This window comes from Solanum verrucosum, unplaced genomic scaffold (genome assembly GCF_900185275.1).
Source record: "Solanum verrucosum unplaced genomic scaffold, falcon-dt-bn FXZP01000902.1, whole genome shotgun sequence".
Taxonomy (NCBI): Eukaryota; Viridiplantae; Streptophyta; class Magnoliopsida; order Solanales; family Solanaceae; genus Solanum; species Solanum verrucosum.
This window is the reverse complement of record NW_026019767.1, coordinates 109,794-181,882: the sequence shown is the minus strand read 5'-3', so window position 1 is coordinate 181,882 and position 72,089 is coordinate 109,794. Positions and strand designations below refer to the sequence as shown.

The 72,089-nt window shown below is 33.9% G+C and overlaps 1 protein-coding gene across 1 annotated transcript; it reads left to right on the top strand.

Annotated features, from left to right (window-relative positions):
• Positions 1 to 25,276: 25,276 nt before the first annotated feature.
• Positions 25,277 to 57,978, top strand: LOC125809600 (uncharacterized). Its single transcript, XM_049489228.1, has 6 exons — positions 25,277 to 25,491; positions 25,563 to 25,695; positions 44,358 to 44,461; positions 55,624 to 55,768; positions 55,850 to 55,978; positions 56,385 to 57,978. Exons 1-6 carry the CDS (start codon positions 25,451 to 25,453, stop codon positions 57,807 to 57,809), a joined length of 1,977 nt encoding a protein of 658 aa, XP_049345185.1. The 5' UTR covers positions 25,277 to 25,450; the 3' UTR covers positions 57,810 to 57,978.
• The last annotated feature ends 14,111 nt before the right edge of the window (positions 57,979 to 72,089 follow it).

Below are 72,089 nucleotides of genomic sequence, written 5' to 3'. Positions count from 1 at the left end.
TGTGGTGTTGATGACCTAGTTTCCTCATCCTTAACCTTCTACACTTGAATTAGCTATGAAGTATGTATGTATGTTATGGTATGATTGTTATATGATTGAAAGGTAGTTCTCATGATTATAATGTAATGTAAAGTGAAAGGTTTACTCACTTGCTAAGTGTTTCTAAGGTGAAAGGATTGTTACTCACGTATGAACACATATGAGCTATTATGGTAAGATGTCTACATAAGAGTCTAGTAAAAGCTAATGTGAACTTATGTGATGACTAAAGATGATTACAAAAGGGAATTAGATGCTTAGCACCGAAAGGGCATGTAAATGAGATGGGGGTCTCACGTTTAGGAAGTCCGACTCCCCACATGGGTTTCCTCACATTTAGCAAGTCTGGATTACCCACGGTATGTGTTGTCACATGAGATGGAAACCCCCACGTTTAGTAAGTTAGGGTTTCTAGAAGCAATCTCCTTGACCCTTAACTATGTGCCCACATAGGACTCTAGCTTATTGGATCCACCTAGATAGCTATGTACGAATGGTTACACCTTAGGCAAGTGTTAACCCTCTCTTTTCGGTGTGGGAGTAGAACACCGGATTCCATGTAGCTCTGATGGTCTATGTCGGTTATTGCAATATTTCCCTAATGTAAAAGTAAATGAAAGTATGAAAGGTGTGAACTCTTACTAGGGCTTTCTTAAGGATTTCTACATAGTGTAAGAGAGGGTATGAGACTTCTCTTGCACATTGCACTTGTGGGATCCTAAGGGATGGTTGTAGTAGTGTTTCTCTTATGATTATGATGATTATGACTTATGTATGTTGAAGCTATGTTGTGTATGATCATTATGAAGATGGTTTACCTATGATATGGACTATTTGAATTATGACTAAAATGTATGATATGAACATGTTGTATGAACTATGCCTTAATGGCGTTGTTCTATCTTATTATGATTATTATGAATAATGCATGCTTTAATTGTATTATGTTAATGATTGACTTTTCTTGATATGAACTAATGTTTGTGAATGTCACATTTACTATGTATATGACCAATGGATAAGACTAATGTATGATAAGTATGAGTATGGTGATCCAAAGGTAATACTTAGTGTAGGTAGGACTATAGACCCTACATATGCATTGCACAAGTAGAACCTAGGGTTACTTTATTGTTATTATATTATGATGTAATGGTCTTAATGATTGAATATGCATGAGTAGTATGTCTTGTAATGAGTAATATTGTATTAAGATTATGTTTAGAGACTATGCTTATGGTGATGTTATTATCCTTTGTGCTTTGATGAACTATTCGTGAATTGCTTGTGACTTGTGATTCTCCAACTCTTTCAAGATGATGTTCAAAATGTGCATAAAGCATGGTTTCAACTAAATGTCCCCTTTTAAGCATGTTTTAATGGTTTTTATGCATGGCTTCCATACTTAGTATGTGTGTTGTACTAACCCATATTTCATCTACATTTTTACAAAGTGTAGGGTTTGGTGATGTGATGTCTTATGCTTGGAAGTTCGGTTTCTAAGGAGATTGGGAATGAAGACTTGGGGAGTCCTCATAGTTTCGAGGATGAACCTACCTCGTACTCTTATGTCACTATGTCTCTATGTTTTATGTCTTTAGACTTGTGTAAGGGTCGTGTCCCTAGTAATTATTATGTTAGGGCCGTGTCCCTAAGTTGTTATGAAAGAGTTGTTATTCTAAATGTTATAGATGATTTGAGACATAGTGTCATAGACTCTCTCTTATTTTATGAAGACTTCAATTGTAATGAAAAGTTCTAAATTTTCCGCTATTTTCATATGCTTTAATGTTCATTATATGCTAAGGGCTTGTATAAGACCTCCGAGAGGTCGAGTACGCCATGTTACGACTAGGGGGTGCTCTCGGGTCGTTATAGATTTATATCTAGGAGATAGTGTATTTGCATGATGTGTTCATATCTATTATTTCATATTGAGATAATTCGTTCACATTAAAATTTTGAAAGTCCATGCAGTAGAAATTGGGTACTAGGATGAAGCTTAGCACAACTTTTCATCCACATATAGATGGTCAGTCTGAGCAGACTACTCAGGTGTTAAAGGATATTTTACCGACGTGCATGATCAATTCGAGAGTTCATTAGGACTAATTCATGTCATTAGTGGAGTTTCTTATAGCAATAGTTGTCATTATAACATTTAGGTGGCCCCGTTTGTATGGTAGAAAATGTCGCCTTCTAATGGATTGGTTAGATGCTTTTGAGGTCAGATCTTGGAGTATAGATTTGTTGAGAGATTCGTTAGATAAGGTCAAGTTAATTCATGATATATTTCTCACAGCCCAATGTAAAAAAAAGTTATGCAGATCGAAAGGTTCGTAATTTGGAGTTCATGATTTGAGAGAAGATCTTGTTAAAAGTATCGCCCATGAGAGTTTTTATGAGAGTTGGGAAGAAGAGAAAACTTAACCTTAAATTCATTAATCCGTGTGAGGTACTTCTACATTTTGGAGAAATGACTTATGAAATGGATATGCCGCTAGACTTATGAGGTGTTCATCTGATTTTCCATGCTTTGATGTTGAAGAAGTATTGTGTTAATGGTTGTCATGTGATTCAGTGTGACTCAATAGAATTCGACCAAGAAATTGGTATTTGAGGAAGGTCCAAGAGTTATTATGGATAGGCAGGTTAGAAATCCACTTGGAAGGTTAAGCCAAACATACAAAGCAAATATTCTCAACTATTTGATAATACATGTACTTTCTTTCTCTTTACATTCGAGGATGAACGTGTGTTTTAGTGGTGGATAATGTAACGACCCTCTTAGTCGTTTTATAAATTTTGTTCATTATTCTGAGTTTAAACCTTTTAGTAACTTTTATAAATAATTTAGGCAGAATGACCTAGAAGACTCTTATACTTGGCTCCGTTTGTCACCTAGACCATTCTACTCACGACTTTGTCAACTGAACACTTAAAGTTATTAAAGCACACTATTTTAAACTCATTTGACCGTTGACTAAGCTTATGTGGTGTTTTTTTGTTGAATCAGATCAAGAGAGTGGTTACAGACATTTAAAAGCAAGTGAAGACAACTATTTTTAAAAAAATTAAAAAAGAATTAAAAGAAAAATATAACAATTAAAAAAAAACCTTTCCCAATATGTTGTACGTTTCTTCTTCTTCCTCCTCATAATTTCACCCAACCCCACCATCACCACACACACATCTTCTTCAATCTCTTCCAATACTCGTACCCACAATTCTTCCTCTTTCTCTCTCATATGTTACCTATCATTTGAGAGTTCTATAATGATTGAGAAAAAGACATTTATTTAGATTTGGGTAAAAGAGAGGAGGGAAAAAGAGGTTCTAAATTGTGAAATTGATGCGGATTTTAGATGGGTTTTTGAAAGACATGTTTGAGATTCTTTCTAAATGTAAGACAATTTTATTGAGAGCATTTTTGAAGAGTTTTCTATAATGACCCATTTTTTGTCTCATTCTCTTCTTTCTCTCTTCCTCCATTTGAGTCACTTTATTTCTCATCACCATTAAAATAACAAAATTTATAATAAAAAATATAACAAGGCTTTGCTTATCTCTAATTCCTCTTCAACGTAAAAAATTCACTAGGAAAGAAAAAAATGAATGATTAGTAGCAAAATAGATGGAAAATATAGGAAGAGAAGAAAAAATGGAAAGAAAGGATTTTGGAGATTAGTTTGAGATTTCTTTTTAAAAAATATTATTTGTAATAAAAAATGATGTGGCAATATATTTCTGATGTGGATAGTGAAGTGTTATCCACATCAGCGCGATTGGGAGACACATGATCAGAGGGGTTTAAAATACTGTGTTTTAATAACTTTAAGTGTTCAATTGACAAAATCGTGAGTAGAAGGGTCCCGATGACAAACAGAGTCAAGTATAAGGGTCTTTCAGGTCATTCCGCCAATAATTTATTACTTGTGAAAATGAGTGATATAATTTTCAAATTTAATAATAGATTATTTTGTTGCTAATAATAAAAGATATAAAAAAAGGAGTAAAATAGGTCAAGCCCAAAAGATAATAACAAATAATAATAAAATAAGCATTTGACAAATAAATAAATAAATAAATAATAAAAGAAAAAAAGTGGGGCAAGTGCCCAAAATTAAAAGAGAAAGAAAAGGGCAAGACGTTGGCTGGGCAGTAGCAGTACACACAGTAACAAGGAAAAATACGCAGTGCAATAAAAGGAAAGAAGGGAGAACGAAAAGGAAAAAGGAGGGGAAAATTGGGATTTTCATTCTAAAGCGTTAAGGTAATGATTCTCGTCCTTTCCATTAAATTTTTATGTGATTATGAATAAATTTTTAGGGTAGAAACATGTATTAGTTATACTGATCTTGATTTAGGGGTCAAATAATGATCCGTTTTAGATGAAATTTTGTATGCGAGTTTGTTTTATCATGGGTAAACATAATCTGAATGAAAATTTCATATTCAAATTTTGTGGCTCGGGATGACTTTTTGACCCAAATTTCGAGCCGAAACTAAATATAGTAATATGGGTGCCATTAGATTCATATTCTTATGAGGATTATAAATTTGATAGATTTGAAGCACTTTGAAGCTTTATGAAAGGGGAAGACTCAAGTCCTGAAGTAATTACTCGATTATTTGAGGCAGATGGATTTTCCAACCCTTGTTAAGTGTATAGAATTGTGTATTTCCTTGTGGTATGTGTTGGAAGTAATGGGACTTGGTGATGGGTTGACTTATTCATATTGAATGACTCTAATAAGGAAAAAGGTCGGGGTAGTAAAAAGACAACTTGATTGTATATTGATGTGTGATGTGTTAGGAATGCTATGAAAGTTTAATTGATTTTTTGTTGAGGTTATATCACGATGTGAATTTCTCATTGATATAAAAATGGCCATCTCCTTATTATTTATGAACATATCATTTGCATTGGTTTTGAGACATTGTTGTGACAAGTGTCATGTGAATTGAGGAAGGATAAGAAATTAAAGAGGATGTACCATTTCGAGGGACGTGTCGCACGCTGCGTTGGATACTATATTTCGAGGGAAGTATCACATGCCACGATAGATTCTATTACCGAGGGATGTGTCGCACGCAGAGATGGATTTTATTATTGAGGGTCGTGTTGCACGTCGTGACGGATGACAGATATTAGGTTTTGGAGGTATATTTAAGTTAATTGTGAATTTCTGCATTTATCGTATTATTTGGGTTTTATGTTGACTTGTCTTGGTGGGATAAGACGAGTGTCATCACATCCATTTTAGGGTTGTGACAGTTCCGGCCTGTTGGGAACATCAAAATAGCATTTATCAAAAGTTGACCATGATCAAACTTAGCTTATTAAAACTCAAGAACTCAATCAATGACTTAATTCGCTCTTGAACACCTAAGGATCCATACTATTCATCCATGTAAGTCATAAATCACATATAAAAATTACACGGAGTGTTAAAATGGACAAATCAAGTAAAATTCATAAAACGGCTAAGAGGATCGTTACAATCATGAAATGCATGCTTGACAAAAAGATTAATATTATAAATAAAATGTCATAACTTATTAAAATGCTTGATAAAAAAGATAATCTATCACGTCTAACTAAAAAATAAATGATTTGCAATGTGAAGTCTCAAGTCAATACTACTACAACAAATGAAATTGAAAATATAAGATAAGTTTTAAATTCAAAACAAAAAATTAACATAATACTCTTATGTCAAATTTCAACAAAACATACATAAAGATGATTTAAAAGAAAAGAAAAATGTAAGTTTATAACCTTACTCAACAATGAATTCTCCTTTAATTTAAAAATTAGTATATCAACAGAATTATGCTAATAAAAAAATATTGGTGTAATATACCGCAAATAAAATAAATTACAGTTGAAACTAAAATGAACAAAAAATGAATAAAAAAGTATTCAGGTTGAGGCGCAGCTATCTTGCTCTCATTAAGGAGATTCAAGCCCACTTCGACATAATCTACACTGATCCAACAGTATCACTCTTGACTTTCCCCCTCTGGGATACAACAACTCAACAATGTCGTACAACTCAAGCAACTCCGGATTAGTTAAAGAGTTCAAGGCTCCACAAAAAGAACACTTTTTTCAACATATAAATACTCTCTTTTGTATAATGAATACAGTTGTAGACTTCAAATATTTTCTTTTTCTCAACTCTCTCTTTCACTATTATACACTACAATGTTTCTCTATACTTATCATCTTTCTTGCACTCTTTCACATCTATCTCTTGATATAGTCAACCCAAAGTAAGACCACACTATTTATAGGTGAGGAATTCTTCCTTGCAATTAATAAGAAGATAATGGGTAGTAAATTGGATAAGTAAATGACCAATAGGTTACATAAGTTACAATAATGGGTGAAATGAAGAGTTGGTGGTTACAAAAGTTACTATAACTAATGACTACATTCTTCCACAATTTATGAGAATAAAGAGACACAAATGTAATGTCCACCATTAGACATAACATGATACATAATGTGACATATAATATATTTTTAATAATATTAAAATATCCCCAAAAAAAATAAACATGGCATAAAAATATATAATACAAAAAATTACACACAATCAGATGAAGTAAATGTTGAGAATGAGAAGGAGATGAAATATAAAAAATAAAAAATAAAAAATAAAAAATAAACTTTTAAATTTTTAAAAATAATAAAAAAAAAAAAGAATTTAAAATAATAGATATAAAAAATAAATCAAAACGGAAAATTAAAAATAGAAATAAAAAAGAAGAAATTAAAAAGTACACAACTTGTAATTACACCATGTAATTACCAGTAATTCATAACCCCTCCTTGAGAATTAGATAGTGTAATCACCCTCTGCTAATTACACAATTACCTGTTGACCAAGTAATTACATGGCCAACCAAATACGCTAGACATTGTATTTACACCCAATTACACCAAATCCAATTACAAGAGTGACTTTCCAAACATGTCCTAAGATACGATAAAGAAATGGGAAACTTACACGGATAAGCAAACATATACTAGTTAATTAGTTAACATAACTACAGTTTGCATTAATTATCACTAGTATACATACCCGCACGTTGCGCGGATATTTTAAAATTTAGAAATCACTAATATAAATTATTATTGAGTAACAAAGTTTATGTATAATCATATATAATATTTTAATATTATATATACAATTAATGCTAACAAAAATTTTACCCTAATATATGTGCAATGATGATATGTTCTTCATAAAAACACTGAACATTGTTCTAACAACTTCCCCTTTTTCTAGTATAATGAAAAATAAAAGCATATATGGTGTTTGTTAAATTAATACTTGTGCTAATTAAATAAATTTTAAATTTATAGATAAATCTAAAACCTAGTATTAAAAATATTGACTCTACTTTTACCTAAAATCTAAATATAATTTACAAAGCATGTTGCAATCTCTTTAGCACAATCATCTCTCGTTCAATCCTGCAAAATAAGACGATTATATTTAATTGCATAAAATAAGAATGTACAAAATAATTAATTTCGGTGATCAATATAAAAAAATTACTATAAGTAAGTTAATTAAATATATACCACATAAAAATAATTTAGTGCAAAGAAAAAGCTTAAAGATGAAAAAATGGATCAGCTTCTATTCCTTTAATTTACTATAAATCTCTTTTTTTAATTTATGGATTTTTAGATTTGTTTAGCTTTTTTAAATATGTTTTTATTAACTAATTTTACATAAATAATTAATATATTATTTTTAATATTAATTAGATGAAGTTAATAAATTATAAGTACCATCAACATGCTATTATCACGGAAAAAATGTTGTTGAGATTGATAAGGTTAGTTTCAAATCATCAACTCTTCAAAGAAAAGGAAAATAAAATTGTTTTTTTTTTAATGTTTAAAAAATTATGACAGGTTGTTTTTTTAACTATATATTACAGATTTGTGATATTTAATAATTTGTTTTTAAAAAATACTAATGCAACCATATGCACTATAATTCCTCATAAAAATAGTATTTATTATTAAATATAAAATTTATCTTAAAAGATTCTTTATTAAAAAATGAATATTTATAAAAAATAAATTTTACAAAATTATATTTTGCAAAAAATACACATGCATGTATTTTGCAGTTAATTATTTTAAAATTAATGGATTAGTTTTAAATAAGTTAGTGGGATCAGTTTTAAATTTATGTAAATATTTTTATCTTTTTAATTTCGGAAAAGGGCCAAAAATACTCCTAAACTATAGAAAAGGTTTAAAAATATCCTTCATCTATCTTTTGGTCTAAAAATACCCTTCCATTCACCTTTTTGGCTCACTTATACCCTTGAAACTAACAATTTTCTCTTTATTTTTATTTTTAAAAAAGATTTATTATGTGTCATTCTCCTATTGGATAATATAAAGAGCCACACCTCAATTAGATTATTTCTCATTATTTATCCAAACCAAAGCAATATACCTCTTCAAGACCCCAATTTTTTTTATATATAAAAAAATTATTGTAGTATTTTACTATTTATTTATTTTTGAATCCAACTCCTCTCCATTTCCTCAAATTTTTACTTAGATTGAAGACGCATGACATAAGAAAAAATTAACGGCTAATAGTTAATTAATTAAATCAAGATTCTAAACATGATATAGATGATTAATATTTTATAAATAAATTTATTATGTCATAATCATAACAATATATTATCTTATCCATAAATACATTACACACATTTTTCTCTATTTTCCTACTTAAATTTTCCCTATGGCTACAACCGTCCATCTGCTTTTTTTTTCTTTTTTTAATGAGTTAATGTTTAAGTAAAATTGTTTGTGGAACTTTTTCTTTGAAAAGTATTTATCTTTTTTTTTAAAAAAAAAAAAGGAATATAGATAGTGTGGCACTATTAATATTCTTATAATATATTAATTATTTAAAACAAACTTTTTTAAAAAAAATTTTAGAGCAAAAACAAAAATTACTAGATTTTTTAAATAAAAATATTGGGGGCTTGAAGAGGTATATATTTTTTTATTTGAATAGATTATGGGAAAAAAACTAATCGAGATGAGTTTTTTATTTTATCTAATAAGAAAATGACAAATAATATTTTTTTCAAAAAAAATAAAACAAAATAAACTTTGGTGGTTAGTCATAGAGGTATAAGTTAGTCAAAATGTTGAATGAAAGGGTGTAAGTGGGCCAAAAAGGTGAGTGGAGGGGTATAGGTGAGCCGAAAAGGTAAATGGAAGGGTATTTTTAGACCTTTTCATATAGTTCAAGGGTAGTTTTGGCCCTTTTCCGTTTTAATTTTGAGTTATGTAAAGGGAAGTAGTGAATTCCTAAAATATAAGTAAATTGATTAAGAATTTTCTACTTCCAATTTAAATTCCATAATTCAAATAGTTTTAATTTATGAATTAAAATTTAACAAAAAAGTAATATAATAAAAATTGTTAATCATAATTTAACAAAAAAATACAATAAAAACAAAACAGAAACAAAACAAAGAGTTAGTAGAAACTCCTATTTAAAAACCCACTTTCCCAATATTTCCTCTCTAGTTCACACTTTACTAACAATTAAATTATTTTTTTAGATAAATTGATTTCAAAATTTAAAAAAATTGTATAACTGAAACACAAAAAATAAAAATTGAATGATAAGCATTATCCGTAACCGTAACACACAATAATCGTATGAATTACCGAATTGTAATACACAATTAGAATGTTACCACAGTTAATAGGACTCTTTTCTATTCTTTTTATTTTTATTTTAACAAAAAAAAAGTTGAATTCTAAGTTGAGAATAAATTTATAAATAAACAAATTATGTATAGTTTATTACTTTAGAATTGATATAGCTATTTTAAATTTGAATTAAGATGTAAGCATTTTCAACTATTTAATTATAATTAAAAAATAAAAACTTAAATGCATGTGTTTTTTTGAAATGATTAGTTAGAATTCTCACACAATCGTAACTTTTCCATTTAAAAAATAATAATAATAAAAAGAAAGGAAAAGGGCCTAAAATACCCTTAAACTATTGAAAATGATACAAAATTACCCCCATCCACCTATTGGCTCCCAAATATCACTGTCATACACCTAGGGGTGTGCATCGGTCGGTTCGGTTCGGTTTTATGTATTATCGGTTCGGTTTATCGGTTTTCGGTTTTTAAATATGCTAACCCAATAACAAACCAATAAGATATTTTTTATCGGTTTTCGGTTTATCGGTTTTTGGTAGTTATCGGTTCGGTTTTCGGTTTACCCAATAAGAAAATGTCCGTAAAATATTATATGACTTCTCACTTCTCTAAATATAATACGAAGGCTATAATTACATGTCACCGCCAAAACATAGTATGAGATTTTTTATGTTAATCAAATTACAGACCTTTACAAACTTCCAAATGCTACAACCTACAATTACAAACTAAAACTAAAATCAAATAGTCCAACAAGACTAAAACTAAAACTAAAATCAAATAGCTACATTTGCGAACCCTTACTTTAGTCTTTAGGTTTTTAGTAAACAATAAAAACTAGTAAAGCGACATAGTGTAAAGTGGATAGAGTACTGATAATTTGATATAATTATAGTGTCTAGTTATATATATTAAATTATTAATATTTAATAATTAGAATGGGTAAAATAATAAATTATTACCGTCTTATTGGGTTATCGGTTTACCCAATAACCCAATAGTAAAAACCGATACCGAACCAATAACCCAATAACTTTTTTTTATAAACCCATTAAAAACCCAATAACCCAATAACCCAATAACCCAATAACCCAATAACAATAACCCAATAACATTTTTTCGGTTCGGTTTATCGGTCGGTTCGGTTTTTGCACACCCCTACATACACCTATTGGCTCCCAAATACCCTTGTCATCAGATTATCATTTAAATATTTTTTAAATATGTGGCGACCAATTGCTGGATATAATTTAATTGTTTAAATTAATTTACAAACTCACTCATTATTAATTATACATGACCCAATTTAATCACACCCGACCTAATTAATTAATTACACGCGTCCCAAATTATATTTACCCCACCGATATAAAAAAAATACACCCTTTATTGCCAACATTTCACTTCATCTTTCAACCTTCTTTCCCAATATATTCGCGTACAATCTCGAAAAACAGTACTTAAATACACACATGTATCACCATAAGAAATCACCAAAACACTCATTATTTTTTATGGTGATACACGAGAGTATTTAGGTAGTGTTTTTTGAGATTGTAAGCAAATATATTAGGGAAGTAAGGTTGAAAGAGGAAGTGATATGTTTGGAATGAAGGGTGTATTTGTTTTAATCGATGGGGTAAATGTAATTCGGGGCGGGTGTAGTTAATAAGGGCCGGGTATAATTAATTTGAGTCAAGTCTAGTCAATTTGGATAGGGTATAATGGATGAGTTTGTAAATTAATTTAAGTAATTTAATTGTAGTCAATAGATGGTCGCTAGGTATTTAAAAAAATTATTTAAATGATAATCCGCTATAAAAAGTGGTCAATATTGGACCCAAAGGTGGATGGAAGGGTATTTGGCAGCCAATAGGTGGATGTCAGAGGTATTTGGGAGCCAATAGGTGGATGTCAGGGCTATTTGAGAGCCAATAGGTGGATGGAGGGTAATTTTATACTATTTCCAATAGTTCAAGGGTATTTTAGGCCCTTTTTCGTTCTTTTTATTATTATTATTATTATTTTTAAATGGAAAAATTACGATGGTGTGAGAATTCTAACTAATCATTTCAAAAAAACACATGCATTAAGTTTTTATTTTTTAATTATAATTAAATAGTTGAAAATGCTTACATCTTAATTCAAATTTAAAATAGCTATTTCAACTCTAAAGTAATAAACTATACATAATTTGTTTATTTATAAATTTATTCTCAACTTAGAATTCAACTTTTATTTTTATTTTTAAGTTTAAAATGGGAAAACAATTGCATTTGTTTTTTTAAAAAAAAACTTTTATAAAAAATACAAATCTTTAGAAGGTTTGCCCTAGAAATGTCAATTTTTTGTTGATTATTTGGTAGTAATATTTTTGGTTAGAAGTTTTTTTATATATATAAAATTGAAAAATAATTAACAACAATTTAAAATTTAAGTAGATGTAGACAAATGAATTTTAGAAATGTGATTTTATCTCAGACATATTTGTGGAAATATGGTTTCAAAAGTATAGGATCTGAAACATGTAACAACGTGTGTAACTTCCTTTTGAAACTGAAAAGGTTGTGTGATTTTTAATTGTAAAAGGATTTATATTTAATTATTTCTTGATTATTTAAAATTCAATTTTATTCTATAATTATTAAAATCATGCATTTACTTTTATTTTATCCTCTATTTATGTATAAGTTTCAATAAAATTTTGAATTCATGAACATTTCTAAATTAATTTTCATTATACATAGGAAATTTAAATTAATATTTAACATGTCTTATTATAATAAATTGTTATTTATATGTTGAATCACGGTTAAATTTGATTTTAGGGATGAATTTAAAGTTTTAATTTTTAAATTTAACATGTTACTATTTAATTAAATTTAAAATCACTTATATATCAATTTAGAGGAATACATCATTTATTGTGAATTTGGCAAGTAAGTAATAATGTCACTCAGCTTAAAGAATACTTGGGAAATGACAACAGGCACAAATGATTGAAATAAGCAATTTTTAACTTTTTAGTATAAATTTTAGTATGCCTAAATTAATCAATAAGTACAAATAAAAAATAGGTTACACATAAGTATGCATGATAACTTTGGTTTCATGTTTCATTATATAGCTATCGATCAAATGGTTATAAATTATAAGTGTGCACTTTCTCCCTCGTATGAGAACTCTCTTTTCTTTCTCTTTTTTTCTTAGTATGCTATGAGTTAATCAAAGTGAAGTGTAGTAAGCATGTCTGAATATTACTGTTACATTAAATTTTACAAATTATCAAGTTATTTGCAATTATAATAAGATGGACACTTTAATATAATAATAATAAAAAAAATTAGTGACTCAAACTAATAATTAATTTACCTTTAATGAATTAAGTGATAATTTATGCTAAGAAGATTCTTCAATGCAATTACTTATGTACACTATAACTATATTTAAAGTGATTTCTTAAAACTCTAATTCTAAGAGACGAAAGAGTTCTTCATTCAGGAATTGTGGCTTCAATATATGCAATGATAATACTAAAATACTAAATATAAAAATTCACGTATAATGTTGTCAATTCATTCAAAAAGTTTATCAACATTTTCATATATTCATAATATATAACTATTTAAGACTAAGTCGCAATACTTTCACTTCAATCTTATGTTGAATTTGAATCCTTCAAATGAAGATCCTCTTGTTTATGCTGAGTATTTTCTTCATTCAATTTTTATTATAGAAACAGTGCAAAGAGATAACTCATCGAAAAAAAAGAAGAGAATAATTTAGTTTGTTACCTGAAAGCCATGAAGCATAATCAAAAATTTTCACGATGATTCTCTTTCAAAAATAAAACCACATAAAAAAAAGAATGTAAATACTGTGTTTTGTATTTATAGAGAGAGAAAACAAAGATCAAAAAAGGTAAAACTCTAAAACTGTAAATAGAAGTTATAATCAATTTTGAATTCAAAAATCTCAATTGTTTAAGATAAAGTCAAAATTCTAAAAATGCACCCAAGTTAGTTTTGTTTTTATCTTAGACCCACGTTGCTTTTTAATTTTCCCCTAATTTTCTTCATATGAAACTTTAAAATGTGATTAAAAAAAACTGTAAAGAAAAAATAAAATTCATGATTTGTCCAATGTAATATAGATCTTGATTAATGTTTTAAATAGTTAATTTTCTTAAAACAGTAATCTTATGTTAATCAATTATCTATAATTTAGGAACCATTACCTATAGAGTCCGTACTTATTAAACTATTCAGTTTTATTTTTATTTTTATTTTTAAATTCAAATTAAAAAACAGTGACTAATTTTTAGGAAAAAAAGAAACATTGAATTATTTAGTTGGCTACTCTTTTTTATTTTTTATTTTGGGTTAGTATTAGATACATATTTAAAATATTTTTAAATTATTTTTAAAATTTTAAAATTATTGAATTTTTGTGGTGCTGACACATGCCACTTTTACTTCTCTTATTATATATAGATAGATTCACGACTAACCTTTATCGTATTTAGGGTATCTCCAACCCTATACTCTATTTTACTCTCTAAATATAGAGTTCTCTATTTTTTTAGACAACCAACTTCAATCCAATTATCTATTTTTCTCTCTAAAAAACATCTTTTTCTCTCTCCTCAATATTATATTATTATTTTTATTTCATTCTTATTTTCTTATTTCATAATATAAACCATTCTTCTTCTTTTTCCCCAAATAATCATTTTATATAATTTACATGTGATATAATATTTTAATTTTTCAAATTATTTATTAAAAATAAAAAATAAAATATTTTATTTTAAATTTTTCAATAACATAAACTGCAAGCAAATATTACATAACATACAAATTAATGGACAATTCAAATAAAAGTGAAATCATTAATGAAATACAATTACATAAACATTACATAAATACTCAACTTTCAAGATTATTATATTGCTCCCGTAAATGTTTTGTTAATGCATTACCCTGAGGCCAGTCCCTGAAAAAGCCATCTCGATTGGTATCATTCAAATGCGAATATAGGCCTGATTGAAGCATAAAAGTGAAATAATAATAATGAGAGGCTTTTGTCCGTTGATGGTCATCTTACCTGTCTCCTACGCTACGCTCTCAACTGGATCAATCGCTTTGTCCTGATTTATTGAAGAGGTGCCCTGTGGAACATGTTTTATGGAATTGAACTCTTTATTCCATATTTCTTTTCTTACTGATTAAATGAAGGTAGAGAGAGGAATATTCGATCAAAACCCTTAGTCCGATAGGGGGATAGTATACATTCAATCCGGATAAGACACTGAGATGAAAGACGAATAAAGCAAGAAAGGCAGAAAGGGGCCGCTTTCTCGAGTGAGAGTTCTTTTTTGGGGTTAGTCTGACTGTCCTCATTCAAGTTTGTAGGCGTGCGAGTAAGAGGGTAGTAGGTGAAATTTTATGAATTGAATGGGACTTCAGCTTCGACAATCGTATCCTCCCTCCAGCAAATAAGGTGGAGTGGGCAAGACAGAGAAGACAGGAAAACACAAGCTCAAACTTCAGCATTTCCATTACCTGCTCCAGTAAAGGAAGCATTTCCTGTGAATAAGAACTAAAATAGGAATTTGGTCGGGAGCTAAGAGAGATTGGAAAGGTTTAAATAAGAGTGTGCCTAGCGTCTTTCGCTCTCTCTTATTAGAAGAAGGAAGGGGCGCGACCCCACTCAGCTCGAAGAAGTAGCTCTTTCAACTAATCCATACTTTTCCTCTCCTTACAGTCAAGTGGCCCAAGGGCCCCCTCTATATTATTATTAATTAAGGTTGTGTAAGGGTGTGCCTATTTTCTTTCTCTTAACTCAGAAGTTCTTTTTTTTTATTTTTTAGTAAGATAGTAGTGGATCGAGAAAGCAAAGCTTAAAGGGCGAAAGTGCTCTACCTACCCTCTCTTGTTTCAGGTATTCCACTCGTTCTCAAAGTATATAGCTCTAGTAGTCCTTTCTGCCTATTACACCCCTTCGCTCTAGTGATCGCTTCGTATACTACGCTTCTTATCCAGCGTATTGAACTCGTTTATTCCACTCGCTCCCTAACTCTAAGAGCAACTCCTCTTTTTAGAATTGTTGAAGAAACTACTAACTCTAACTATCTAACTGCACTGATCGGGGTCGATCTCACTGACCCCTTGCTTCACCACGCCCAAGCCGGAGGCTAAGGAGAGCAGAATAAGGTGAAGGTGGATACCGCTCATCAAGAGCTTGGTTAAGTGTCCAAGATTGTATGCCTTGCTGGTTGGATCTGAATCTGCTCTATAGTTATCTAATCTCTTTCTTTTTCCTACCCTCCCTACGAAGGGAAGTACAAAGGAAGCTGCTTCGAAGTTGAAGGGGCTCGTCCATTCACTATATGTCTGTAATTTCATACATAAAGAGGAAGATTAAAAACTCATCGATCTCCTTACCGCTCCGTGGGGGTCTTCATTCACTCTTCTCTTACTTTCCCTACTTCTAGAAAAAAAAAATGTTGAACAAAAACGATCTTTCTAAAGTTAAGGCAGCAGATCGGTCGGCTGCGGGACGGGGCCGGGAGCAGCAGTAGGAGAAGCGATAAGCCCTTCAATCTACTCCTCAAAGCAGGAATGGAGGGCCGCTTTCTTAATAATTCAAATAGATAGTTCTGCTCACATCAAGGGAAGCTCTTCATTAACTGAGAAGCTCATTGGCTCGCCTTTGACTCTAGCCTCTCATTTAACTCACACCTCTACATCTTTTCCTATCTATAGTCAGGGGACTGCTGCTCATAACTACTAGCTATCCATCTAGCCCACGTTATCGAAGGCTCAAAAAAAGATTGAATGAGGTCATTAACATTGAATCATCATAAGGAAGTCAAGTAGTCCGTGACGGACTAGCCGACGATTCTGCCTTTCCACTTTCCACGAGTAAAAAAATGTAACGATAGCTAATAGAACTAGAGAGCTAGGGCGAAATACTTGTAGCGAGTAAAGAACGATTTCACTTGGGTGTTTGTAGTAGAGGACAACCAATCCTCTAACTACAAGCTACCAGTCACGACCCGAGCCTACACCCTGGACGTGGCCGGCACTTGAAGACCATTGCTGGTCCCCAAGCGAACCCTCATCCTGGCTGACTACAAGCGGAAAACTGATTCAAGCATACAAAGCTTAAAAACTGAAATAAAAGTTCATAAAACTTAAATATAAACTTTAAGTCCAGAGAAAACTCTTTATAATAAAATATATACAACTCGCCATAAAAAGGCAACTTTAGTCTTTAAAACATTTAATAAAATAAATGATACAGACTTCTCAACTATACTGACTATCTATGAAGCCTCTAACTGATAAAGATGGAAGTCGGGACAAGACCCACGACATCTTAACAACTGATATAACTGAAAGGTAAATGAAATCCTCCGAAAGCAAGAAGGCTCACCATAGCTAACTCGAACTCTCGAATGTATCAACGAAGCTCCCGTTGATGATCCTGAATACCTGTGTCTGCATCATGAAAAGATGCAGGCCAAATGGCTCAGTACGTGGAATGTACGAGCATGTAAGGGGAATTCTAAAACATAAACATAAGCTTGAAACTTGATAAAAAGGAAACATACTTGCCTGTTTTCAATCTTACTCAACTCAAGGAATACTCCAAACTACTCAAACTTACTCAACTCAGAAGTACTCAAGGATAAGATACTCAACTCAGAGATTAGATACTCAACTCAAGGATATGATATTCGACTCAAAGATATGATATTCGACTCTGGATACTCAACTCTGGATACTCAACTAAATATGACTGAACTCATTTCAATATAAAGCAATTTAAAACAAGTGCAATATAAAGAAACAAACTGTTTAAAAACATGCTGTCAAATCTGTGTGTATGCAAGGATACACCATAACTCTGAAATGTATATAAAAATACAATAAACTGATGTATATAAAAATACAATAACTTCTGTGGGAGTTTCTCTAACCGACAACCATCACATAAGAGCTATAGTGATGATACAGCGATCTACCTCACGCTGCCAGCGCATCCTATACCCGGCCAAAGGTATAGGACCTGAACTACTAATGGATCCACTAGTCTATGTGAAAAAGGTTCATCTAAAAAGTATGACCCTTTTCTACCCATGATGGCTACATGGTTTATGGGGGCTATGAGTTGTCTGAACTCTCCCCCATATCGGTGCTCAATACTACTCCCAAAATATACTAGCTCTTATGTTTTAAAAACATACTTTTTTTCTGCTGATTTGAGATAATTGCTCAAAAACTTAGCTCAAAGGCTATCTTGGAAATCTCAGTTTCCCTGCTTGCTTCATTTAGAAAGCTATTACTCTTTTCTGAAAACTAGCCCGAAAGCCCTTTGGAAATCTCAGTTTCTGTTCTTATTTAAATGTGAAAACATTTATAAACTCTTTGGGAATACTTAGTCCCCATATACTTTTGAAGAAAAGGACTTCAAACTTTACTCTTTACTCTTTACTGAACTCAAAACTTAAGTCTTTAAACAAAGTTAAAACGTTTGTAAAAGACTTCTTAAAATATGGTTCATACCGAATTATGGACATGAACTACTAAATGCAAGGTTTTCAATAACCATAGATATAACTCAAATACTTGGAACTCAAGAACTTCAATGATACTACTAATTTCAAGAACGCTCAACTCAGAGGGTTCATGCGGAATTATGAGCATGAACGACTCAACTCAAGGAGTCAAAGATAGTTCTCTTCTTAAGACTGCTCGACTTATAGGATTCATGCGGGATTATGGGCATGAACAATTCAACTCAAAGACTTTATGGGTAACATGTAATAGTCCCATGCTTAGAAATATAATCTCAAAGGGGATTAGGAACTCAATACTCAAGACTTAGAACTTGAAGATACTACTCCTCTCAAAGATACTCAACTTCTGGAGTTCATGCGGAATTTATGGGCATGAACGACTTGACTCGTAAGTCTACATAACATTATGAAACTCATGTATGTGACTCTTCTCATTCTCTGACTTACTTCCTCAAAACTTAGTTCAAATCGATAGTTGATCTCAAAGGATTCACAATTGAACTCAAAGGCTTTCTTGAACTCTACTCTTAACTCTCTCTTGAATTTGAATTATGAATTCAAGAGTTATGATTCATGATATGAAGGATCTCAATAACAATATAGATATTCGATAATTAGGAATAGAACTTTTAAAACAAACATGAATTCAAGAACTCAAAATCAACGTATCTCAAGAATACTCAAATCTAGGGAAAGTATCCTATATTACTCTTTTTCTGATTTGAAAGTAGATGTAGGGCGTGAGGATGAACTAGTCCAACACTATGATAGCCTTACATACCTAGAAGAACAAGATTCTTGAAGAATCTTGAAGAATCTTTAAGAATCTTGAAGAAGAACTTGATTAGAAGCCTTGAAACCCTAGCTTGAAGGTAAACAATCAAGAAGACCTTTCTTGAGATTCTCGAGTTAGTTTCTTAAAATCTCTATAGCCCAAAATTATGATTTTCATGAGTGAAGATGAAAATCTGATTGTTTTGAGCTTTTTATTAGTCAAGAAATTCGTTGATGGTTTTCTTGGAGGTAAAAAGACAAAAACCGATTATTTTCAATATTTTCCCGTCGGCTAATTCGTAACAGCACTTTATAGGTTACTAAAATAGTCATAACTTTTTACTCAGATATTGGATTGACGTGAAATTGGTGGGGTTGGAAAGTAGATTCAATTACCTTTAACTGGATAGGCTATGGCTCACGTAACTCTTAATATTCTAAGAGATATGGGCGTTTAAAGTTGACCTAAGCAGAATCTTACTTCAAAACTTAATGAAACTTCAAGAACACTTATCAATAACTCATCAAGAACTCTAATCTTTAAATTTCAAGAACGAAATTACGCTGAATAAATCATGATTGGCGTGTGGGTGAAAGAACCCAACACTATGGAAGCTTACATACCTCTTAGGGATTAAACCCATGGCGAAAATCTGCAACAAGATGCAAGAATCTCGACGAACGCTTTCATCCTTTCTCTTTTCTCCTTTTTTCTCTTCTTCTTGAACTTTCAACTAAAACCCTAGGTGTATTTTAGAATTATAAAACTGAACCTAATCAGATTAGACCCCTAAAATATTACTAAAAATGAATTAAATCTGATTGGGTAAGGAAAAGACCAAAATACCCTTCTCTATTTTTGGCTAACCTTCCTTAACTGGTCAGCCTGTCTTCAAAAGGACATATCTCACTCATCCGGCCTCGAAACATAGCAAACTCCACGGAGTTGGAAAGATAATTCAAAGATCTTCGCTACGGTATCTGGTAGCACACCTAATTCATCCTGAGCTAGGAGTTATGGTTGTTTGAAGTCGACCCAAAACTCATACTTAAGCATAACTTGCAAAATTTCAGATTTTGCTATTTCCAATTTAATTCTTTTTGAAACTCAAGGTGCTACATCTAGTGACCTTAACACTTAAGAAATTTTAAATTCCTTGGTAAAATCTCACACACTACGAAGAACGGTTCGGGTCTTAGCTCAAAATTTTTCTGGGGTGTTACAATACCCTCCTGGCCACCCTCCCATTTCCGGAATTTTACCAAGAGGGACTATGTGATCAGATGCACCTAAATTCTGATGACCTGCGTCCTTTCACCAGTAATGGTTAATTGACTGGTGCCATCATGACATCACCCTCATTATCTCCGGAAGAGTTTGGATAAGGACATAACAACCACCTTGGTGTAGTTGAGATATCCCATCCTTCACCCATGTCGTAGCATTTCCAGATTAGTCCAAATTTGATCAAATTCTGATCTTCATTTGTTCTTCTCCAGGATTTACTACACATAGGAACTTTCATCAATTGACTGATAGTAACCTCTTCTGACAGCGCAGTAATATGGTACCAGGAAAACCATTGCAGCCACTGTTCCATCCATTGACGTATAACAGTGCGTTCAAGTATCTCCCGCTCACCATCAAACACCAACCCTTCAGGGAAGAGTTGTAACTCCTAGGTTTTAATTCCTTTCGGAGAAAATCTATTATCTTTCCCTTCAAATAAGGATTGAGGGGCGAGGGCGCCGCCTTCCAATCCAATATTCTAGAGGTAATAGATGTGACTTACCTGGCTTTGAGCAAGCCGCTTTCAATCGTTCCCATCGTTTTGACTGGGTAGAATGAATGCGAGAACGAACACGGAAGCCCGCACCCCCCAACCTTTGTAAAATTGATATATTAATATCATATTTGGTTGCAAGGGTACAAAGACCTACGTCATATCTAACTAAAAATTTGTTCAAATAGAAGATTTTCAAATTATATTAGTGACGAAAATTGCAAAAATAAATTAATATATTATTAATTCGGGATGAAAATAGAATATATTATTTAATACATTAAAAAAATATATTATATAATATTTAAAAAGAATAACGAATATTATATTTAATTAATGGGATTACATGTAAAATAATATGTTCATTGAAAAATAATAGAAATAATAATAAAATAAGAAAAAAGTAAAATAGAGAGTATGAATAGTAGTTCTCCAAATTTGGAGAACTATTATTCACATATCTATAAATAGGAATAGAGAGTAATATAAAGATGAGTTGGAGAGGATATTCTCTATTTTTACCCTTCAAATATAGAGAATGGAGGGTAAAATAGAGATGGGTTGGAGATGGTCTTACATATCTCCTCTCGTCCTCTCTCTCGCCTCTCTTTGAAATCTCGCTTTCCTCTCTCCTCTTTTTCAATCATCTCTCCCTTGCGTCTCTCCTCTCCCTGCGTAGTCTCTCTCGCGCTTATTTCTACCAGAAATTATACAAATACAAATGTTAACAGTCGTTTATACAAACACAAATGATAACAATCAATTTGTTTATACAACACACAAATGATAACAATCAATTATACAAATACAAATTGTAAGTGTCAACTGTACAAATCTCTTTAGTGATACAAATACAAATACACATTTATTCGTTGATAAAAACATTGATACAAATGATGACAAATAAATTATACATATACAAATTGATTTGATTGTATACAATTTATTCATTGATACAATTTGTATTTGCTAATAATATGGCATTCATTGATGCATATACATACTAATTATATATATATATGCAAATATACAAATACAATCATTAATACATATACATATATACCAATTATATATATATATATATATATATATATATATATATATATATAATTATCTGATAGATAATACAATTCGCCTCTCTCCACTTTCTACCCTCTCCCGCTCACCTCTTTCCTCCCTCTCCAATCTCGCTCGTGCCTATCCTCACTCTCCCAATCTCCCTCACCTCTCTCCTCCTCTAACATGTAGCTACAAATCGTAATTAGCAAACTATAGCTATTTTTGCCTAATCATGTTTCAAGTCTTGGCTTTTTTTGAGCAATTTGTCCATCCTATTATTATTGATGTGACACAAGTGTGCAACACACATACTCTACACTAGTATATAATATGCTTTTCAACTTGTTTTCATTGATATTCAGGTCTTTTAATTTTGGGTGTGCACAAGAAGACATTTAACTTATATAAAATTGAATAAATAGACACATTTTTCCTACATGACAATTTACTTGAAATACAACTGAATTGATTTGTATTATGTCATGTAGAACACATATATATGTGTCATTAGGATGCATGTGTCTAGGGGTGGCAATTGGACGGGTTGAGTCAAATTTGAACAGGTCATAATGGACTAGGACAATAAATGGGTTAAGACCCAATCCAACCCAATTTTGCTTGGATCAAAATAGATTGGGTTAAAACGGGTCAAGTAATGAGGGATAGATCCAGATAAGATTTAATGTAACTCAACCCAACCCAACCCAATCTTTACTAACAACAACAACAATATACCCGGTGAAATCCAACTAAGTGAGGTCTAGATAGGGTATAGTATATGCAAATCTTATCAATTTTTACTCTGTTTAATTATTTTATTTATTCTTCCAAAATATTTTAATACCTAATAAATTTATTCTTTCTTTATTATGACTATATATAACATATCAAATTAAAAACCAAGTTTATTAAAAATATTTTGATAGGATTTCTAATGAGTCAATTTGGGTTATTCTATTTTGCAGGTACTCAAAGACTAACATACTCAAATTTTTAGAACATACCAAGTGTGGCACGAGGCATCATCAATACAGATAAAGAAAAAACTTCCTAGCCTTAGGATAAAAAGATATCAAAATTGAGACTTTGCTAACCATGGTCATATGCAGAGAAGATAACATGAAAATATACATTATAATAGAGCATTCATATTGCTGGCATTTGAACATTCAAGTAGATGCATTAGTGATAATAAGTGAGAATAATAGACTACCTATTTTTTTTGAATTTCAAGCAATGGTATAAGCTATTTAAGCTTAATCTGTTGAGAGTCGAGGAGGATGGCAAACATTGTTCTGGAAAAATGGATGGATGAGGGCATGAAAGCAATCAAAAGGAAATCAACAAGGGCGAAATGGATCGAGAGGAACAAATACTTATCCTGTTGGAAATCTCGGCATAAGCAAGTATTGGAGTGGCATGCTTGCAGCTGAAGCTTTGGTACTAGAATCGATACTCATAAGAGAAAGAAGATGGAGATTTACCACCAGTTCTTTGATTAATGGACAACAAAAACTTCATAATCATCTATGGAACTCACCAGATCTGTTGTTGTTGAGTGGAAGAAGTCTTCATTAAGATTGTTTTTATGGCATTCGTGAGATTTAGAATGTCTTAGGTGAAAACACCTTAAGCTCGACAACTTCTAGGTTATGGAGTGGAGTTGGATACTGAATTTGAAGACTTTGATGTCTCTCCAGCTCATGGACGTTTCTCTCAATCGATCCATGGTTGCTTCATTTGTACTCTGAGGAAGGAGATGAGACTTTTTCCCCTTCCCCCTTTTACTTTGATGTCCGAACATTTCAGGTCTTGGACTTCTTTTGTTTCCTTTTTGTATTATTATTGGGCATCGGTTGGATCAGGTAATGTTGGAAGATTTTTATTATTCAATAAAGGCCTATATGGTCTACTTCATTTAAAGAAAAGAAGAGTCAATATATTAATCCAATTTTTAATAGGTTGAAATGAGTTGAACTAATAAATAGACAGGTCAACCTAAATGAGTTGAGTGGATTGAGTTTGATTTTTTTACCGCTCTCTCTCTCTATATATACTTGTTCAACTTTAAATAATAATTTTAAATAAATTAATAAGTTGAGCTAATAATTCAAATGGATTGAATTTGATTTTGGCAACTCTATATTTTAGGCTTAACCCATTGGTGGCCCCCTAAAGCTGACAACAATTTCACTTAAACACCTTAACTAGATTTTTTTTCATTTTAGACACTTTATGTCATGCCCTGTTGTGTCATTTTGACACTTTTTTCACAATTTTCTGTTGACCCTACGCGAGTGTTAACCAAACATATCCACATGAAATAAATGACCAATTATGTCATGCCATCTTATTTTAAAGCCATGTCATTAAACACACAAAAAAAATTAAAGAAAAAAAATTAAAGGTCAAATAGAAAGGGTTTTGACCAATTAAAAACAAATTATTTTGAAGATTTCCCCTCCCACCCCTCTTCCCCCACCCACCCCGATCATCTTCTTCATCAAAAATTTCTCACCACAACACAGTCATCTTCTTCGGATTTCTCCTTTTTCATTTTCTTTTCGCCCATTCCCACCCTATATACTTCTCCGCCATATTCCCCCATTTTCATGGTCTTTTTCATAATACCCACTTTATTTCATTGTCTTCTTCACCATAACTTTCTCCTATTTCTTTATTTAATTTAGTGTTTAGAATTGTAAATATGAAATTTTAGAAGTTATAATGGCGATGTGAATATGTTAAAATCAGATTGTAGATTTTTTTTTATACTTAATTTTATTCTCCATTCTTTTCAGGAAAATGGGTTACATTCTTAAAATTGTTTTGCTGAACAATCAGTACTGTTTCAAGTCTTTTATATGCAAAGTTTATCTTGCCATCAACCAGTGAGGTCAAGTATGTATTGTGTTCAATAATATTGACATTATGTTTTTCCAACATAGATAATAAAAGGTTTGAAAGAAGTCTTGGATGGATTTTCTGGAAATTTTTGAGAGAGAAAATTTAAGAAGATGTACTAGCTGAAAATGAGAAAGAAGAAGAGAAAAAAATAAGTAAAATAGGCTAAATAAGCAAAACGTGTCAAACTGACATAATAGAGAGTGACATAAGATGTCTAAAATGATAAAGTCTAATTAAAATGTCTAAATGAAAATTAGTGTCAATTTTAGGGAGTCACGATGGGTTAAGTCTTTTAAATTAAATGTGTTTTTGTGCAAAGCCAAAAGTTGAATGATATAATAATATGGGTTGTTCAAAGCTGGATAGTCGATAGTAAGCTATTTGTGTCCATCTAATTCGAAGTGAAAGGGGGAAGAAAGCAAAAGGTTGAGAAGAGGAGAGGTTGAAGTGTATTATTTTGAGTTAAAAAAAATCCCTACAACTCCCAAATCCAAAATCTCTGCGTCCGGATCTGTTTTCACAAATAGATACTTGAAGCTCAAAAGTGAGATCGGAGATGCTTGACGGTATACTAACCCGTGGTTTCAGCTCCAAATGGTATGTATGGCTTTTTTTCTTTTATTTTTTGAGATTTGTGATTTTTCACTTTGGTTTTGGGATGAATGAAGCAAATCGCTAGTAAAGGCTACAAGGACGCGAATCGAGGTGGTGAGACGGAGAGCTGAGTCGAAACAGAGGTTTTGGAAGGAAGATCTTGCCAAATTGCTTGATAATGGACTCGATATTAATGCTTATGGAAGGGTGAGTGTTTCCATCCAAATCCAATTCTGATTTGATGAGTATTGCTAAACTGATTTACTGCTTACTGAAAATAAGGAACTAAAATAACTAACATAATTTTAAATAAATTAGGAAAAAGAAAAACAACTAAAAAAAATAGCAATTTACTTTTCTTCCGTATGTTCTCTCTCTCTTCTAGATTAATTATAAATTTTGGTCTTGTAGACACCTAGGCACCAGCTAAGCATTTTCTGAAAACAAGCTGCAGTTCTACAGACAACTGCAACACTCCTACTGGCTCAACAACTGCATAGTCCAATCCTCATTATCAGAAATCCAAGGCTTAGTAAATACATCTGCAATGTGATCTTCTGACTTGCAATAAACCAATTTGACCTCTCCTCCTTGCACTTCCCTCAGAAAGTACAATATGATATTAGAATGTTTTGTTTTCCCAGGAAAACTAAAATGAAAAGCTATATTATGAGAAATCGATATGGCTGCCTATCATCCACAAATGTGTATGTTCTTCCTTGTTGCTCTAGATCAAGATCTTATAGGATCTTCCTTAGCCAAAGATCTTGATTAACTGCTGCTATTGCAGCTATAAATTCAACTTCTGCAGTTGACTGTATGTACTACGATGCCTTGCTTCTTTGAGCATCATGAAAAACATCCCGAACCAATGCTAAAATAATTACCTGAAGTACTTTTCTTGTCATCAACTAACCCAACTCAATCACTATCAAAATAACCTTGAACTTCAGAATTTTACAAAACATAGCACCTTAGTCCAAAGTTCCCTTGACATAACTTATCACTCTTTTGGCTGCTTTCATGTGCATTTCACTTGCACAATTAAGAATCTGGACAAGACACTTAGAGCCTGTTTGATTTGGCTTAAAAGTTGGCCAAACCTACTTTCAAGTCATTTTTAGCTTTTAGGAGTGTTTGACAAAGTTAAAAATAATTTAAAATAAGTTAAAAACCAAAAGTAGGACTCTCCTTACTTTTTATTTTTTAACTTAAAAGACATTTAATTTTGACTTTAAAAAGTTACTTTTTAAAAGCTTTTTTTTTTCCAGCCAATCCAAACGGGCTCAAACGGGCTCTTACTGCTTGCAAAATGTCAGGTCTCGTGGTAGTGAGATAATGCACACCCAGTCATACTTTTATAACTTGCTTCATCAACCTTTTTTTTTTTTTATCAAGTAAAAGGTTTCATTGATAGTAGCACGGTCAACTTGGTCGTATACAAGTGATTTAACAAAAGGAGGATAAACCTACAAAATATGGTTCTCTCAAACGACACCCAACCCTCTATACACATAGGAACTACGTGGGTGCTTAGAAAGAAAATAAGGGATCAGAGACTACTCCTCAACAACAACAACAACATACCCAGTGAAATCCCACTAGGTGGGATCGGAGACTACTCCTCAATCGAGCAAAAATTCATTTCAACCCCTTCAAAAGCTCCCCTATTCCTCTATTTCCAAATGACCCACATGACCACATCAAAGCAAGAGGAGTAACATTTCAAGCCTTGTGCCTTCTTCTCCTATCTATACTCTTCCATCAACCTTGTCACTACCATCATCTTAAATAAACCTCTCTTTCTGATTCATTGGAGTTTTCATAGGTTTGCAATCTTCCATTAATCTACTTTATTATCCCCCTTGCATACTTTTTTGGCAAATGAATGTTTTAGTTGAGTTTGATGAATCTGCATTCCAAGAAAGTAAGATATTTCTCCCAAGTTTGTCATTTCGAACATTTTCTTCATCACTACCTTGAATTTGTCTATCATTTCAAGGTTGTTTCCAATTACAAGAAAATTATTAACATAAAGTGGTATAATCACAATATTAGAATTTCTTTTTGTGGATAAATAGAGTTGATTCACTTATGCTTTTCTTAAGTCCTAAGCCTTGCAAGAACCCTATGGTGTGTCCTAGTGGTCAGTTAAGTGGGTTGAGAACCATGAGTTGAATCATAAAAAATGCTTGTTGATTTTTTTCCATCTATTCTAGCCTTGTTAGATAAAATTACTTGGTATTTGTTGTTGATTGGAGATGATAGGTATTTCGTGGAATTTATCGAGATGTGTAAAAGCTAGCACGAACACCATAGTTATTTAAAAAACCCAAGGCTTGCAAACGCACATCAGTTTGACTTTACCAAGCCCTTGAGCTTGTTTTAAGCCATAAAGGGCTTTCTTTAATGGATACACTTTATCTTCATGCCCCTTTACAGAAAAACCTTGAGGCTGCTCCTCATAAATTTGCTCTGATAGAAAACCATTTAAAAAATTGATTTGACATCCAACTGAAAGATTCTCCAACCTTTTTGAGCAGCAAAAGCTAGTAACAACCTTATAGTATAGAGTCTAGCAACTGGAGCAAAAGTTATTGAATAATACACTCCAAAAAGTTGTGAGTAACCTTTCATAACAAGTCTTGCCTTGAGCTCGTTAATAGAACCATCAACATTCAATTTCGTACAATAAACCCACTTCACACCAATGAGCTGTCAAAAGCAGAAAAAACACAAAAAATTGAAGAGTGATTATCTTAATTCGTTGATCCAATACATCAAATTACATTGGTATTTATTCACAAGAGAAATAAGAGATAAAAGGAAGCAAATTATTTTACACTTAATGTAAATCCTACCAAATATTCTATAGTTAATGTTGCACAATATTGTATAATCTATCTATTTATCTATCTCTATATCTTTCTATACTACCTTAAAAACATGAACTCCCTAACTTGAATGTTAAATTGCTCTAATACCCGCAACTTAAAATACTCCATTTAGATGTTATATTTTATGTTATATTATACTAGGTAAATTACCTGTGCTTCACACGAGATCGAACTATTTTATTAAGCTTACATATGATCATTCGATAATATTCGTATTTCGGTACATACACTACATTTTCAACAATATTTTATCTCAAGGCAAAGCGTTCCTCCAAAATCATAAAGTACTATATTTTTTTAATTTCCATTATTGTTGCACAAAAAATTATGAGTCATTGAGTATGATAGAGAGATTTTAAGTATAAGAAAGAAGTCTAAGAAAATCTCCATGAATATAATTGGTCAAAAGTGACAAACTTTCTTTCTGAATTTCAAGAAGTTATAAAGAACAACATTAGCCGTTAAAGTGTTAAAAATTAGTGCATCTTAGAGTTTTCTTTTACTGTTTTACTTCTGCAGTTTACTGAGTCAAATAACAATTCCTATATTTTAGGAATGATGATTAAGTTAGTTGTTTATTAAGCTAGGAGTCTTATTTGTTAGAGTTATTGTAGGAGTTAGAAGTTAACGCTTATTTTATATATAACTCTAAGTGCCTGCTGTAAAAGAACAAAGCCTTCAGTTCAAGCAAAATAAAGTTCTTCTCTGTTCAATTTCTTATTCAACTGCTGCACTTGTGCTTTCTTTTCTCTGCGTGTGCTTTTGTTTTATGGTATCAAGAGCCAGTTTATTGGCATAAATGTTCTTTCCTTCTTCTTGTCTATCAATTTTGTTCAGTCTTGTTGGAGGAGATTGAAAGTTGCAGAGAAAAAGTTTGTGCAGTATGGAGTCAGCAAATGGGGGAAATAGTTCAAACGCATAGTTTGGTGTTGAGAAGTTTGTAGGGACAAACTACAACTACTGGAGAATGTGTATGGAGGCTTACTGTTGCTCCTAATTGCACACGCAAGTGTACGTGGTCGCGCAAGTAATATAGTGGCTCTTAAAAGAACCAGATTATCGAACACAAAGGACTTGTCAATTAACTATTTACTAAATTATACTAGTCTAATTATTTATTTAAGAGTGTCAAACTAAAAGAATGCAAGAACAAAATAATAAAATTACTTACAATGGTTGGAAAATTCCAGGGGCTGTAGCATGTAATGAATCTCATGCATCATATTCTTGGCTTAGAACTAATTTTAGTTGTCAAGTTACTGGTTTATAGGGTTAATTATATGAGTCGGGCTATACACCTCTCGTCGCCTACTCCAGTTAGCTATCTAACTACATCGTTGAGCGGGGATAAATAGACTAACCGACGAGCATTTATATTTCATCCTATTTCGTAACCAAGCTAGGTGTCCACCCATTAGATTGAGGTGATTAGTGTTTCGAGCGTCACTCCTGAACACTAATCACCTCAATCTAATGGGTGGACCGAGCTCTCTATATTCTCTGGTCTATCTAACCTCTCCTCTCCCGATTTTAAGATTAGACAATATATTTATCTTATGGTGATCAAGCATAAGATACTAAAACAAGAATATAAAAGTAACTTATAATGACAACCGAGAATTAATTCAAAAACCTTAAATAATCAACAATCAATTCGTAGCTACAACCCCCATAACTAGGGAGTTTAGCCACTAATCTCTAAGAAAAGAAAAAGAAGAAAAGAACCCTAAAAAGTATTGAACTTTTTACTTGATGCCCTATGATTGATCTCTTCCTCTAATTGATTGCCTCAAATAATTATTTCTATGGATTATTTATAGATGTAGAAAACCCCAAATAAAATAACTGAGTCCAAAACAAATTAGGAATCCAAATCCAAGCGGAATAAGAATTCCTGTACGTGTAAACAGTGCTCTGCCGAGTTTCTTGCCCATCTTCGTTCTTCATATGATGCAATGTGGAATTTTCAATTCCAATTCCAATTCTACTTCCACCAAAATATATATTATTTTATAAAGTTTAATCTATTAAGCTGTCTGCTTGATTTCTTTCTTCAACCTTCCATCTTTAATTCGTTTTAGCTCCAAAGTTCTTCAACTTTACACTAATTTATTCCTACAAATAAATTACACTATTTAGCACAATTCATAAAATCCATGCTCAAAAAGGACAAATATAAATAATCAATGTGTGGCAAATAATGATTGAAAATATATATTTTTGGCCTCACATCAATACCCACTCTTAAACTTTTGCTCGTCCTCGAGCAAACATTAAAGCTCATCTCAAAAAATCATACTAGTAATGTCATCACTTTGGTTAATACAAACAATTAGGCCATATACCAATTTCAAAACATCAAGTACACTTCTCAATCATTATGCAAGACATCCAAATAAACAACAAATCTCTAACCTCCTAACCTCAAGGAAAAACTTTGAACTCATCAAATTTAAGTTTGCTCACTACTCGCTTCAAAGAAAGTTAATAAAATCACCTATCCATCATGAAACAAGTATCCTTACAAGAAGAAATAGTCCACACACTCAATTCAAAAGATTGAATATAAATTAAGGACTTCATATCATGAACAACTCTCACACTCACAAATAAAATTCACATGTATGTACAAAGAACCATAGGCTTGCCCATTATGTACATCTCCACTAATTAAGCATGCTTGAATAGAATCAAATAGGACTTTAACGGGTTGTAATGTAGACTAGGGGACATGTAGGAAAACTATATAATAGTGACTTACACTTCCTTAAGCACTTTGCAATTTTAGACTTCATCACCCATTATTTTCTTCTCTTTTAAAAGTTTTCCTTCATAATAGCCACCCTCAACTTACGTATTTTACATGCGTTAAGGTGCACGATGTCCTTGGAAGGACCAGGGCCATCATCAAGGTAACTTCTTTTGTTCATCTTTTTTTTTTCACATCACATTCTTTCAAAGAGGGCTTTTTAAACACTTTGTAGCTATCATTGATTACCTTTTCACTCAACCATCTCTTTTTCTCAGAATTGATAATTAGAATAAGTTTATGCTATAATGCTCAAGGAAGCAAGGTGCAAAACTAGGGATTCAACAAAATAATCAAGGGAAAAATATGGCTACCAATAAAAGGCTACAGGCTCAAAGGGTTAACTAGTGATATAATATCTGAAAAGGCTAAAATTTTAGACAAATCAAAGAAAACCTATTATCATCTCCTAAACAAAGCAACACTTTTTATTTCGCTTTAATAACATGCAGGGCAAGTTCTAGACTAAGATGCAAAACATGGAATAAACAAAATCTTACCACACATGGCACAAGTATCAATAAAGGTGGATCAATTCCACTTCTAAGAGAGACAAGATCATAACAAACTACAAAATAAAATAAGCTATATACAAAGTCACAACCATGAGCTTAGGTGTCAAAGAATCTACATTTTTTTTTATCAATCAAACATTCACAAGAAAGTACTACTCAAAAATTAGGCCTAAATAGCAAGTATCACACCACTCAAAAGGATCTTTTCTTTTCTCTCAAAAGAAAAATGAATTAAAATAAACTTATTCCTAAAAAAAAATAAAAGACACTCGGTTCAAAGGGACTATCCTCAGGAAAAGAATCGAAAACAAAAGCCAAGGAATCCATCCTAAAAAAAATAAAAGACACAATAAAACAATAAAAATTAGGAATTTATTCTTCCACCCCACACTTAAAAAGATGCTATGTCCCCAAAGCATCAAATAAAATTTAAAAACAAGAGTTAGAAAAACTCCCTTAAGCCTTTAGGCCTAGCTAGTAGCATGTTCTCTTAATTTTCATCAAGGATCGTCACCCAACACTTATGCTCAAACGTGCTCCTTAGCTCCAAATTTTGGATACTCAGACTTCTCCAAAACCTGCAAAAAAAAAAAACAAGACCAAAAGAGAAAAAAAAATGACACTAATAAAATAAAAATAAAACAAGAAGTTACACTATAAATTGGGTTGCCTCCCAATAAGCGCCTAATTTAACATCGTGGCACGACACAAGTAAATTCACTATTTTTCTTTCCACTTTGAACTTATGAATTGTACCCCTAACTTTGCATCTATTTTTCTGCTCCTCTCAAGGGGAGGTGGTAGAAAGATAAAGGAACCAAGTAATATATGTCGCATCTTGCACTTCTTTGCCCTTATGTGAGAAATGTCGTTTTGTCTACGTGGACTAAAATTTTTTAGAATGTAGGGCCCTTGTTCCTCATCAATACACTCATTCATTAGTTCAGATTTTATAGAAAATTGTTTTGAATGAGATTCAAGTTGCCTCAACTCCAAAGCAACATTATTTACAACATTCTCACTTTTGTACTCTTTCTCAACATCGATAATAAGGAATAAGGTGTAGTTGAATGGTTGAAATTCCTCTTTTTGCTCCACTAGTTGGCCATTATCCACGACAATTGGTAATTGAGCATCAGACACCTCAATCTTTTTGTTCAAGTGAGTCTCTAAGTCATGAATATCTGAGCCAAATTGATCTATTTCTTGTGTGAGCTCAACTCTTCTTCAATGAGTTGGGTTGTCATGTATGTCAGACCATCACGAATAGACTCTTCAAGCTTTAGAAGTTGAGTTTGTCCTTGTATCCAATATTGGCTCACTATGTTTGTTTCTCCATAACTTTCTCCTTGTTGGGCTTCAATCTCTTCTAATTCAGCTTGGATTGTAATTTCTAATTGAATAGCGTCAAGCTTATCTAGTAATTTCATGATTTTTTTGTTCCCTTCTGTGCATTCAAATATTTGTCTAGTGATTTTTGAATTAACTTTGTCCAACATGTCCGTACATTCCATAAGTGAAACTTGTTTTGCATTATCCACTTCATCGCCCCTACCAACATCACAAATAACAGAAGAATCATAATAGGGGTTCGGGGGAAGGGAATAAGATTTAGGGCAACCATTCCAATGAACATATATGACATAAAGGACATTCATCACCCAACCACGATTTATCCCAATCATCCATATCAATAAGAGTACCAAATTATTCAAAGAAAGAAAAATAATAATTGTTGAAAAAAAAACTAATTAAAAAACACAAAAGAAATAAAAAATAAAAGTATAACCTAGAAGAATAGTTAATTTCTAAGTCCCCGACAGTGGCGCCAAAAACTTGTTGCTCCAATTGCACACGCAAGTGTACGTTGTCGCACAAGTAATATAGTGGCTCTTAAAAGAACCAGATTATCGAACACAAAAGACTTGTCAATTAACTATTTACTAAATTATACTAGTCTAATTATTTATTTAAGAGTGTCAAACGAAATGAATGCAAGAACAAAATAATAAAATTACTTACAATGGTTGGAAAATTCTAGGGCTGTAGCATGCAATGAATCTCATGTATCATAGTCTTGGCTTAGAACTAATTTTAGTTGTCAAGTTACTGGTTTATAGGGTTAATTATATGAGTCGGGCTATACACCTCTCGTCGCCTACTCCAGTTAGTTATCTAACTACATCGTTGAGCGGGGATAAATAGACTAACTGGTGAACATTTATATTTCATCGTATTTCGTAACCAAGCAAGGTGTTTGTCCGGGCGTCACTCCTGAACACTAATCACCTCAATCTAATGGGTGGATCGAGCTCTCTATATTCTTTGGTCTATCTAACCTCTCCTCTCCCGATTTTAAGATTAGACAATATATTTATCTTATGCTTGATCTTATGGTGATCAAGCATAAGATACTAAAACAAGAATATAGAAGTAACTTATAATGACAACCGAGAATTAATTCAAAAACCTTAAATAATCAACAATCAATTCGTAGCTATAGCCCCAGAACTAGGGCGTTTAGCCACTAATCTCTAAGAAAAGAACCCTTAAAAGTATTAACAACTTTTTACTTGATGCCCAATGATTGATCTCCTCCTCTAATTGATTGCCTCAAATACTTATTTCTATGGACTATTTATAGATGTAGAAAACCCCAAATAAAATAACTGAGTCCAAAATAAATTAGGAATCTAAATCCAAGCGGAATAAGAATTCCTGTGCTCTGCCGAGTTTCCTGCCCATCTTCGTTCTTCATATGATGCCACGTGGCATTTTCAATTCCAATTCCAATTCTACTTCCACCAAAATATATATTATTTTATAAAGTTTAATCTATTAAGCTGTCTGCCTGCTTTCCTTCTTCAACATTTCATCTTTAATTCGTTTTAGCTCCAAAGTTCTTCAACTTTACACCAATTTACTCCTACAAATAAATTACACTATTTAGCACAATTCATAAAATTCATGCTAAAAAAGGACAGATATAAATAATCAATGTGTGACAAATAATGATTAAAAATATATATTTTGGCCTCACATCACTTACCTTCAAGGTCAAGACTTGTGGGATCTTATTGCTGGTGCTGAAGTAGAAATTTCAGCAAATACTCTGGAAATTTCAGAACCACGGAGAAAATGGAACATCAAATGTGGTAAAGCACTCTTTGCTTTGAGAACGTCAATTGGAAAAGAGCTCATCGATCATGTTCGTGATGTTAGTTCACCAAAAGAAGTCTGGGAAATACTTGAGAGATTGTTTACTAAAAAGACCACCGCTAGGGTGCAACTGTTGGAAAATGAATTGACAATCCTAACAGAAGGAGTCATGTTTATTTCTGAATATTTCTTGCGAGTTAAAGCTATTTGTGCTGAAATTTCAGAATTAGATCCTGATGAGAAGATGAAGCAAGATTGCGATGATTTCTTATTTGAGGGTTGAAGGAGTATAATCCTTTCGTGACCTCCATTCAGGGCTGGACAAAGCAACCTTCAGTTGAAGAATTTGAAAATTTGCTTTCCAACTAAGAGGCATTGGCAAAGCAAATGGCAAGAAGCCTTGAACCAGATGCAACTCTCTTTCATGGGATAAGAATAAAAAGAAAAATACATCATTTGAAAGCAGGAACAATGAAAAAGAATCAAATGGTGAAAAAGCTACTGGTGGCAACTTTGATAATAGGAAGTGCTATAGATGCTGTAAAATTGGACACATCAAGAAATATTGCAGAGTGAAGCTCTCAAAAACAAATATTGCAAGTGAAAATGATGGAAATGAGAAACTCAAATGGGAGCAGTGCTTCACTATTGAGGTTACTGAACGAGGAACGATGATGTTGTAATTGTTCAAGCTCTGCACAATAATTATAGCTGCAAACAAGAATGGATCCTTGATTCTGGTTGCTCACACCATGTAACCGGAAATGATTCTCTTCTTTTCGAGTTGCGTCAACACAAAAGAGAACGAGTAGTTGTTACAACGGATAACTCGACATATCCAGTAGCTAATGAAGAAGTCTTGAAGATTGATAGTAGCTAATGAAGGAGTCTTGAAGATTGACAGTAGCTAATGAAGGAGTCTTGAAGATTGATAGTAGCTAATGAAGGAGTCTTGAAGATTGATGTTGGAGATACAGGGGCTTTCAAGTTGAACGATGTATTTCATGCTCCAGGCTTGAAGAGAAACTTAGTTTCAGTTTCTCAAATCACCGATTCTGGAAAATATATTCTCGTAGTTTTGGGACTATATGGGTGACTGACCCTAGTCCTACTCGGTATTATGTTACTCCCAATAGATTAAATGATTGACACATTATGACTGAATTTCTGTAATATACTAGATAGCTCAAAACTGACATGCAAACTGAGAATGCACATTAATATACTGATAATGACACATTCAAAAACCGAGGCATGTATATCTAAAATACTGAAATATCTGACCTAGCATGTGTAATTCAAGAACTAAAGAAATACATAGCTAGGGTCTAAAATTCATGTAAGAAACGAAATAATAACATGATAATCTGATTTGGAACATGTAAATAACTAATTCTTGATAATCTGTTGAAGTTCTAGAAACCTTAGGTCTAGTCATAATAAGGGAATCAAGAATCTAACTGAATTCTAGGGACCTAATGGGCGTAAGGAGCCCACTAGTGAAATCCCACATACCTGGTGACGAATTCCACAGGGAAATCTTTTGATTTCGGGGCTGAAACTGATGAAAACCTTGCTGCGTTCTTGAACTAGGGTTGCTCGACCTTTTCTCTTTTTTTACGTTCTAATTTTCTAAGTTTTGATGAAAGATTTGACTTAGGTAAGTTCTAGTTATGTTTCTAGGCTAAAACTAACCAAAACCACGTAGTTTAGGGTTAAAATGACGTAGTTTAAAGGTCCAACGAAATAGGAAAAGACCAAAAGACCCCTGACTTAAAGCTGCAGACGGGCTGACCACGACCACTTTCACGGACCGTGAAAGGGACCAATGACCGTGAAGCTGGTCGTGGTCTGTAGTCTAGTGACCTCAGGTTCTGGGGGTCTGGTCCACGGGATTCACCACGGACCGTGTGAAGGACCACGAATCGTGAAGGCCCCCCGTGGTCTTCACTTGGTCCAGTGGTCTGAGGGCCTTGGTTCACGGACCCTCCCACGGGCCGTGTGAAGGACCACGGACCGTGAAGGTGTCCGTGGTCTTCACTTAGGCGTGGGGTCTAGAGGTTGGCTAAGGGGGGGGCTACTGCTTAATCTTTACGGACGCCCCCACGGCCCGTCATCAAGACCACGGACCGTGAAGGGTCCCGTGGTCTGATTTCTGGGCCTGGTGGAGTCCAACTGCCTACCACGGGCAGGTCAACGGACGTGGTCCCTGTCACGGTCCGTGAACCACATCTCAAGTTGATGAAAGCTGAAGGAAAGCCATTAAAAGATGCCAAAGAATTTCAGCGACTTGTTGTAGTTTAATTTATTTAACTATCACAAGACCACAAATTGCTTATTCTGTTGGAATTGTTTCTCAGTTCATGCATTGTCCAAGAAGCTCACATCTAGATGCAGCAAGGCAAATTTTTCGTTATGTGAAAGGCTCACTAGATTATGGTCTTATGTACAAAAGACATGAGAAATTCATGTTAGATGGATTTACTAACGCGGATTGGGCTGGAGATACAAATGATAGACATTCAATTTCAGGATATTGTTTCAGTACTGGTTTAACTATGGTTTCTTGGTGCAGCAAGAAACAACCAGTGGTAACATTATCTAGCACTGAAGCTGAGTACGTAGCCACGACTATGGCTGCGCAAGAATGTATGTGGTTAAAGAGATTAATAGGAGAGATGTTGTGCAAAGTTGATTATGCTGTTCAAATTAGATGTGATAATGAAAGTGCTATCAAGCTTGCATCGAATCCAATTTTTCATGGTCGGATGAAGCACATAGAAGTTTGTCATCACTACATTCGAGAGAAAGTGCTGGAGCAAGAAGTTGTTCTGAAAGGAATTTCTACAAATGAGCAAGTCGCAGACATATTTACTAAGTCCTTGATAAAGGCTAAGTTTGAATATTTCAGGGCTACTCTTGGAGTTGTTGATCGTAAGCATGCATTTAGAGGGAGTGTTAAAAATTAGTGCATCTTAGAGCTTTCTTTGACTGTTTTACTTCTGCAGTTTACTGAGTCAAATAACAGTTCCTATATTTTAGGAATGATGATCAGGTTAGTTGTTTATTAAGCTAGGAGTTTTATTTGTTAGAGTTATTGTAAGAGTTAGAAGTTAATGCTTATTTTATATATAACTCTATGTGTCTGCTGTAAAAGAACAGAGCCTTCAGTTCTTCTCTGTTCAATTTCTTGTTCAACTGCTGCACTTGCTCTTTCTTTTCTCTGCGTGTGCTTTTGTTTTATAAAAAGGGACCATAAAGCCTCGAACAACAACACTCCTAAGTAAAGTAGAGTATCACGTCCATACAAAAACATAATTAACTAAAATCAAATGGAGAACCTTCGGCTCCTTTCTTATGAACTTCTATCAATCTCTTTTATATTATAGTATGTCGTATCTTGTATGTGTCAAAAATGACCCTAAAATTGTAAATATCATAAAGATTTTTCCTCATTGTCTCAGAATATTCATTACTATTGCTTAGATTTCATATCACCAACCCCAACTTATTTGGAATTGAACCATAGTTATTGTTATGGTTATAGTATGCAGTTATAAAGAATTAATACAATGATCAACCAAGCAATACGTGGCATTTGAATGGAACTGTTCACAACTGGATATTCTAAACCAAAATTTTGATACATAACAAATTAAAATCTCACAGCATAATTTTGTGAGAACTTGAAACTCACAAATATCCACAAATGATAATAAAGGCGACCTAATCAAGAAGAAAAAGTCATGTTGCTTGACATATTTTTCAAAAAGATAGTCTGTCGGGCTATATCCAAGTTTCCAGTATCCAAGTTTACAGGGTCACAAAGTTAATTGAAAGAAGCCAAAAGAAAGAGTTATCACTACAACAAAAATGATCTTTAACGATAATTAATAGCTTAATTGCCGCTAATATGTATTTTCAGAGACAATTAGTACTCTCTATAAATGTCCCTAAAGTCTATAGCGACATTAAATCTAATGACAATTAATTTATGTTGGTAAAGGCTCTAACACTCTTTGTCAATGTGCATATTTATTGCCGATAAACATTGTTTTTGTCATAGTGTATTTTGGGCATATGTTAGTTTCAAGAAAACTTGATCACTTATTATGCCCAAAAATAAGAGAGGAGTTTTATCCTATGCGCACCCGAAGGGTAGCGACTGCGGGTTTTCCTTGTCATAAAAAAAAAGAAATGTGACAAATTAGTCAACTTGCGATAAAAAAGGTGGACTAATTGTCTCTATACTAATATTCTAGCAAGAGTGTAATGGCATACAAAGTGTTTGTACCTAAGATAAAACAATCAAAATAATATACTAACTGTGGCAAGCAAGAAAGCAATTTGTTCGGTTCTTTTAACAAACATCACCATTGGTTCCACATAAGTTATCTATTTGTTGTTGTATGCTATCAAATATAGCACAACCCACAAACAATTTTCTGAAAAAGTATATGAAGGAAGCCTGTAGAAAGGAAAGAAAGACGAGATCAATTTTCAATCATCCTTGCTGAAATTTTTAACAGAGTTGAAAAAAGTCGCCAAAATAGCAAAAAGAAATTGCAATAGTAGCATGAATCACTATGACTTACAATAAAAGATTAAGCTTCATGAAATAGGAGGAAGAAAACTTTGAGGAATGAAACACACTTCATAAGAAGTTTAATTAATGTATTTGAATTGACTCCCCTATAGCAGAAAAAAACTTACAAATAATACTGGCAGAAATATAAGTTTTGCTCACTAAAAAGCCAAATGTTATGAATTCAATCATTCCAACAACATTATGAGTTGTAGAGTGAGAGGCGCAAGAGTAGTAGGGTCGCATTGCCATTGAAATCAATTTTCTTTGTTTATTCTTTCTTCTTTTGGTGCCTTAAAATTAAGTGTTGGGTTTTAAAAGATGTGAATGAAAAATGAAGAGCTGTGACTTTTGTGAAAAGTTGTGACTTTTATGAAAAGTTGTGATTTTTTTGTAAGGTTGACATCTAAGAAGGGTTAAATAAGAAGCTTCATCTGTGAGAGCGCCATATAGATGGGTCTAAGATTCTCTTATATATATATATATATAAGAGATTTGTATTCCCTTCATTTATAAAAGGGTTAAATGAAGATTTATTTATTTGTGTTAAAAACAAACACCTTTTCAAATTGAAGGATTGAGACTTTTTCGAAGGGTTATGATTTTTCCAAAGAGTTGTGACTTTTTGGAAGGATTGTGACTTTTCTAAAGAGTTGTGGCTTTTTCGAAAGGTTGGGACTTTTTCGAAGGGTTGGGACTTTTTCAAAGGGTTGTGACTTTTTCGAAAGGTTGTGATTTTTCCAAAGAGTTATGACTTTTTCGAAGGGTTGTGACTTTTCCAAAGAGTTATGGCTTTTCTTATAAAGCACACTAAACACATGTTCATACTATCCTTTGTTGGTTATAAATTTGAGGGGTTCTCTCACATTTTAAAACTACAAATTTTCTAAGTTTTCAATTCTTCTTAAAACACTCAATTTAGTACATCTTCTATATTTCATATTATATTTATTTATTTATATTATATATATATATTATATTAACAGTAGATACCTTTTCACATTGAAGGATTGTGACTTTTCCAAAGGATTATAATTATTTCAAAGAATTTTGATTTTTTTCGATGAGTTGTGATCTTTCCAAAGGGTTGTAACTTTTATGAAGGGTTATGATTTTTTTTTTGACAAGGCGTAATAAACACTTGTTCATAGTACCTTTTGTTGACTATAAATAGAAGGTTTCCCTTTCGTTTTTAAACTACAAATTTTATAAGTTTTCGATTCTTCTTCTTAAAATGCCCAATTGAGTATATCTTCTATACTTCAGATTATATTATATTTATTTATTTATTTGTTATGTTATATTATATTAAAATTTAAAAGCAGTCACCCTTTCACATTGAAGAATTGTGACTTTTTCGAAGGGTTGAGACTTTTCCAAAGATTATGACTTTTTCGATGAGTTCTGACTTTTTTGAAGGGTTACTATTCTTCTTTTTCTTCTTAAAAAAACACCCAATAGTACAGATTCTATATTTCATATTATATTTATTTACTTATTATTATATATAACATTTAAAGCAAACACCTGTCTTATTTGATGAGTTGTGACATTTCCAAAGAGTTCTCATTTTCTATTCTTCTCTTCTTAAAAAAATCAATTGTGATTTGCAGCTGTTGAGTGAGTTCGAAGCAGTGGAATTGGAACGCTCCCATAACTTGAATGTTAAACTACTATATCCCCAACGTAAAACACTCAATTTAGTATATTCTTTATATTTTATATTTATATTTATATTATATTTATAGCAGGAACTCCAACAATACAACAATAACTAAACAATGAATTATAGGGGAAGAGAAGGTATATTTAAGAGATTTAAGAGTGTCTGTTTTTATTCTTACACATCACAATTGATTTTAAAAGTAAAAAAAAGTCAAAAAAGGAAAATAAGATAAATGTAATTGGAGGACATTGAGAGGTGCCACATCACTTTATCTATATCTAAACCTTATATATTATAAATAAATATAAATGTTTTGGGATATTGATTTGACAACTTTCAGTATGCACACAATTAGTACTCATAAGAAAGTTTACATCCATTATTTAGAGAAACTTATACATTATTATTTTATTTATAATCGTTTACTTAAATTTTTGGTTTAATAATATTGACATTATTTTAAAAAATAGTATACTACATTGTTTGCACGTGCATCAAAACTAGTAAATATAAAATATCTCTATTTTTAGTTTACCCTATTTAGAATATCTTGTCGCTACATCCTCCTCAAATTGATGTTGATGAATCAAAAACATCAATTTGCCTAGAAACCGATGATGCTATCATGCCATTGATTTTGTAAACACATCAGCTACTTGAAAATCACGGGATACATATGGAGAAGTACTAATTTTACGAGTTACAAAATTTGTTAGAAATGTATAAAAATAATTTTGGAAATAAGGTTAGATTTTCGATGACAAATGTATTAAATCCTAAAAAAGAAGATTTAAAGAAAGGAAAATAGCTATTGAGAATTTTGCCAAAATAAAGAGAATAAAATCTATAGGAAATAAAAAGAGAAATGGGAATAAGAAAAAGAAAGAAGCTTTTGGGGACAGCAAAAGGAGTCCTATTACTATGGTCACTGCAGTGAGATTTGTGGAACTAATCATGCCTTTATGCCTATCGTCGTAGAAGTTGTTCCTAGGAAATATTATGGGTCTCGGGTATCCAATCAATTAATCCCACAAACTGGGGAAGCTTAAGCGGAAATGAAAGAGAAGGTTGAGGGAAGTCACTAGATTGAGAGCTTCGCTCGCTCGCTCTATCGCTCGTTCAGTAGACAGCGAGTGGAGTGCATAAGCTCTTTTATTTACAACTTCTCTAATAAAATGATAGTCCAATTCAATATGTTTGGTTCTTTTATGATAAACCGGATCGGCAGCAATCTGAATGGAACTTGTTTGTCAGCGTGGAGAGCAGTAAGACTAGATTGAGGTAATCCAACTTCTATCTTTTGCAAGTAAACCACGAAGCCAAAGAAAAAACTTTTTGGATCCATCTTTTCCTCCATTGGATCGTAAGAAAACTTTTTCCTCTCATTTTAACTTAACAGATTTCTTCACCATTTTAGATCAAAGATCACACACTTGTCTTAAAAAATAAGCTTGAAACCATTCTCCAAAAATTACCCTGCGTTTAACAAAATAAAGTTTAGAAACAAAGAGTGCATTCGAAATTAACTTTGTACCTATGGAGCTTTCAATAGTTACTGTGCCTTTCCCTTTGGCAAGATGATAATCACTATTACCAATTCTAACTTTAGAGATTACAGATCTATCTAACTCCCTATATCATGAGTCATATGACTTGTACAAATGCTATCAATTAACCAGCTTTCGCTTGAACTCTTACTTGCAACACAAGTAGCAACAAACAATTGCTCTATTTCTTGTTGGTATGCAATTTGTGCTTCATTTAAGTGTTGTGTTATGACACTTTCTGCATCTCATATCAGGTCAAAACAAGTCTAGATGATTTCTCTTCCCACAATGCTGGCAAGGTGGATATTTTCCACCTTTGTCATTGCTAGAATTGCTATCAATTGCAGCAACTTTTGTTGCTGTAGCATATCTCTTCTTGAACTTCTGCATCTTGGCCTAGCCTCCCGAATTGAATTTTACCTTGCTTGTAAAGCTCCTTCAACAACTGCCTCATTCCTCATCATTCTTCTTTGTTCTTGTGCTTGCAAAAAGTTGAAAGTTCTGCCAAAGTAATGTTTTATGTATTTTCCAATGAATTGTTGCTTCAAACTTTTTAGGTAAAGTAACAAGAATTTTCTTCACAGTTCTTTTGTCAAAAATTCGAACAAAGTAACTTTAGCTTATTTGCTAGATTGATAAGTCTATATGAGTACACATTAACTGTCTCAAATTCCTTCATTTTTTGCATTTCAAATTCGCCCACCAGGTTTAAGACCTTCACACCTCAAATTCTTTCATCTCCATGATATTTTTCCCCCCATAAAGTCCCATACTGGCTTAGCCAAACTAAGAGTCATGATTCTGGGAAACAATTGTAGGCGATACTGCAACATAGAGACACGCCTTCGCCTTCTACTTCCTGGTCTTCTTCTCTTTATCAGTTTTGATATGAGCTATGGTAGGATTGCCTGGTAAAGGCGGAACTCCATAATCCTCCTCTACCGCTCCTAGTGATCATATGCATCCATGTAGGTTTCCATCCTAATAGCCCAAACCTCCAAAACTTGATAGTTTTTCTCCATCAAAAACTGGTGGAGCAGTTGATGAAAAAAATAGTCACCTTCCATAATTCTGAAAGCTGATTTTATGGATGGTCTGTTTAAGTGTTTGGGTTTCACTTAGTCAAACACTCTCAAGCTCTCACAAGTCCCTTGAGAACAAAAAGGCTCTGATGGCAATGGTAGGATTTTGACAGCAAAGAAAACAAGTAAAGTGACTTGAAAGATATAATTTTATTGATCATCAGGGACTATATGTATACATCACAGCTTGACTAAAATACTGTGAAGTACTGCTAAGTCTGCTAAACTGATTTACTGCTTACTGAAAGTAAGGAACTAAACTTAGAAATAGCTAGCAGAATTTTAAACAAACTAGGAAAGAGAAACAACCAAAAAAAATATCAATATATTTTGGTGTGCACTTCCTCGGTCTTTTCAGCCCTACGTTACCTCTTCTAGCTTAAGTTTTTGTAGACACCTGTGCACCAGCTAAGCATTCTGAAAATAAACTGAAGTTCTAGAGACAACTACAACAGTTATAGTGAGCTGAAACTTCTTGCATTTGTGCTTGATTAATTAATCAATGCTAAAAGAAGGCTTAATGCATTCTTTCATTTCTTTTACACTCTTTTATATTCTGAAAAGTTAGAATCTAATTGTGGTTTGATGATTTCTGACGAGGTGATGCAGACTGAAGAATTTTTGCTTGGGCAGAACCTCTTGTCCTGCTATGACTTTGTGGAACAATCTTGTGAATATATTGTGAAGCAGCTCTCCAACATGCAGAAACTAAGGTACACAAGTGTTTGTCTTCGGACCTTCTACACCTGATATCATTAATTTTATTCTATGCAAATTTAATCTCAATAGGTAGTTACAGAATTATTTATTAAAAAAGAAAATTGGTTAACAACAATTTTCAACTTGGGAATATCTGTTTTGTAACAGATACCTAATACCAGTAATTCTTTTAAATAGGATAGCATGAGAGATCTAACTAAATTTTAATGAAGCTACTTTAAGGCTTCAATTAAGCATGTCGCACATGAGTCTTTACATAAGTCATGATGGAACATAATGCTCAAGGACTTGGCAGTTCTATTACAGAAGCCATATGTCTCGTAAGGAGATTGCTAGAGCATTATAGGGAGAGAGGAAGAGGGATTTATATATGGTGTTTCATTTGCCAAGAAAAAGCTTATGACAAAGTTCCTAGGGGGGTTTGGAGACTGAAGGTGTACCTATAACCTACATTAGGGCAACTAAGGATATGTATGTATGATGGAGGAGTCTGGAGCCAAAAGGGCAAAAAAATTGAGCAAAATTTTCAAAAGGGCAACAAAATTGAGTATGAAACCAAAAGGGCAACATTTGGATGAAGCCGTTGACAATGTTAAATTCTATGTATAAGGCTCATGTCAGAATGAGGCTTGTAAGACTCATGTCATAATGTATCTTACAAGGCTCATTCCGACATGAACCTTCCCTTCTAAAAAAAACATCGCTGGCTTTAAAAAAAATTAATATCCCTTCTTCATATTTATTCAATTGTTTTGTTGTGTTTTCGTGTTTTTTTTTTCTTTCTATTTTCACTTTTTATATGTAAATTAAAATGCAAGTGATGTGGTCAAGTTTAATAGTTTTTTATATAATTTGGTAATATTGAGGACAAAATATAGGTTCATGAAAAAAATATGAAGGACAAAGAGAAATTTTTATCTTTTTTATGTCAACAAAAGAACAGGCGGTTTAGGGTTGTGTATCGTTCGGTTCGGTCTGATTTTGAAGTTTATCGATTTGACTTATTGGTTATCGGTTTGTAGACATGCTAAACCATTATAAAACCATTAAGATATTGGCTTATTGGTTATTGGTTTATCAATTATTGATCGTTATTAGTTTGGTTATTGGTTTGAACGTTAGGATTTGACACAAAAAAAAATCATTGAAAATCACTTATAAACAAGGTAAAGTCCATGTTGGTTTCTTCATCATTTATATACCAATTTGAACTCGTTTGCTGAAGTAAATGATTTTCAATGATTTTTTTGAGTCAAATCCTAATGGTTAAACTATTAACCGAACTGATAACGATCAATAATTGATAAACTTGTAACCGATAAGCCAATATCTTAATGACTCTATAATGGCTTAACATGTCTACAAACCGATAACCAATAAGTCAAACCGATAAACTTCAAAATCAGACCGAACCGAACGATACACAACCCTAAACTGCGTCTTCTTTTTGTTGACATAAAAAATTCTTTTTGTCCTTTATATATTTTTTTTCATGTCCCTATATTTTGTCCTCAATATTATCAACTTATATAAAAAATTATTAAACTTGACCACATCACTTCTTTTGAGAATGGTAATTTTTTCTTCTATTTATCCACATGTATACTACATCAAAGTAGCCCCCCTTCCAAAAGTATTACAAACTAGACCGACTCCATCTGTGCTTTTTGTCACAAATAGTCTAAAACATCAAAAAGTTCTTTTGCCTGTACTAAGACTTTCTGTTTACACAAAAAATAATAAAGAGCTATACAATTCATCTTGAAATTCTGCAAATTGTTCTTCTTGCCCTCAAAACATCTTTGATTCCTTTCTTTCCACACTGTCCACCATATACAAGCTGAGACAATCCTCCATCTCTCCTCCTTAATTGTAGTATTTTTGCCAATATTGATCCAACAATTTAGGAGTTGTACTATGTTTCTTGGTTTCACCCAAGTGATCTTCCTAAGGTTGCTGAATATTCTCCATAATTGATTTGTCCATTTGCAATGCAAAAAAGAGATGGTTGACTGTCTCTGCCTGTTCCTCACACAAATAGCATCTTGAGCATAGTTGGAACTTCCTCTTCTTTATATTTTCTTGTGTCAGCACTACTTCCTTTGCTAGTAACCATGTGAAACAATTTACCTTGTATGGGATTTTAGGTCTCCATATCATCTTCCATTGCCAGAGCTCCATCCTATCATTTGAACTTCAGTGATTAAGATCTTTGTAAGCTGATTTGACACTGAAACCCCCTTTGCTGCCAATCTTCCACACAACCTTGTCTTCTTCCCTAGTCAGATTACTAAATTGTGCCATTGTATCATGGAAGGCCACTATGTTCCCCATCTTCCAATCATTTAGATTCCTCCTAAGATGTAAGTTCCACCCCTGTCCTGTCCACATTTCAGCCACAGTTGCATTTTGTTGAAAGCTTAGTGTATATAAGTCTGGGAATAGTTGTTTCAGGGTTCTTTGGGCTATCCATCTATCCTCCCAAAATGACACCTTCATTCCATTACCCACCTGGAATCTGATTCTAGAAAGAAACAAAGGCCAAAGATTTCTTATTGATCTCCAGATACCACATCCATATGGTGTAGTTACCATCTTTGTCATCCACCTATTCTCCATTTCATATTTTGCCCTGATCACCTCTCTCCATAGCATATTCTCTCCTGTCATAAACTTCCAAAGCCATTTTAACATTAGGCTTTTGTTTTGTTTCTTCATGTTCCTGATCCCTAGTCCCCCCCCTTTCTTATTTTTTATGACCTCTTCCCACTTGACTAGGTCAAACTTCTTTTTATCTTCATTTCCCTGCCAAAAAAAATTTCTTCTCAAAGCATCTATCCTCTGTATGACCTTGTTTGGTGCTGGGAACACAGATATCATATAAGCAGGTATTGCATCTAGCACACTATTAACCATGGCTAATCTACCTCCCCTAGACAGATATTGGCTTTTCCAGTTGGTTAGCTTCTTTCAGCATTTTTCTATCACTCCATTCCAGATCCCTATTGATTTGCTCTTTCCCCCCAATGGCATACCTAGGTATATGGTTGGTAGTTCCCCTATCCTACCACCCAAAATCCCTGCTAGACTCTCCACCTGAGCCACTTCATTTATGGGATAAATGAAACTCTTCCCCCAATTGATATGTAATTCAGAGACTGCTTCAAAGATGATGAATATTACTCTTAGGATCAACATTTGCTCTGTCATTGCTTCACAAAAAATAAGGGTATCATTTGCATATTGCAGATGTGTAATCTCCAAGCCATTTTGTGCACTGCTGTCCACCCTAAAGCCCCTTACCCAACCCTTCATCTTTGTTGTGTGAATTAGGTTACTCAAACCTTCCATGGCTAAGATGAATAAAAAGGGTGACAGGGGGTCACCTTGTCTCAGTCCCTTTTGGGATGAAAAGAAACCACTAGGAGTTATATTAACTAAAATAGAAAACTTGACTGTGCTTATGCAGAATTTCACCCATCTAATCCATTTGGCTCCAAAACCGATCCTTTGCATCATAAGTAGTAAGAAATTCCAGTTTAAATTATCATAGGCCTTATGTATATCAAGCTTGCATAGAATTCCAGAGCACTTGCTTCTCTGTCTAGACTCAACACATTCATTTGCAATCAACACTGCATCCATTATTTGTCTACCTTTTATGAATGCCATTTGTTGGCTGTCTACAAGCTTGTGTAGCACCTTCTTTAACCTTTCTGCCAGCAGTTTAGCAATGATCTTGTAAACTCCACCTATTAGACTAATAGGTCTAAAATCTGTCAGTTCCTCAGCTCCCACTTTCTTAGGAATTAAAGCCACAAAGGTGGCATTAATACTCTTCTCAAACCTCTCTGCCTTATGAAACTGCTGCACTGTAGCCACCAGATCAGGTTTAATGATGTCCCAACATTGGCTGAAGAAAGCCATGGAGTAACCATCTGGCCCTGGTGCTTTGTCCCCTACACATGCTTTTATGCTCTCTAGAATTTCCTGCTGCTCAAAAGGTGCCAAGAGTAATTTGTTTTCTTCTTCATGAATCATAGGATAGTTTCTCATCTCTAGGTAGGGTCTCCATTGTTCTGGCTCATAGTATAGTTCTTCATAATAAGTTACTATCTCCTTCTATATCTCCTCTGGTTCAGTCAAACTTTCTCCCCTCACTTTCAGCTTTGAGATTGTATTCATTCTCATGTGTGCATTTGCAGTTCTGTGGAAGAAATTAGTGTTTCTATCCCCCTGCTCTAGCTACACTGCCCTAGATCTTTGCCTTCAAGCTATTTCCTCCCTTTTAGCCATGTCTTCAAACTCACTGATTAATGCTGTTTTAGAGGTTATCTCTTCTGGCCTCAGGAGTCTGTTTTCCTGTATCTCCTCTAATTCAGCTAGCTGTTTCAAGACATTTTGTTTGTGTTCCCAAGTTCCCTTGTGCAGTTTTGCTCCATTCTTTCAGCTTTTCTTTTAGTGCTTTGAGCTTTGCAACCAAGACATAGTCAGGTTTCCCTATGAAACTGAAGGAGTTCCACCATCCTTTAACTTTGTCATTGAAACCCTCTATGTCCAACCACCAGTTCTCAAATTTAAAGTATGACTTTGCGTTTTCCCAAGCACCGCATTGTAACATTATGGGAGAGTGATCTGATGTCACTCTGTGAAGTATGTGCTGCCTTATATTTCTAAAATTTGCTTCCCACTCTTCCCAGAACAAAATTCTGTCTAGTCTGGCTGCTGTTGTATGTCTGTCTCCTTTCTTCCAGGTGTATTTCCCCCAGATAATTCAGGATCAACTAACTCCATGTCTTCTATGAAATCTGAGAAATTTGTCATTCCTTTGTTGATTCTGTTGCAATTTTTCTTCTCCGATGGGTACCTCACAGTGTTGAAATCCCCACATAGGACCCAAGGTCCTGCAATCAACCCCCTGGCAGCACCAATTTCCCACCAAGTCTCTTCCCTTTCTACTCTATCATTTGGAGCATAGACACCTGTGAGGTGCCAGCTGAAATCTTGACATATCCCTGTGAAGCTACAGGTGATAGAGTACATCCCTACACTGCTAATTTCTCCTTCCCACTCCCTTTTGTCCCACATAATAACGATGCTTCCCCTGGTTCCACTGGCTTCTAACTGTGCATAATTCACCTATTTATTCCCCCATACTTCCTTCACAATATTTTCAATTTCCCCTTCCACCTTTGTTTCTTGGAAACAGACTACATCTGCCTTCCAGTTCTTCATAATATTTGATCACTTCCCTCTTTCTAGCACAGTTCATCCCCCTTATATTCCATGACACTATGTTTAGCTTCATTATTGTTCTATTGCCAGGTATCCCCCTCTACTTCTAGTGCCAAAGCTCATGAACTTTGTATCCAGTTCCAGGCTTTTCAATTCGTTTGCTCCTTTCTTTTTGTTTGTTGTGACTTCTCCCTTGCCCCCCTTGTTCCCTTGCTTGTTATTATCAATTTTCGTAAAGAGCTCCTCTGCTTTCTCCTCACATCCTCTAAAATCTACCCCAAATTCAGTGCTCAATTTGAGTATGTGTTGCTTAATCCAAAGTGGAGGACTTTTTGAATTAAAATTGTCTTCTAATGGCAAATGAATCATCAGCGGTACATCATCCTCTGTGATCTCCGTATTGCTATCATTCTGCCCATTCAGTTGTGATACGGCCATTATTTGTTTTCCCATGTTTATAGCTTTCGCTACGGTGACTGTGTTCTCCCCCTCCTGTATTGTCTCCTCTTGTTCGCGAGGCATGAAATTTCTCTCCTCCACCTCCAGGTTGTCCAGATTTTTGAATCTATTCTGTGTCTTTGTTTGAGAAAGATTTGCCATTATTTCAACACTTACTAAGTCTAGTCTTTGGGATTCTTGACTGCTTTCTTTTTGTTTAAACCTTGTTTGGCCTAAAGCTTTTTTTGGGCCCTTATTTTTTCTCTCGCTTATTTGGCCTGCTACTGTATGAAGTTGCCCTTTCCCTTTCCAGTTGCGGTCACGTGCCTGGTCACGTGACTCCCAATTCAAAATTTCTCCAGCTGTCAATCGTGCCCATGTGCTGTGGTGTATAAACTGTTGGTTTCTCCATCGTACTAGATCTTGAAACTTCTTTACCCAGCGGTTCTCTGTCTTCATTCTCTCTCCTCGTCTCCACTTTTCTGACGGTCACCGGTGCCTCGCACCAGATCGGAACTTTGTAGGCGTAGCCGTCGCTGGAAATCTTCACCTCCCTCGGAACCTTTTCCCCGTCACCCTTCACTTTTATACGAGTCCAGTGAAGGTGATTTTTGAGCTTTGTTTCTTCCTTTGTTTTGATAAATCCACCGCATTGGTCGCCGATTTGTTTGAAGATACTCGATGACCATAAGCTCGAAGGTAATCCCATGACTCTTATCCAGACCCAATCTCTTTTTACTTCATCTGGCCAGCATCCAGTGGTTGGCTTCCACCAGTACAAGCTTAGGTTCGTCTTCTTCCATACCCATACCCCCGACATGACATGTTCTGCTGCTACTCTTGATGGGAGTTCAAACAGAAATTGGCCGTCATTCATGGCAAAAACATTGACTCCTATTGCTGACTTCCAAGTGTTGCAGGCACATCTTCTTACGTCGTTTAAAGCTGGGGTCTGTAGTGTGTCCTGGAATCTTCCAACGATGCATCTATTGAGAAGATCTGTTTCTGCCAGCGGTGCTCCGCTTGTGACTTCTATGTGAGCCTCCTTCACATGTAACTTCGCTCTCTTCATGGAATCTGTCATCCACCTGCTGCTTTGGACTGCTTCCCTATAAGATGTGTTCGTTTGTTTGCCCATGTTAACTTGGGGTTTTGGTTGCAAGTTGGGTTCATAGATGAACTTGGCTATTTTGTGGACGATATTACTCCATCCCCCATGTATGAAGCTTCCGGTGTAATAATTATAGACTTGTTCTGACCTTGGATAGCAATAAAACTAACAAATCTACCATTCTCGTTGTATTTAAGAGAGCAGTAAAACTCTGGAAAGTGTTCCTTGAGCTTCCATCTCCTAATAACTTTCCCTTGTACCTTGGACGCCTCAATAAATATTGATACCAACCACCGCAAAACTTTAATGCTAATCTTCACCCTTCTCACTAAGTTTCTGCTACTCTCAGTCCATTTGTACCACGAATCTGTACCATCTTTACATCTAGTGTTTTCGTATGATTTAAACCTTGCATTGTAGTAAATGCTGTTGACCCCTGATGATGTGATTCCTGCCATATGTGCCGGAGAATAAGTCCCCAAATCGATTTTAGTTCAGACTAGGCTGTCTTCGAAAATCGTGCCTGGGAGCATTTTCTCTCTCCTGTCTTTCCTTTTTCCTGATGACCACATCACTTGCATTTTTATTTACATATAAATAGTGAAAATAGAAAAAAAAATTAACACAATAACAAAATGATTGAATAAATAATGAAGAAGGAATATTAATTTTCTTTTAAGACTCATTCTGCTTATACATAGAATTTAACACCATCAACAACTACATCCAAATGTTGCCCTTTTGGTTTTATACTCAATTTTATTGCCTTTTTGGCTCCGGACTCTGTGATGGAGCCAAGACGCAAATAAGGATAGTGGGAGGAGACTCGGAACACTTCCTGGTTATGCTTATGAAAATGTTCCTAGGAGGCTTCGTGGTGGCGTTTGGAGTCTAAAGGTATACCAAGATCTTACATTAGGGTAACTAAGGACATGTTTGATGGAGCCAAGACACGAATTGAGATAGTGGGAGGAGACTCGGATCACTTCCTAGTCATGATGGGGTTGCACTAGGGATTGACCCTCAACACATTTCTATTTGCTAGATGCACTGACGTGGCATATCCAAGGAGAGGTGCCATGGTGTATGCTCTTTGCAGATGACATAGTGTTGATTGACGAGACATGCGACGAAGTTAACGATAAGTTAGAGGTTGAGAGACAGACCTTGGATACGTACAACATATGTTAGGGCAACTAAGGACATGTATGATGGAGCCAAGACGCAAATGAAGATAGTAGGAGGAGACTCAGATCACTTCCTAGTCATGATGGGGTTGCACTAAGGATGACCCTTAACCCATTTCTATTTGCTGGATGCACTGATGTGGCATATCCAAGGAGAGGTGCCATGGTGACATAGTGTTGATTGACTAGACACACCATCAAGTTAACGATACATTAGAGGTTTAGAGACGGACCTTATAGTCTAAAGTATTCAAGTTGAGTAGGACTAAGACAAAATATTTGAAGTGCAAGTTTAGTGACGTAACTCACGTGGCAGATTTGGAAGTAAGGATTGAAACACAAGCCATTCCCAAGAATAAGAAAGGAAATTTCAAGTATTTGGCATCACTAATCCAAGGAAATGATTGACAAGTATGTTAAGCGTCGTATTGGAGCAGGGTGGATGAAATGGAAGCTCACAAAAGATTCCTTTCATTCTCACAGGGGTCTTAGGCAAGGGGACCCCATGTCACCTTTCTTATTCTTGCTAGCTATGGAAGGTCTAAATCACATAGTCAGGATAGCAAATGCAAATAGATGGGTGAAAGGTTTAAGTGCTCAGTCAGGAAGAGGGGAAGATCTTGAAGTATCTCATCTGTTATATGCAGATGATGCCTTAATTTTCTGTGAAGCAGAGTCAAGTCAGATCAGATCAGACATCTAAGAGCCATCCTAACTATTTTTGAAGAAATCTCAGGTCTTCATGTAAAATTGGTTGAAAAGACACATCCCTATCAACCAGGTTGGGAATTTGCAAAAGTTGGCTGCTATTTTAGGTTGTCAAGTGGACTCCTTACCAACTAAATATTTGGGGTTGCCATTAGGGGCCAAAAATAAAGAATTGGAAGTGTGGAGTGGGGTGATGGAAAAGTGTGAGAAAAATTGTCCATGTGGAAAAGTCAATATCTATCATTAGGGGGTAGATTGACTCTCATCAAGTTAGTACTGGATGGCCTCCCAACATACATGATGAGCCTTTTCCCTATACCAAAGAGCATTGAGAAATATTTTTAACAGGGTGAGGAGGTCCTTTCTATGGCAAGGAAACAAAGAGAAGAGAGGTTACAATCTGGTGAAATGGGATGTATTGACCCTCAACAATCAGCAAGGGGGGCTTAGTTTGAAGAACCTCAGAAAACAGAACATTTCTCTTTTTACAAAAATGGCTCTGGAGGTTCTGCTTAGAAGAGGGAGCCATCTGGAGAAGATTTATAGCAGGGACATATGGTTTACTTAATGGACAACTGAGGAAGTTGTGGGCACCATTGGGTGTAGTGTCTGGAAAACCATAAGAAGACTGTGGCCCCAAGTCAACAATAACATCTCAATCACTGTGGGTAATGGTTTAAAAAATCACTTTTTTCATGAGGTGTGGATTGGAGAAGGTAGTCTTAGAAACTCTTTTCCACACCTATATACCTTAAGTCTTCAGAGGAATGCGAAGGTATCCCAAGTTTGGAGCCAACATGGTTGGGAGCTCTTATTTAGAAGAGCATTAAATGACTGGGAAATTGGAGAAGTTGCCAATTTATTGGAAGTTCTAAACTCACATCTAGCTCTATCTGTGAGACATGACAACCCCAGATGTAAACTAGGTGTTCACAGTGATATCATGTTATTGGAATCTTAACACACTACATATAGAGCTAGACAGATGGCTTGTTTTACTTGGTTGGTATGTAGAAAGGCATGCCTAACTCATGAGGCTTTACGGAAAAGGGGCTGGCAGATTTGCTCAAGATGTGTCATGTGCGAGCAGGAAGAAGAAATCAATGATCATCTATTCCTTCACTGAAAGGAAACTTTGAGCCTATGGAACATGTTTGTTTTGTTTGTTAGGTGTTAAGTGGGTGATACCTAACACGACAATGGAACTCCTAAGCAGTTGGAAAGGTATTGGCAACAGAGGAAGAAAAGAATTCTGGTGAAGAACTATCCCAACATGCATATGGTGGACTCTTTGAAAAGAAAGGAACTCTAGGTGCTTTGATGGACAAAAAACCAACTTACAGAAAATTAGAATGAATTGTATAAGCCTTTTGTTTTTTTGGTGTAAATAAAATCTGATAGGGGAGATACTAGAATTAGTTGATTTTATAGGAAACTTGTAAAGAATACCCTATGTGGGATGTAAGTTTCCAATTCATCATTTTTTGGATGATGAATCTTTTGGTGTGAATACAAGGTTACCCTTTTCTCAAAAAAATGGAAGCTCACATCCAATGTCTTGTGTGATAAAGAATGTGCCACCAAGCCTTAAAAGTATGTTTTTATAAAGTGGTGGTCAGACATATGAAGAGAAGTTGCACAGATTCCCCAATGAGAAGGTTTGAGAGGTTGGCTATAGTGGATTCAAAGGAGAGGTAGAGGTAAAGGTAGACTGAAGAAGTCTTGGAGACAGAAATGACTCACCTGCAACTTACCGAGGAGGTCGAGGATTAGGTTAGAAGGTTAGTAGGTCGAGCGTTGTCTAGTTTCATTTTTAATATTGTTATCATTGCTCTATTATTATCTTATCCTTCCATTTTAGTATTACTTGATGTTTCATTTGCTTCGGTTATCGTATTTCATTTGGCATGCTACTGTTCTCTTGTTCATTGTTTCAGCATGACTTCTTCGCTACTGTACTTGCTTTTCATACTTGTTTTTTGTATGCTTTACTTGAGTCGAGGGTTTATCGGAAACATCTCTACCTTCACAAGGTTGGGGTAAGGTTGCATACACACCACTTGTGGGATTACACTTGTGTTGTTGCTGATTCTTGGATGCCAATCCACTTATTCTTAGACTTGAATTTTTGTCCATAAAATAATTATAGCACCTAGGCAATTCATATCCTTTAGCTTCTGTATTTACACTTGGAAGTCCAGTGACCTTGTTTTGCAACTCTTTAGCTTGAGATCTTGGTAATGGCCTTCTTGGAGATTTCAAAATGTCATCCTTGTGCTTGAATAGAGTTGAGCTTCCTAGGTTGCTATCATTATCAACTGCAAAAGTTCTCATGAGGTGAGAATGCCCAAAATCATGTAATAACAAGACAACGCTCCTTTCCCTCGACTGATGTAGGACACTTAACAAAAGCATTGTTTCCCAACTATGATGGTGAGAACTTTAATAATAATTTACACATACTGTCTATATCCAGGGACTGTCCTGAGAACTGCAGAGAAGCTGTGGCATCATTGATGTTTGCTGCAGCAAGATTCTCCGATTTGCCAGAATTACGAGAGCTAAGGGATTTATTTCAGGAGAGATACGGGAACTCTTTAGAATGTTTTGTTAACCAGAAGGTGATTTGCTTATTATATTATGTCCTTAACATCTTCTCTTTTCATCTCTCTTTTATATCTGACTTCCTTCAGTGCTATTAGTTTGTCGAGATATTATCTTCAAGGCCCCCTGCAGTGGAGAAGAGAATCCAGCTGCTGCAAGATATAGCGGTAGAATTTTCCATAAGGTGGGACTCCATGGGATTTCAAAAGAGGATGGCATTTGCACGGGTACATAATTTTAATTTAAAACTGAAATTTTCTTTGGCTGCTGAAAGGTGTAAATGTTGCTAGTGTTTGCCTCCAAATGAATGGTCATCCTTCATCTCGGGTAAATATCATAATTTGTACTTTTTTCAACTGTCTGGGGAAAAGAAACATAACTTTACCTCAAGTTCGAAACCCACTAGGTGCAAACAATTTCTGAGGGCCATCGGACTGGGTAAAACCTGAATTAACCGTGGTGCACTTGCGGGAAACTCCTTGCCGAGGGCCTGTGCACCCCCGGGATTAGTCGGGGCTCAAAGAGACTCGGACACCCGGTGCAAAATCAAAAAAAAAAAAAAGAAACATAACTTTACCTAAAATATTAGATTAAAGTGAAGTTTGACCGTTGTCTACGGCTTAATTATTGTAGGCTCATCCAAGCAGGAGTGGACTTTCACATGCTTCTGCTGGCAACCACATTCTACCAAATGGCAAGGATGGTGGTTTAAAAGCTGATAAACTTGACATTGTACTTGGTGAAAGGCACAAGGGATTGAATGATCAACACAATATACAGAATGGCAGAGAAGGTGTTGTCTTGAAAAAAGAGCAGCAGGATCTTCATTCCTCTGAAGGAAAAGAATCAAATAAGGATAGAAATAAACATCATACAAAGCAGGAAGCAAGCTATTCAATGGGGCGAAAACATGATAACTTGTTTGACAAGGAGGAGGAACAGACAAGGATAAGAAACAAAGCAGTCCTGGAGAAAGATGATAATTCAATAAGGATAGCAAAATCAGGCAGTTCATCACATGGAGAGAGGCTAGAAGGTTTTGATAATAAATTCACTAGACACAATGAAAATCATGGTCAAATTCTCACAGGAAGAGCACAGGGCACTCTATCTTGTGCAAGATCAGAGACTGCTCCTAGTAGGGGACTCCCTTTCAGAAATGAAGATGTCACTTCTGCTTGGGACACAGCCATTGAAAAGAATACTGTTAACTCAACAAAAATGGTTCAGCAGGACGTTGGAAATAGGTTAATGACATCCTATGCCAACTTTGCTCTCCCTCCACCATACAATAAGTCCAAAGAGAAAGCCCTCTCTCCTCCTTATGTAAAGCCAAACGATAGCAAGGAAAGAGGCCTTAAAGGTTCTAAGCAGTCTGCTTCTGAATTTGATGGCCATTTCAGAAGTTCCTCTCCATCCAATAGAGTTGAAACAATTAAGATCACTAAAGAATCAGACCTTTCTGATCATGTGGATCAAACTATTAAACCCACTAGAACAAATAGTCATGGTCATGATAAAGAATTCTCTCACAAGGATGTGATTTTGCCCAAACCAAGATCTGTTAGGAGAAAGCACCATAAATCAGCTACAAATAATCACAGCGAAGTGGACAAGTCTGAAGATGCCAGAGCAGCCAAGAGAAGTTCAAGTAGCCGGAGAAGGGAACATTCAAGGAAAGGCTTGCAGATTTTGTTTGAGGATGAATGCCATAGAAAAGATGAAGAGGAAAGAATGATAGATAAACTATTGCTGCATTACAGTAAAAGACCATCAAAGTGTGCTGTGAGAAAAAAGCCGCAAGCTCTGGCAACTCCTGATACTGGTGAATTCTCAAATAATCAAACCAATGGAGATCAGGATAAAATGGAATCAGATATGGTTCTTTTCCCCAAAAGATCTATGTCCCTCCCACATGAGCAGGCTTCTCCATCGAAGGCAACACCTATATTTGCCCGTGCCAATTCATTTCAGCCAGACAACCAGGCATGTCATGTGCATCCCAAACTACCAGATTATGATGATTTGACTGCCCGATTTGCTTCTCTAAGAGGCTGATAAATTTTATAATAGGTTAAACTTGACGAGTGTTTGCTCCAGTGTGTGTTACCTCTTCACATTCATTTACACATGCTGATTCTTGCCCTAAGCTGTTTACTGACTGGAACCTGTAACCTTTATTACTTGACAACCTGTACCCAAACATATTCAGCATGAAGTTCTCTCATAGGCATAGGTTTTTAAATACTGCATGTAGGAGCCTAGGAGGCATATGGCTCCGTAATATGACATGTTTTTCATGAGGTGAGTAGGGGTGACAATTGTGCGGGTTGGGTTAAATTTGGGCGGGTCAAAATGGTCAAAGATAATAAACGGGTCAAGACCCAATCTGACCCAAATTTGTTTGGGCCAAAGAGGGTTGGGTCAAAATGGTCAAAGATAATAAATGGGTCATAACCCAATCCGTCCAACTTTTACCAAGGTTTAATAGCATTATTTGTTATTTTATAAGCTTTTAGTATCTAATAAATTTTTCTCATATAAAATCAAAACAAAGTTTTAAAAATATTTGGACAAGATTTCTCAAAAATAAATTTGAATTACATATCAATCCAATTTTTAATGGGTTGAAATGGATTCCGCTAACAAATGGGTGGGTAAATAACATACCCAAATTTGAATGGATTTGGGCGGATTGGACAGGTTGAGTTTGATTTTGCCACCCCTAGAGGTAAGTGATGTCCGGGCACATTTAGGACTTTAGCTATTCCTTGCTTTAGTTGCCACTAGTGTACTGCTTATTTTAAAACTACAACCATTCATGATTCATTTGTAACCTTCATATTTGAGGCTATGAGACTCTTTGAGCAACAACTATTCTTGTATAAGCTTGCTCTATGTACACAGGTGAACCCATGTGGAAGGGTAGTGATCTCATCTTCAGAGTCGTCCTTCCTAGCAGCCTATGTCTAGTGTCAAAAAAGGCATTAGCAAGGTCTTTCCACATGGACCTTGCTGACTATCCATCATCTTGGTCTCGACCTTGTTGAGCTCTCCCGGCTATTCTTTTCTATTGAAAAGGAGTCAGCTGTCTACGCGAGTCACCTTCTTCTAGGCTCCGCTGGACGACACGGCATTTTCGTTCAAATATATATAGGCCGGCCGTACTTGTGATGGTTCCCAAGGATCCAATATGACCACTTAGGTCTACGTTGCCACGATATTGTTCTATGGAAGCACATGTACTTGTTAACTACAATTTTTTTTTTATGTATATACACATATTTGAACAAGGATTATGTATTTAAGTATATTTTATATTAATTTCATAGTATTAAGAGCTAATTACATTCTATCCCTACTTTTGTTTTTAAGTTATAAAAGTTCCTTAAATTTTAATAATTTTGGATACATCACTCAATGTCTTAATACAACGTGTCCCGATTTTGGATACATCACTCAATGTCTCGATACTTCGCATCTCGGTTTCTGATATATCACTTAACGTTTGATACATCACGTTTTGATATATTATCTTTGTTGATACACGACACATCTGTCCCGATAAAAATTGCTTAACGCCTAGATAAATCGCGTCCTGGTATGTTACCTTTGATGATATAAGACACACATGTTCAGATACATTGCATCTTGATATATCACGTAAGAGTGATGTCTGAGAATAGAAGAGAGTATGAATTTTTGTAATTTTTTCAAATGGTAGAGAATTTTAGAGAATATGATAAAATAAGTTGTATATTTATGTAATTTTTCTATATTTAATTGTTTCACCCTCAAAATACATAAGCTGATTTGGTGCACTGGTTCAACGCTCATCTTAGTGCTTTTGTGCAAGCTAGTTGCCCTGGGTTTTTGTAATCATTTTTCAAATAAAAATGAAGCTTTACGTTAGATTAATGGCGGCAAAATAAGTTGTGTGGCCTAAAATCTAACTTTAATACTAGGCCTTAATTTTTAGGGGAAACTACATAAGCAAGACGCTAAATACAAAATAATTACAATTTCATAGCCCAACATAAGGTAATTCAACGATTGTCCATTTGGCCCAATTAAATTAGTAAATAACTATGGATAATGGCAAAAATGCCAACATATTTATGGAAAACAACTATAGTTTTTAAAAAATCACAAAAAAATCATTGTATATTAAACTCTCTCCCCCTCTCTCTCTCCAATCAATAAGAAGAAATTCATTCAAATATATTATATATCAATTGTATTCAATCAAATATAGGTGAGAGTTTTGTATTTTATATCAATTGTATTCGAAAAACTATATTTGTAATTTAGTATCAATTGTATTTGTATTCATATGAATATAATATGCATAAATCCTTTCTATCAAATGTATTATGTATCAATTGCATCCAATAAAAAAGAGAATGAAAACAATTGTACTCGTTGTGTTTCAAATACAATTGATACAAAATACAGAACATTTACACACTAATAAATATATAATACAATGCAAAATAAATACAAAATACAATCCTCTCTCCTCCATTCTCTATCCCGCTGCCTCTCTCCTTCCTCTCTCGATCGCGCTGCCTCTCTCCTCTTAATATATATTCATTTTACACAAATTAGTTGTATTTGTATTTTTTTCTCCAAATCTGCGAAAAAAATACAATGTGTAGCAAACCAAAATATTGCTACGAATTGTAATTAGTGAACTATAGCTATGGAGTCCTATTTAAAGCCTAATATTTGTTGTTTTTGAAAGTTTCCCATTAAATTACAGCCCATGCCCCCTTTAGTGTAGGCTAAATTTTCCACCCAAGCCCAACTCTTTTTAGCCTAATTAAGATTAATTACCTTGTAAAACTAGACTCTTGCATATTTAATTCTTTTTTTTTTTGAATTTTACTGTTTGTCTTTAGAGAGTCGTTTGTCAGTGCTTTGCTCAATCTTTTTTGGTGATTTCAGGTTTTTTATAAAACCACCAAATCGCGGTACTTTATATTCTCCCCCCATCCCATCCTAGTTCTCTGCATGCTTTGAACTAAGATATTGAATTTTTATTTACAATAACCTTAATTTCATTTAGTTTTTTTTTTATTTATAATTTGTCTGTTGTGGATTTTTTGTCTATTTTTTTTGAAATATTTTCAATGGGTCATAAACACATAATAATGACTAGTTGGTGGGGTCATCATCATTTGGATTCAACTGTTCTTGATGTTGATTGTGATGATGTAGGATACCAAGAATCAATTGCTTCTGAAATGTGTGGTCCAAGTTTTTCTTTACATTTGGATGTCAATACACAGGGTAATATTGAATTAAATGGCAAGTCCGAACATGCAAAGGTTAGTGTTGGAACTTAGAGCGATTCAGTTGTTGAAAACCCTAATAATGTGGTTGGTGAAAACCCTGATGATTTGAAAAGTAAAGGGAAGGCACCAATCGGTGATCATGATTTCATTGATGAACAATTGAATAAAAAACGAAAGATTGGTACTCATGATGAGCCCTGTGAGTTGTTTTCCCAAACTATAACTGAAAGTATTGATGAAAACCTTGATGAAAAAAGTGATGATTTGTCACATATGGAGGTATCATAATTATATCATGCTATTATTTTAAAAATTTACTTTGAAAATTTGATTGTTAGATGTTGATATTGTTATTGTATCATATATAGTTTTGATATCTCACATTTGTTCATGTCTTGATATGCTTTATGTTAGTTTCTGATTTACTAATGAAATGTTTGGTTTGTTCTTTTTATTATTTGATGATACTATTAGAGTATCAGATGTTCTGTTGGTATTGTGCATCATTTTCATGCTTTAAGTATGCTTTTTTGTTATGTTATAGCTTTACTAAACTGTTTTGTATTGCTATCTTTGTTTGTGTATCATCGTTTTCTAATTTGTATCCCTAATAGTTAAATATATGCTTAAATGATATCATCATAGTATATGATTTTTCTTAATGATGCCATAACAATTTATGAAGATATTGTTATAGTATCATTGAGGATTTGCACATTGTGCAGTTTGTTCTTTCTGTTACTTGATGATACCATTAGAGTATCATATGTTATATTGATAACATGTATTAGTTTACATGCTTTTGATGTGATTTTTGTTCTGTTTTACATACATAATTGTTTGTTTTGCTATATTATTTGTGTATCAAAGTATTATGATTTGTATCCTGCTAGTCATCATTTTTAATTCAAGTTTCGATCATTGCAGATTTGAAAAGTTTACTCTTTGTTGCTTTTGTTACTTTATTATACTATTCAATTATCATATGTTGTTTTGATATCATATAATAATCGGAGAAGGGTCTAAAATTTTCCTCAAGTATTTGAATTGGTACAAAACTATCCTCCATCCACCTATCGGCACTAAAATACCCCTGACGTCCACCTTTCGGCTCAAAAATACCCTCGATGTTAATCGATTGACTCATATTTACCCTTATTTTTAATAGCTCCCTTAAAGTAAAATTATTAAATATTTATTTATTACATTGCTTAATGTGATTGGTTCAAATTTAAACCCTTCTCAAATAAGTAATAAAAATGATTTTTTTTAAAACAAACATTTTTTCTATAAAACCACTTGTGATTCATATTTTGACCCGATACACTTGAAAATAATATTGAAAAAATAATTAATTTCATGATATCTTCCTATTGGCCTATTTTAAATCAACCCTTATTTAGTGTAATGTAACCCAACTCATAAATGGGGATCCAACTAAAATCCTTACTTACCATGACTGATTGTCCATCTAAAAAAATTATTAATTTCATTAATATAAAATTTTCTCTCAATTATCCAAATGTCTTGTTAATTTTCTCTTTTATTCCTTTTTTTAATCTCTTATTCTTAATTAGGATATCCGGGACTCAAACTTGAAATGAACTCACACATTTATATTCTTTTAATTAGTATTATTGTCATGATGGGATGATGGTGGGGATAAGAGAAATGATTATTTTTATTCTTTTATTTTTAATTTTGGGTACACACAAAAGAAAAATATAATATTTGTACATATTTGCTTAATTAAGTCATCTTTTATTGAACTAATTATTTCTATATGAATGCATCGTTATTTTTCTCCTTTTTTCTCTCTCTTGTTTATCATAAATTTTTTTAAAAAATTCAAATGGTGGACAACATTCAAATAGAAAAAATAATTGGAAGAGATAGGAAGTGAAGGACCGGGGAGGGAGGAGTGTAGAGAGTAGATGTCTAACCTTTTTATAATTTTAAATTTACTATCAAATTCAAAATCAAGTCAATCATGTGAGCTTATATATCAAGTAATTTCAAATTATTTTAACGGAAAGGGCCTAAAATGCCCTTAAACTATGAGATTTGGTACAATATTATCCTCCATCCACCTAATGAGTATGATCCGTTAGACATAAGGATATTTTTGAGCCGAGTGGACGTCAGGGATATTTTAAGACGGATAGGTGGATGCAGGATAATTTTGTACCAATCCAAATACTTGAGGGGCATTTTAGGCTTTGTATAATTTTTTAAGCTTTGTATAATTTTTTATGCTGCTTTTGATTTGCCTAGTGTAGTAACTTGTCTGTTCTTATTGTTTACAGTAATATCAACTGTATATCAAAATGTATGTTGATTAATAAAAGATTGAACATAGTTTTAATTGTTCTGTCATTGCTGATTTAACTGCAAAGTTATCTAAAAAACAAATTGTTATGTCAGAAAACATTCTTTGGTGTGTTTATAGATTTGCCTCCAATTATTTTTCAGAGGACGTATTTTACATAACATTTTGATGTGGCAAGTGTATCAGAATGATGTTGACTTTTTATACTTTATTGTTAATGAGGTATAACTTCGATTTGAACTGACTGAATTTTCTGTTGTTACTGTGCTACGATATAAGAGTAATACAACAATTAAAATTAATCAAAAGAAAATCGATTGGTGCAAACTTACTTTAGCCGTTCAATGATGACATAGTCGGAGCTCGATCATGTCTTTTGTACCGTAAAGTTTAAGTCTGACGCTGATGCGATTAAGAGAGAAATTTATTTTTTGTGTACACATTCTTATTCTCTAGGTTGAAGACTAAAGTACATGAAATGTCGTACTTTGATTTGGTTGAGAGTTCAAACTTACTTTAGCCCATAGTCGGAGCTCGATCATGTCTTTCGTACTGTAAAGTTGAAGTCTGATGCTGATGTAGTGAAGATGAAAATTTTATTTTTTTGTTAACACATTTTTATTCTCCATGTTGAAGACTAAAGTACTTAAAATATTATACTTTGATTTGGTTAAGAGTGAAAACTATAATTCATATGCTTGAAAAATTGATGTATTCAATACAATTCTTGAATTGTGTTCCAATAAATTTAAGAGAAAATGTGGATATTATAGGCATGGCAGATTTTCTTTAGATTTACAAAATTGATTTTATGAGTGTTGTCCTGCATCGAATGATTTATTTGCTGAACATACACGATCTGAAGTGCCTAGAATTTTGAATTGGGTGATGCACAAACAATTAGGGAATGGTTATGATGAGATATCTCTAATATTTTTTGATTTATCAATTTAACTTATCGTTTCATCAGTATTTTGTAATGTATTATTCATTTTAAAATTGTAGGCGAATAACATTTTACAACATGAGAATGAAAATATTTAACTTGATTTGGTTGGTCTCACATTTTAAAGTAGCCGTGTCGGTTATTAAAGTGAGCATTTGAGTGACTAGTTTTTTAACGCACAAGTGACAAAGCTTAATGTTGACCAAAGTTGTGTTGGTGATGAAACACCACCTACTATTGCTGATTTGAAGAAAGAGCTTGATGGGTTGAAACTACACATTGATAAGAAGTTTGAAGATATTCTTAAAGCTTTTGGTGACTTGAACAAGAAATTAGATGAAATATAGTTTTTGACTTTTAGTGATATACTATATTAGTATCATATTCTGTGTTTGTATCATGTTTGTTTTAGAAATGTTTTTTTTATATGCACCGTTATTTTTATGCTTATGTTTTTTAAATTGTATAACTGAATATTAATGTACTGGCTTTGTTTACAAGATGAATATTGTCATTGCTGATTTTAGGAGTGTATCTTAGAATTTCTTATGCAACATGTATGCTATTCTCACAGTTTTATATACTCTGTTGGTATTAGGTTATTTTTATGTTGTTTTTGATAGATTGATATGCAGTGTAGTTTTTTCATTATACATTTTTTAATTTCTATTTGGTTGATACTTTTGCTGGGGAGAAAGAAGCATGAACATGATTGCTCTAGAGATGATGTCGCTACAGATTTGGATAAGAATGCAGTAGAATTCCCATGTAATGTTATTCCAGATAAGTCTTCTAAGTCTCCTATATTGAAAGATGAAGAAGATATTTGTGTGTCGGTTGATGTTGAGTCATTAAAGAATGATGTAAGTGATGTTGTTGAGAAGTCCGAAAAGTTCAAAGGTGAGATAAGTCTTGAAAAGGACTCTTATGTTGATTTTGTTTTTGTTTCAATGCGTGCGTCTTTTCTTGATGCTAGTGAAAAGGAATATTATAGGAAAAATTCAGCAGCTACAGCTGAGCAAGATCATGTTGATGATATTTTTGATGATATTAGTGAGTCTCAATTAGCAACTATTACACAAAATGTTATTGATATGATGTCGACTAAATCTAATTAGCATTTAGATGTTCTTGCTGGTGTTATAGATGTTGTTGATCGCAAAGTTGGTAGTTATTTGAAAGGACCTATTATTGCTGAGTCTGAAGTTAGTGGGACTTTGAAAGGAGATGTTGTTGCATATGTTGTTATAGAAAAAGATGCTAGTGCATCTTTAAATGCAACGATCTTGACATAGCATGTCTCTAATCATGGTAATAAAGATGTTCAAATTGATTAAGTTGGTCTATGTTTTGAAGATGCAATTTTTACTGAGTTTGAACCTGCTACTCTTGATATTTTTATTCCCGAAGGCACCAAAGTAGTGGAGATTTATGATGATGCAAAGACTCCAATTTTATCGCGGTCACTCAGGAATAAGTGTCTTAATCCGGTACAATAGTCATCATTTATTTGCAGATCCGCAATAAGTGCGTTAAGTTCAGTCTCTACGAATCATGTGAAAGGCAGGTCCCCACTGATACCAAGTATTTCATTACCTCTTGACCCTTCGATTGAATCTTCATTTTTACGGTTCGTTTATAAAGATATGATCACAAAAAATATGTATTTAAATTTTTTTGTCTCTCTCTCTCTCTATATATATATATACACACAAAAATTTTATGCAATTAAAATGACTTGTAAATAATCCTTTCTATTATGTTAAGAAGTCTTAGTCTCATTCCAAAAGTACGAGTTAATTCTAATGTACAAACGGGCGAGGTGTCACACTGTTCCCCCTTTAGGGACATTCATCCTCAAATAATGATAATATTTGCAACATCATAGGAAAGTGTTACAACTCAAAGTATATCCTAGACATGACATGACGAATAGGACCCCCAGAGGCCCTAGATAAGCCACTTGACATAAACATGACGTAATGAAATACAATTTAAGAGATATAATCAATATATGTCTCAAATTATAGAACAACATAAAAGATACCAACATAGTACATAAGAGATACACAAAATACTACTAAGTCTGATACAAGCCTTTCTAACATCACAAGAGTGGTTGGAACGTAACCCATACACCACGTATAAGTCTGAAACTGAAAAGACAATAAAAGAAATAAAGTGTCTATGACTTGCCCTTGAACCACGAGGACCTACCAATCCAAGTGATCAAGCTGAGCATTCCCGATTCAAGCACGTTCGAGAGAAGAAGTGTCAAATCCTATATTATGAGACAATATAGGCACAAGTATGCATTAATACATTGAATGTTACTAAGTATGGGGAAATGTATAAAAACATAGGTATGATAACATGATGAGCATAAACATGATATGCAATACCAAGTAAAACATAGTAAGAACCTTTAAAGAGAAATCATAATTCATATATGAGGTCAATGCATATTTAAAACCATTTTGAGAAGCTTTCATAAGACCTTCGAAGAAAACATAGTTAATTTGGGGGATTTTTACCATTAACCGACAATAAGAACATGTGATCTATAACATGGAATACGACATAACCCTCATAACGAAAATGGGATCTACTTGCCAAGGTAAACTCGTTACATTCATTCATAATTGCTATTGTTGATCTACAAGCTAGGTCATTTAAGACAATCCTACGGGGACGCGTAGTTTGGGACAAGGAGATTGCTTCTAGAGACATGGTTTCTACTAATGGGAGAGCCCCCATCTCAAAGTCCTCTTGGTTCTAAGTAAGTCTCAACGAAAAAGACATAATCGTTTTCATACCAAAATACTTAGAAAGGTACAATTAAGCTACTAACCCAATCATAAGTAATCATAGAGCAGCTCCTTTCAAATCACGATTTTATACACTTCTTCATCATAGACACTTACCTTTCTAAGCATCTAAATCATGATTTCATTCATATGTGAGAAAATCTTTCACAAATCATTGATACTTATTTCAAAAGCATCCATAGTTCATAAATCACAATTTTCAAAACACATGCATAGCTTTCATAATTCATAATTAATAAGTTCATAAGCATAATACATAAATCATGTTCATAAAGTAGATGTAGGCATTTGTCCATATGAAATCAATTAAAATCATGTAACTGAATCATAATAATATTAAAAATAAACAATTAAATCATAATAAATAGGATCCATGGAGATTTGCATGAAACCCTAGATAATTGGGTGAAATTAAATTAGAGATTGAGATTCTTTTGGGACCCACTGGTGAATTCCCACATACCATAAAAATCAAAACCCAAAAGCAATGAATAATGAGACCTTGAATCCTTTGAAACCCCACTTCTTCACCTTGGAGCTCTTGAGAGAATTTTGGAGAAGAAAACTTGAGGGATTTGAGAAAATTGAGTGAATGAGAGAATTTAGGCTAAGTTTGTAGAGTAAAAACAATTATAGGGTAGTTATAGAGCTAAAACGACGTAGATTAGGGGTTAGATGATTAGGAAAATATCAAAACACCCTTACTTAAAAATCTTCCAGGCTTTGACCTACGGTTTGTTGGACTTTCTAAGGACCATACTGGTCAACTGTAGACCCAATTACTGCAACCCAAAAATCTTGCTAACATCTATGAAACCATTCTACAAGTCGTTATCCATTCTACAGTCTGTAGACCTCTTCCATAGAACCTAACTTTAAGTCCAAAATTTCACTAATTCAGGATCACTCCTACGAAGCCATCCTACGACTGGTAGAACACCCTACAACTCGTCCTATTCACTCATAGGTCAAAACATCAAAGACCTAACATTTTCAAAACTCAAACAAAGTCCTACAACTCCCTTTCTACTACCCATAGGACTACCTATGGTCCGTAGGTTGGACACATAAACCACTGCCACAATGTAAAAAATGTGACTTTTCCTTTCCAACTCAACTTTCAATTTTTGAGGTGTTACAATATGTCCCCCTTGGAAAAATTCATCCTCGAATGGGGACTCAAGCTAGTATGAATAGAGTGGGAGCGAAACTAATAACCCAACATGAATGCAAATATCATCAAAATGCTCATAAACAAGGAGAAATCATTCCAAGCTAAATCATAACATCAAAATAATTTTTTCATGAACATACACATATGGAAACATGAGAATGAATGAAACATAGAATCCGAAAGAATGACCCAGGAGGAACTAATACCTCAAGCTAGAGTAGGAGTGGAGGGAAATAGATAAGGATACTTGGACATCATATCGACTTCGACTTCCCAAGTAGCACCCTCAAACAATTGATTCCTCCAAGGAATTTGCACGATACAACTTTTTTATTTCTCAACTTTTGAACTTGACGGTGTAAATATCAACCGTAAGTCTTCACACGGAAGACTTTCCTTAACTCCCAAACTTTCCAATGACACTATAGATTTCGGATCTCCAAGACACTTCTTCAACAAAGAGACATAGAATATTAGATGTATTAATGCTAAGTCGGTAGGTAACTATAATTGATAAGCAGCACTGCTAATACACTTCAAAGTCTGATATAGGCCCACATATCGGGGACAAAGCTTTCCTTTCTTTCCAAACCTCATCACACCCTTCATGGGTGAAATTCTCAAGTAGATCTAATCATCAATATTAAATTCAAGCTCTCTTCGTCTAACATCGGCATAAGACTTTGTTGACTTTGAGCCATTTTCAATCTTTTACGAATAAGTTGAACCTTTTCCATCACTTCATGTACCAACATATGTCCTATCAAAGCGACTGATGAGTGGTAGATTTTCACTCATTTGAGGTCTTTTTAGTTCAACAATTGGTGTCCTTGATGCTTATTTATGTCCTCATCTGCAAGTATTTTGATATTTTGCAGCTATGAAGGCTAAAGGACAAGATAAGGATGGATCTATGAAAAAAGAGCCCAAAACATTGAAAAGAGTGTTAAATCCCAGATGAACACCACCTAACTCAAAAGGTGAATCGCCCAATAGCATAAACTCTACAAAAGTTGATAGTGTTCGATGATAAAGTATCAAGGTGAATCGGTGAAGAAGGAAGAAATCAATGATCCACTGAAAGTAAAAAGGAGAGCATAGTTCTATCGCTGAAAGTGACATACTGCTGAGCTAAAATTAGGTCAAAACTAGGTGGTAATTGGATATTTTTTGAATGTGACAGACTGACTCAATCGAGATCACCAACTAAGGTTCAAATACCTGAAACCTGAAGCCAAGAAAGGGCGAGCTGAAGAATATATGGCGATTGACCGATCGTATTCAGTGAGACTAACTAATGTTACCGAATAGGTAACACATGGAATTTTGGATTTATTTTTGGGGAAATTAGCCCAAAGGAGAGAAAATATATCATTCTGATCTTGTTACTGCACTTTTGACTGATTCTAGTTTTGGAGACTAAGAAATAGACTCTTTCTACTTTTATCTTAGATTTGGGGTTTAAACACTCTTGTAATTAATATTTGAGGGCTAAATTCGAAGTGAATGTTAAAGATTATTCCTTATCATTAACATGTTAATGGCTGAATATTGTTTCTAAGACCCCAAATTTAGGGGTGTGATTATGGGGTTGGGTGTTGATTTAATTTAATGGTCTTGTGTCTTCCTTTATTTCACTGTTGTTCATCCATGAATTTGAGTTATTTATCATGAGGTTAATTTATGGGTTAAGGTGACCAACTTAATCCTAGTTTAGATCTTTGATTGATTCTTGAAAGAGATTAATTGAAGTGGGTAAATAGCTCGATGCCTGCAATTTAGGTTTGATTTCTGTAGTTTGCTCGAAAGAGAAATTTAGTTTCAATTCTAATTGCCAAATCTGCTTGAAAGAGAGATTTTAGTAGGGTATTGGATTAATTTTTTATTCAACCCAATCGAAAAAAGATTAATGTCATCGAAGATTATCCACCCTATCTATGTTTCTCTAGTATTATTAAGCAAGCACTTGCACCCCTATTTGACATCGATACTAATCCCCACACCCTTAGATTTTCTTTTACTTGTTTGAATCCCTCTTTTTAGTTCAATTGTGATAATTGATACCAAACCTTGTTTAGTAAATTTGGTGGAATCATCCATCCATTTGTTGTAATTACTACAATGAATTAGTTTGCACTCTTAATTCCCAATTGAATTTCGTGCACTATATCGCTCCTTGTGGGATTTGACTCCGACTTTCTTGATGGTTATTTTTATTGCTACCAAATACTTACTCTTCTAGTTTTTTTTGAGAGTAATTTGAGCGTTATCAACAAATGGCACCGCTACCGAGGTGTGATGGCTAAGAATTCAATTCGTAAAGTTAGTTTGCAAACTTGTTTGTTTGTAGTAGATTGTTGTTTGGTGTTGTTGTTATTCCCCACTTGCAAGTGGAAAGATGAGTGTAGATAGTGGTGACGATGCTAGTCTCTATGGGAAAAAAAAATGACATTGGGTATATGGATGACATACATCTCGATGTCATCAAGAGTTGTGGAGCTATTCGATTACCCCCTACTGTGGGGAATGCAATATGTATTTTACCTGAGGTAATACATATTATTGTTGCTATATTTTTATTGAAGCCTTGGCAATGTGAACAAAGGATTGGCCGATCAACTCATTCAAGGGGGAATAGTGTAACAACCATTTATTGTGGCTTCAAGGATACTCGATGAAATGAAAAAACAACCGAGCTTGGCCTACTATTGAAAATCAAGTGTCTCCTCTTTAGTTGGGTATAACCAAAGAGCAAGAAGAGAAGAACCGAAAACACGATGAGAACATAGCTAAGATGAAAAAACAACTTGATGTGTTGTCAAGACATGTTATAGGAGATGGTGCTTAATCTGTAAATGCGGTTGATATGAGTCGAGGGCTGAATCATGGAGATACTAGGTTGGGGAGCACATATAATGAGGATATTTCATTAAGAAGCGGCCAAATGGGGGGGTTTTCGTATAAGCTATACAAGGATAAATAAGAATCAAGGTTGGAATAGAAGTAGTGATGGTAGTTGGGAAGATATTTATTGGTATGATACAAGTGAAACTTGGAAAGGAAGTGAATGTGAGAAAGGAAGGTATGTGTAACTTCACGATATAACCAAAACAAAGAGACAACAAACCAACCCAGAAAGTGCTTGAAGTAAGGAGTTGCTAGACAAAATTCTTGATAAGGTAGAGGGATCCGATATGATATTACATGAGATGAGGATCAATTTCTCATCATTGTCTAATACAGTCACTTTTGATTCATCATCAATTAAGCAACTAAAAGAGAAAATGGGCGAACGTGACGCTATTGTTTATTCAACTTCAAAAGAAGTATTTGATCATCATTTGAATGTTGATCCAATGATTTATACCCAAGTGCCAGTCGAAGTAACTCGAAGTGGTAAGGTGTTGCACAATGAGCCATCGATTGACAAACTTGACAACAAGAATTTGGCGGCTGATTATGAGCCACCCAAAAAGGGGGATGAACCATCAATGGAGGATGTTGAGAATGATTCAAAAGTAAATAATAGTGATGGTAATATAATGACTCCAACTTCTCAACTCCCAATTAAAATAGCTTCTTCTTTTCCTCAAAGATTGAGATAGAAAGACAATAACACCAAGTTCTAAAAGTTCTTGGGGGGTAGTCAAGGATTTGTCGGTAAATATCCCTTTAGTGGATGGCTGTTTTAAATGCCCGATTATGCAAAATTTATGAAGGATCTGATCACAAAGAAGCGGTTGATATAATGTGAAACTATTGAG

Bases quoted from the DNA above. Each gene is read 5' to 3' on its own strand.
- LOC125809600 (XM_049489228.1), top strand. From the start codon at position 25,451: ATGCTTGACGGTATACTAACCCGTGGTTTCAGCTCCAAATG. The intron at 25,492-25,562 runs GTATGTATGGCT...GGATGAATGAAG, and splicing joins CGTGGTTTCAGCTCCAAATG to CAAATCGCTAGTAAAGGCTA. The intron at 25,696-44,357 runs GTGAGTGTTTCC...GAGGTGATGCAG, and splicing joins ATATTAATGCTTATGGAAGG to ACTGAAGAATTTTTGCTTGG.